Genomic DNA, 72,089 nt, shown 5'->3' with positions numbered 1-72,089 from the left:
ATTTATTGTTTCAATCTGAAAATCAATCTTCAATTTGAGATGCACGAAGTATTTACCTTCTTCAATCTAATTAGAATATTAATGGATACTCTCATAATGATTGCTATTTATCTCTAAGTATTTTTGTAGAGTCGAAAATGTCAAACTGATGTTTTAATTAGAGTATCTCCTAAAAAGAGTTCTACGGTTGTGGTGAAAAAGGAAAAGCAAATAGACATAATAATAGAAATACATTAGTACTGTGTTTTGCTGAAGTTGGTAAAAAATTAACATTTAGCTCAAATAGAAATTATATCTGTATATTTTCGTAATAAAATAGTACCATAAATCAATAATAATAATAATAATAATAATAATAATAATAATAGAGCCTAAACATGGACCATTATTGTTTTAATCAATGGTCTGTTAAAATTAAAAACTCTTATAGAGATGGTTTATAATTTCAAATTTTTGTTTTATTCTGATTTTTTATCAAAGATGCATCATAAGAAGATATTATTTCAAATAATTTAATATGAATAAAATAAAATTATTATATTGACTTATGATATTTTGTAGATAGGGGTCCTTACTCTATATTACTTTTCTTTACACTACCTATGTATTTTGTAACTATACTTATTTTAAACAAACAAATGAAAAAAGAAAATATGAACTGCAAATGAGTTCATAAATTGCTTCAGACGAACAATTTCACTTTTTGCCAAAAAGATCTGTTGGCATTCATAATAATGTAAATATAGTCTAAGTAGGATTATTATAGTTAGTTAATTTCAAGTCCAAAGTATTAGAATAAATGTTTGATATGTCGCGTAATTTTCCCTAAAAGATATTGTAGTTATGTTACATGATATTTGTATAAGATTGACACGAAAACACAGTAGTGTAGTTTGAAATTCATAGAGAAATATTTTCAGCATACAAATTTAATATCAATAATTAATGGAATACAACGTGCAACACACGTGTTGGAAAACTAGTACATACATACATACATACATACATACATACATATATACACAAAATGAGAATCAGAATCATATTTTAATCAAAAAAAAAAATAATAATAAGAAATAGGAAGAAAAAAGAATAATGTTCATGAAAATTACAGTATGAATGCAACTTCAAAGTGCAAAAGTATAAAGAAGATGGATCGATAACAAGCAACCTTCTGGTCAATTTCTGTAAAGAATCCTTCACAAAGAAAAAAATGGTTGAAGACATGAATAACACCTTCATATGCCTAATACCAAAACATCAGAATGCTGAAACCTTAAGGCAATATAGGCCCATTAGTCTCTGCAACACTGCCTATAAGGTTGTCACAAAAATTATTGTTAACAGAATAAAACTCTTTCTCAACAAAATCATCCACCCAACTCAAACAAGTTTTATAAAAGAGAGAAGAGCCTCAGATAATGCCATAATAGTGCATGAAGTACAAAATTTCTTTAGAAATTCCAAGGGGACAAAAGGGAAAATCATGGTAAAAATTGACTTAGAAAAGGCATTCGACAAACTAGAATGGTCTCTCATCAGATTCTCCCTGAAATTCCTAAATTTCCCAGATGACCTAATTGAGCTAATAATGTCCTGTGTATCCTCCACATCCACCTCCATACTCATAAATGGATCAAGAACAGACTTCTTTAACCCTACTAGAGGTATTAGGCAAGGGGACCCCCTATTCCCTTACCTATTCATAATCTGCATGGAAATGCTATCTAGACTTATCGACCATGAAGTAGACTGTTGTAGATGGGACCCCATAGTTCTGTCAAAAAAGGGACCCCAACTATCCCACTTGTTCTTTGCCGACGATCTCATCCTTATGATGGAAGCCAATCAAAAGAGCTCTGACTCTCTCAGATACTCTTAACAAATTCTGCAATTTCTCCGGTCAATCCATCAACTTCAGCAAATCTAGGATAATCTTTTCAAAAAAACACCCCTCCTGAAAAACAATCTCTCTTCAGCAGGTGCCTCAACATGAAAATCTCAGACTCAGTAGGAAAATACCTAGGCTTCCCCCTGACAAACTAGAGATTGTCTAAGAAAGACTTCCAATTCATTATTGACAATCTTAACAACAGATTAAAAAGATGGAAAACCCATTTCCTAAACCAAGCAGGAAGAATCACCCTCATTAAAGCAACTCTTGCAGCCATTCCTAACCATAACATGGAAATATTCAATCTCCCAAAAGCTTCCCTAAATAAGATAGACTTCATCCAACGAAAATTCCTATGGGGAAGTACGGTGGGAAAAAGGAAATGCCACCTGCTAAAATGGAGTAAAGTCACCACTCCAAAAAGATAGAGAGCCTTAGGGTTATTTAAAACCCAATGTAAAAACGATGCTTTCAGCACCAGCCTGGCTTGGAGATACTCTAACAACAAGGAAGCCCTATGGGTCCAAGTTCTGCGCAGCAAATACGATAGGAAAACCAACTCTAACAACAGGCCCACCCCCAGACCTTCGTCCTCCCACATCTGGGAAAACATTTGTAAAGGAAACAAGCTTTGCCAAAAAAGAACCAAATGGATTATAGGAAATGGGGAGAGCATAAACCTTTGGAACAGCCGATGGATAAACCACGGGGACACACTAAGAAACAGTCTCCATGGGCCCCTCCAAAGGGAAGAAGAAGATCTAAAGGTAAAATCCATCATACAAGATGGCTATTTCAACCTCTCAAGACTATCCTTCGAACTACCGGAAGACATAACTTAAAAAATCCACAGCACATATATCCAACAATCTCAATCAGGTAGGGATAAGATTACCTGAAACTCCCCAAGATATAGCTCCTTCTCCATTAGGGTAGCCTATGATGCTATAACTCACCAAGATACCATGATACAAGATAACAACCTAGATTTTAAGTGGATCTGGAAAAGCAATACCCTGAACAAACTAAAATACTTCATGTGGCTGCTCGCCTTTAATAGACTTCCAACAGCCACCCTTTTGGCAAAATGAAATATATGCACATCAAACATCTACACCATATGTGAAGTAGAAAAGGAAGACATCAAACACATGCTCTTCAATTGTACCCACTCAAAGGAAATCTGGAGGCAATGCCACATAAAGCTCAACTACCCCCAATCGGACAATAAACTCTCTACTTTCTACTGGCTTAAGCACCAACTAAACTCTAATAAGCGCTATAATCACTACATCACTTGGCCAGTCTTCATACCCTTCCTCCTTTGGTACTTGTGGACCACCAGAAACGAAAAGATTTTTCAAAAGAGTAGTTCATATCCCAACATTAGCAAAGTAATCAACAGTGCCCAGGAATCCTCTTCCTAAGCAATTGGAGCCCGATTCGGATACCAAAAAGAACTATCCTTATTAAATGGGAACCACCTGACATAGGAACCTTTAAATTAAACATAAACGGATCCTGCCTAGGCAATCCAGGAAGGGGAGGTATAGGAGGGATTTTCAGGGATAGCAACGGGAATTGGATACTAGGTTTCAATATTGGTTTTGCCTACGCTATAAATATCCAAATGGAAGCCATGTCCCTATTACAAGGTCTAAAACTAGCCATCCAAAAGAGACTAACCCCTTTAATTATTGAAATGGATTGTCAGGAACTAGTCAACTTGATAAACAACGATAATTGCCTATATCAAAATATTATTGATAATTGCAGGTTCCTATTATCTGAGGCGGGTACGCCACCTTTAAAGCATGCATTCAGAGAAGCTAATGGAGTAGCGGACACCTTAGCCAATAACGGATGCAGCTTGGACTCTTTTGCTAACTTAATGTTGTACTATTATCCGCCTATGTTTGTTATTCCAGCTTTTGATAGGGATGGGATAGGCACTGTGTGGCCTAGACAAATCTCATGTTGTAATGACTATTAAGTTCTATGTTTTTAAATAAAATGTCTTTATTTACCAAAAAAAAAAAAGAATTTATATTATAAGCAATTTAAAAATGTTTATGAAGGTGAGAGAGGAGAGATGAAAGAAGAGATTGGGGGAGAGGGGGGCGGTTAACGAGAGAGATGGGTGCAAAATCTTCAGAATATCTTAATCTTAGTATATCGTTATTGAGGGATTATAAAAGTAAAAATAGCACGATATAGCCAATTTTCGGACTGTTCATTCAAAAATAGCCAGCATTTACGAAGTCAATGAAAAATAGCCACTATTTTGCTGCAACAGAGACCGGTCCAGCATAGTATACTGGAGTTCGGTGCACCTGTGTATCAACTCCAGCATATTATGCTGGACCGGTATACTTTGCTGACTCCAGTATAATATACTGGAGACTAGAGCACTGGTGCTCCAAACTCCAGTGTATTATACTGGACAATTATACTTGTTGGAACTCCAGTATATTATGCTGGAGTTCTAGTGTACTTATGCTGGAACTCCATCATATTATGCTGGAGTTCCAGCATACTTATCCTGGAACTCCAGTATAATATGCTGGAGTTCAAGCATACTTATGCTGGAACTCCAGTATAATATACTGACATATTTTTCGGGTTTTGAACAGTATTTTTGCTCAGATTTATCTTTACATGAAAAGTGGCTAAATTTCGATTACTTTTGAAACTGGGCTATTTTTGAATGACCAGTTGTAAATCTGGCTATTTTTGAATTTCTCCCATTATAAAATGATGTGTTTTGTGGGATATGGCTATAGAATACCAAATTCTTTTGGCTCTTTTTGCCATACGAAATTAAAGACCAAAAATTTGTCAATTCCTATTACGTATTATCACTAGATGTCAATTTTCCTAGAGAAATTGACACAATATTTCTCATGGGGCGTTTGATGTTGAATCAAGGAGTTTAATTTTTGATTAGGAAGAAGAAATATCCTAAAGTGCTAATCACACGGTATGTGCTGTCCCATAATCCAAAATTCTTGTGGAGACTAATTAGTTTCGCCAAATTACCTTTCTGAATGCTCACTATGCGAACCTTCTTACCTACACTTGAAGTGAAGTGTCTTGTGACTTTTTTTGCTTGGCATGATTTAACAGGTTATTGCACAATATTTAGTTGAGGTTAAAAAAAAAGTATTTGAGTTGAACAAAGAAAGTCAGAAACTAATAGCGCGTTTGGACATAAGAATTGTAAAATTCCAAAAAAGGGTGAAAAACATTTTCAAGTGAAAATGGTATTTGAAATTTATGAGACTTGTGTTTGGACATGAATATAATTTTGGGTTGTTTTTGAAGTTTTGTGAGTGATTTGAGGGAAAATTTTGAAAAACTAGTTTTTGGAGTTTTTCAATTTTCGAAAATTTTCAAAATTCATCTTCAAGTGAAAATTAAAATTTTTATCAACAAATACTGATTTCGGGAAAAAAAAAAAATTAGAAAAAAAAAGGAAAAAATTTCTTATGTCCAAACGGGCCCTTAAATGTTGTTTGCCATGAACATTGAAAATAAAGCTTGTGAAAGTCAAAAATTGATTTGTGCGTAGAAATCATTATTTCATTTAAATAACCTCATCAAAATTGGGGAAATGGGAAGGGAGCTCATGACGATAACTGTTTCTCTTAGCGCACAATAGCAAAGTTTGCAAATGTCACCGGAATTAATGGCTCGTCGTCGGAAAACCTTGCATGGCACTACTACGTAGACGGAGAAGATGATTACTACAGAAAATGGCGTTCAAATGGAATTACCTCCCCTAACTTTTGGTAATTTTCTTCCGCAGAAGTATCAATCGAATGAGGAAGGTCATGAAACGAGTAGCTTTGAAGGTGAGATTCAACTTCAACCGGTAAAAATGGAAGAAGTGATGAAATCAACAGTGAGATGTTTACAGTACTCAGAAGCTAGTGGATCGGAGAAGCCAACACCTACGACAGCTGATATCGTTCGAGGAAATCGCAGCTCACAAATGGGAAAAACAATATCATTTGTACCTCCAATTGATAGAGATGGTAAGAAAATTGTTAAATAGTGTGAGGAAGATTTACAATCCCGGGAGAATTATTGGAAAACTGCTCTAATTGGCTATATAATTTGGAGAAAATCCGTATGAGAAAGCTATGGAGAATTTTGTGATGAATGTTTGAAATTTTGTTACAAAACCTCAGATCATGTTGCATGCTGAGGGATACTATATTTTTAGGTTTAGCACCATAGCTGATAGAGATCAAGTTCTTCAATCAGGACCTTACACGTACAGAAACAAACCTATGGTACTAAGACTATGGGAAATTGATTTTTCATTCAACAAAGATGTTCTCAGTATAGTTCCAGTATGGGTAAGGTTCCCCAGGCTGCCAGTGGGATTTTGGTCGACTGAAGCTCTTAGCAAAATGGCAAGTGCAATCAGTAAACCATTATGTACCGATAAATTTACTGCTCACTATGAGAAGATATCCTATGCTAGAGTCCTTGTGGAGGTGGATGCTGCTTATCCCTTACCAGATCAGATAGAGACAGAATCGCCTTATGGTCCAATGATACTAGTGATTGAATATGACTGGAAGCCTAGTTTTTTGTAATGATTGCTTAAAGTTTGGGCATGATTCTATGGACTGCTGGTATAACACAAAATGTGATGAGGAGTAGGAGATAAAGAAAGGTGGTAGGCAGGAAAGGCAGAGGAGAAGAGGAAAGAAGCAGAGGAAGAATGTGAAGCAAGCCTGGCTGGTCAAACAACCTCAAGTGAATGCAGATCCTCAGGAAGGAGTAATGACAGTACAAGAAGATACACAAGAGAGAGGCTGTTTAGAAAAGGTGAATGATAGTAAGGAAAATGCACAACATATTTCTCATGTGCTAAATTCAGGAAGAGAAGGAAATGATGTACATGGGATTGTCTGTAAAGGTGCAAAGATGGGAAAACAGATTGAAAAGGGCAAAAGTATTGATGTGAATGAGGATGAAGGCAGTAGTGGTCAACAAATTGATTCAGGACCACCAGACCCTCTAATATCCAAATGATCATTGTTACTTGGAATATTAGAAGGCTAAATCAAGCCCATAAGCAAAAAGAGATCAAAACTCGTATTGCTACTAATAAAGTAGATATTATGGGGTGCATAAAACTAGAGTAAAGGAGAATAAAGTAAAGAAAATCCAAAAAAAGATAGCTACAAGATGGAATGTGTGTTGTAATTCCTCATATGCTGTGAATGGGAGAATTTGGTTACTTTGGAGAAGTCATATTTATGTGCTAGTGAGTCACATGACAGATCAATTCATCCATTGTAGTGTTGAAGATCCTAGTACTCATTTTAAAGCCCAGTTTAGTGTCATTTATGCTCAAAATGATGGACACAAGAGGGAGAGTTTATGGAGGGATCTCATGCAGATTAAAATTTAAAGTCAGGAGACATGGTTGCTGAGCGGTGACTTTAATAATGTTCTATCCTATGAAGATAGAATAGGTTCTCCTGTAACTGTTGCTGAAGTACAGGGATTTAAAGGGATGATTGATGATTTGCAACTCACCCCACTGAGAGCTAAGGGGTGGTATGATAACCCAAAAGGTTATCACTTATTTTTAAAATGAATTCAGCATTCCGAAGCCTTAAAGACCTCTTACGACATCACCTCGATTTGCGTGTGCAGTCTGAGCGCGTAGCCGGAAAGCCATTTTGAGAAAATTTGTGAGAAATGATAAATTTTGACTTTAAAATAGATTTAAGTTGACTTCGGTCAATATTTTGGGTAAACGGACTCGGACCCATGATTTGACGGTCCTAGAGGATCCGTGAAAAAATACGGGACTTAGGTGTATGCCCAGAATCGAATTTCGAGGTCCCAAGCCCCAGAATTGAATTTTTAAAGAAAATTATTTTCTGGAAATTTCTATGAGTTTCAGAAATGAAATGCATTTAGAATTTGATGGTGTCGGGACCGTATTCTAGTTTCAGAGCCCGGTACAGATCTTATATGTGAAATAAGATAAGTCTATAGAATTTGGTAAGAAACAGAAGTCGTTTGAGGTGATTCGGACCCGTAGTTGTGAAAATTCATACTTTGAAAGTGTTGAGATTTTTCTTAGATTTCTATGCTAAATTCGTTGTTTAAGAGGTTATTTTGGCGATATGATCGCACGGATAAGTTCATATAATATTTTTGAGTTAGTATGCATGTTTGGTTTGGAGCCCCGAGGGCTCGGGTGAGTTTCGGATAGGTCTGGGGAGGTTTTGAACTTATGAAAGTTGCAGGTTTTTGCTTTTCAGTGCACAGGGGTTTTGTTCTTCGCGTTCGCGTGGTCCCACTCGCAAACGTATAAGGAAAATTTCCTAGGTGCCAGTTTTCTTCTTCGCAAATCTGAAGCCTGAGACACGAACGCGAGGCTGAGGGGGGAGTACCCTTCGCGAACGCATCCAGGCACTCGTGAATGCGTAAGGCAATTGGCCTGGGGAGGGGGTTCTCACTTGCTCTACGCGAACGCGGTCACTAGCCCGCGAACACAAAGGCTCGAGGGGTCAAAGCTCCGCGAATGCGAGGCCTATCGCGAACGCGATGAAGTCCTGTCCAGTGATTTTAAAACAGAAGCAAAAATGGGACTTAACAAAAATTTCATAACTTCTTCTTCCAAACTCCAATTTTGGCGATTTTTGGTAGGGAATTTCACCACCAATTCATATGTATGTAATCTTAGACTCATTTTCTTCAATTTTTATTAACACCCATTAGATTTCTAGGCTTAAATTATGTTCTTAAGAGTAGAGAATTAGGGATTTGGGTAGAGTTAGGGCTTTTTGTATATTTGGGATTTAGACCTCCTTTTGGGGTCGAATTTTGGAACTAATTATATATTCGGGCTTGTGGGTGAATGGGTGATCGGGTTTTGGTCTGAACCTCGTTTTTGACCAAGCGGGCCTAGGGTCAATTTTTGACTTTTTGGGAAGAATGATGGGAAGGCTATAATTAAGCATTGGAATTGGATTGTTTAGCGTTTATTGATGTTATTAAGTCTATTATGTCTAGATACAATTAATTTGGAGCCAAATTCAAAAGGAAAAGCGGTGTTTGAGGATTGAGTTGGCTGTGGAAGTTCGAGGTAAGTGTTTGGTCTAACCTTAGCTTGAGGGATTAGGATTTGTGTCCTATTTGCTACATGTTACTTGTTGAGTACGACGTATAGGCATGGTGACGAATATCTATACGTTAGTGTCAAGCATGACCGTGAGTCTTAAATTGAAATTGTTGTGTTCTTAATAATTACTACGAATGCCTAAGTTATTGATTCTCTGTGTTGAGCAAGGATTATGATTATTCTCGTGGAAATTTCTTAAGATTGAGTATTGGTGCTAGTTGAGGTAGTTAGATGTTGGAACGAGTTTGGTTATAGCTGTGTTTCCCTTGCCGGGACATATTTACTTATATTGTCGATTCCCTTGCCGGGATAGTGTAGTTATTTATTGATCCCTTACTGGGACTCTTGTTATAATTGTTGTTGATTGTATATGTGGATCGGGTTGCGCACCGCAACAATGATATATTTGGATCGGGTTGCATGCCGCAACAATATTATATGTGGATCGGGTTGCACGCCGCAATAATATTATATGTAGATCGGGTTGCACGCCGCAACAATGATATAATTGGATCGGGTTGCATGCCGCAACAGTGATAAATGATATGGATCGGGTTGCACGCCGCAACAGTGTTGTTATGTGTTGGGATCGGTTTGCGCGCCGCAGCAATTGATGATACAAAGTGTTTATAGATTGGTTACGAGTTCCTTATTGTTTTGCTGTAAATTCTAAGCTATCCTTATGCCTTTTCTCTTGATTTACTGTTGATATTGATATTCCCCCGCAGCATGTACCCCCTCCCATACTTGTTGTTCCTGTTTTATTTTTCGTTGCATATTATATAACTGCACAGGTTTATTTGGTAGTCTGGTCCTAGCCTCGTCACTACTTCGCCGAGGTTAGGCTAGGCACTTACCAGCATATGGGGTCGGTTGTGCTGATGCTACACTCTGCACTATGTGCAGATTCGGAGCAGCTTTTGGACCATATCTTTGGGTGGCTGCCTTCAGTCCAGCTAGAGATCCCGAGATAGTCCTGCGGGCGTCCGTAGGCCCTGGATTCTCTTTTATCTTTTATGCATTCTGTTTTCATTTACTTCCGAAACAGATTGTACTTTTCTTTTCAGACACTTGTATGCAATATTCGTAGACAGCCCGTGATATCGTGACACCGGATTCCGGGTAGAGACGTATGTTGGCATTGTCATACTGGCTTTGGTTATTTTATCAGATTAAGTCTTCCGCTTGTTTTTAATTATCGTTAATATTTCACTGTTGAGCACATGTTAGTTTAAATTGTTAAAAAGGCTAATAAATGAGTTAGTGATCCTATAATACGTGGCTTGCCTAGCTTTCACGAGTAGGCACCATCACGACTCCCGAGGGTGGGAAATCCGGGTCGTGACAAGTTGGTATCAGTGCTCTAGGTTACATAGGACTCACAATTCACGGACAAGCTTGGTAGAGTCTAAGGGATCGGTACGGAGACGTATGTATTTATCCCCCAGAGGCTACAGAGTTAGGAAAAACTTCACATTTATTCTTTCCTGTCGTGCGATTTTGTTCTCTCAGTGCTAAATTGAAACCTCTACTCTTATCCTTTCGTGAATGGAGAGGTCACGTACCGCTTCTTCAGCTGAACAGCAGCACAGACCGATGATAGATCAGCTACGTCTTCGTAGGCTTTGTGGAGGTTGGATAGGTTTCACCAAGCTCGTCATTACTACTTTCAGCGGTGCATCTTCTGAGGATCCCCAGGATTATCTAGACAGATGTCATAAGGTTCTCAGGAACATGGGGATAGTGGAGACCAATGAGGTCGATTTTGCTACTTTTTGCTTGTCTAGATCCGCTAAGACTTGGTGGAGAGATTATTGCTTGACTAGACCAGCCGGATCACCAGCTTTGACTTGGGAGCAGTTTACTTAGCTATTTCTGGAGAAGTTTCTCCCCATCACTCAGAGAGAGGCCTATCGGAAGCGAATTGAGCATCTCCAGCAGGGTTCTATGACAATTACTCAGTATGAGACCAGATTCATCGACTTGGCCGTCATGCTCTTATCATACTTCCCACCGAGAGAGAGAAGGTGAGGAGGTTTATTGAGGGACTTATTCAGCCGATCCGACTTCAGATGGCTAGGGAGATAGGGAGTAAGATTTCCTTCCAGGAGGCAGCCAATGTGGCTAGGAGAGTGGAGATGGTTCTGTCGCAGCGGGAGTATGGTGAGTATGGTCATATCTGGAGGGCTTGTCCGAGATTGGTGGGTACTCAGTCGCAGCAGTAGGGTTCTCGTGCTATGGTTCAAGCACCAGGTATTCCACCGCCCGCTCCGCCAGCTAGGGGTGGGGGTAGAGGTGCTAGAGGTGGATGTAGAGGTGTTAGAGGTGGAGCTCAGACCGCTAGAGGTGGAGGCCAGCCAGCTGCAGGCCGTCCCAGAGATGTAGTCCAGGGTGGTGGGGCCCAGCCCCGATGTTATGCTCTTCCAGCCAGGCTTGAGGCTGAGGCTTCCGATGCAGTTATCATAGGTACTGTTCTAGTTTGAGGCAGAGATGCTTCAGTTTTATTTGATCCAGGGTCTACTTACTCCTATGTGTCATCTTATTTTGCACCGTATCTGGTCATACCTAATGATTCCTTCAGTGCCCTTGTATATGTGTCTACACTAGTGGGTGATTCTATTGTGGTGTATCGAGTCCATCGCTCTTGTATAGTTGTGATTGAGGGTCTTGAGACTCGTGTAGATTTGTTGCTTCTAGACATGGTTGATTTCGATGTCATATTGGGGATGGACTGATTATCACCTTACCATGCTATCTTGGACTATCATACCAAGACTATGACCTTAGCCTTGTCGGGTTTACCTCTTTTAGAGTGGAGAGGGACTCCTGGTCATTCTACGCGTAGTGTTATCTCTTATGTGAAGGCTCTCGCATGGTCGAGAAGGGGTGTTTGGCCTATTTGGCATATGTTCATGATTCTAGTGCCGAGGTTCCTTCTATTGATTCTGTGCCTGTTGTTCGTGAGTTCCCTGAGGTATTTCTTTCAGGAGTCCGGAACCCAATTGTGGTTCTTTTGGACTCAAAATACATAAATAGGTGGGAAAAAAAGATGACATTTTTATATATAGTGCCAAAATACTTGGCGTTATACATTAACGTTAACTGTGTCGTTAATATATAGCGCCCAGTATTTTGGCACTATACTGAAAAAGCTGACACGCCCAGGTATAGCGCCAAAATACTCGGCTCTATACCCCTTTTTAAAAATTGAACCGTCTTCTTCATCGTCGTTCTGGTTCTTCTTCCTCAATATTTTACTCTTTCTTCTTCTTGGTCCCCCACTCCCATACCCGCTGCCCCACTATTTTTTAAAAAAAATTCTGGATCCCCCCGTCATATAAAAGGTGAAGAACGTAGGTCCCACATTCGAATAGAGCTTTGTATTATTATTGATTCACACTTCTGGAGTCAAAATTTCAATCTATTTGCTTTCCGAAAATTCTAAATCGAGGTATTTCGGTTTATTTTAAGTTGAAACTTTTATAATAATGCATATTATTTGATTTGTATGTGTTCTATTTCGGTTTGTATTTTTTTTCGAAACTAGCATGTTAAATTTATCCAGATTTAATATTAGTGTTTTATAAAAATATATAAATTTGTCAAATAAATTTGTCTGTTAATATCCTGATTTATATATATGTATTTTCATGTCGTTTTGTATTTTATTTGCAATTAAATTTATTTGTTGTTTATGTTTAGTTTAGATTATTTTTTAGCGTAGTAAAATCTAGACCTTTTTAGCGTAGTAAAACGTAGACCATTTTAGCGTAGTAAAATTTAGAGGCTTGTAGCGTAGTAATGTGTAGTATTTTAGCTTAGAATTCCTTTTGTTTAAGTATCTTATACTGGTAGTTGAAAATGCAAACTTTGTACAACTAAGTTAATAATTGTATCAACACACATAATTAGTAATTTGTACAATTAAGTTATTAAAAAATATGAATTTAAATTATAAAAAAAACACATAATTATTAATGATAGTTTGGTGCCACTGGGCCTCAAAATATCGAGCCTGGAATCCATAGGTATATATATATATATATATGATAGTTTGGTGCCACTGGGCCTCAAAATATCGAGCCCAGAACCCATATATATATATATATATATATATATATATATATATATATATATATATATATAATTTGTACAATTAAGTTATTAAAAAATATGAATTTACAGTTGACGACATGGACGCGACTATACATCCCAGCCCTTGGACGTTGGATCTATTAGCCCTACAGCCCCAGCATAGATCCGAGTATATATGGGACGGATAGTTGCTTATGCAGACTTTCCGGGCCGGGAGAGTGGATCTATTGTGGGAGTTTTTGAGTCCTCCCCGCGTTCTACATCCCCGCATGGTCCATTACCTGGAGGAGATGGGATTATATAGGATTATTAGGATTGGCCGGATACAGCTCGACTATGCTTTGATCACGGCCTTGATTGAGCGGTGGCGACCGGAGACGCACACTTTCCATCTGCCCATCGGCGAGGCCACCATCACACTCCAGGACGCTGAGCTTTTATATGGCCTGTGCGCTGATGGCTTGCCAGTTTTACTGCCTGCGACCATGAGATATTATATGCGGCAAGCATATTAGGATATATTGCACATGCTTACGGGTTTCATGCCGGAGGACGAGGAGGTAGCGTCTGGGTCCAGTCGTATGCAGTTGGTCCCCATTAGAGACCACCTGGTGCAAATCCACCATACTATCACCGGCGAGTCAGCGGAGGTGGATGTACAGCGATATATGAGGCTGTTGTTGCTCCTTCTATTTGGGGGGTCTTGTTCCCGAACACTTCGGGGAACCTAGTGAGCCTCCGTTTTCTGCATCATATTGCCCGGTTCGAGGATACAACCATCTACAGCTGGGGTGGTGCTGTCATCTCATATTTGTACAGGCAGATGTGCCGGGCTTGCATCGGCACACAGAGAGACGTTGGTGCCTTTCTGTCGCTTCTACATGTGACAACATATTCAAATAATATGTCCATTAGTTACAATTTTACCTAGTTATAGTTAATCTTATACTTTACGTCAACTTTGTATGTTAGGTTTGGGTTTGGGAGCGATTTCTGCAGTTTCGGCCACCTCTACCACAGCGACTAATATAGAAATTCCGCAACTCCCTCTAGCCTGTAGGTGGGTGATGCGTCGTACTCTTGCACGAGAGTATGATGCCCATAATAATCTCCCCTCGGCAGGGATGTGTTGGATCTGCTGGAGGACGCACAGGTGAATATCTAACTAAACTCACCTATTATAGATTAACTTAGTGTTGCGCATACTAACGGTTTGTATTCTTATTTGATAGTTCATCTGGACGCCGTACAACGATGGGGTGATAGGTACCCTACCAATGTATTGCACGTTCGGGCAACATAGTTGGAGGGCTTCTGTCCCGCTCGTATGCCTCGATATTGTCGAGCATCATGCCTCCGAGCAGGCATTTCGTCAGTTTGGCCTGAAGCAGCCTATACCGACTCCTCTTGCATGGCATGATTTGCATTATGAGAGGGATGATCGGTCCAGGGCGGACGACACATTTATGGCATGGCTTAACGAGCAGTTGGGTACTTGGGACAGGCGAGGGGACTTGACCCCACCTCCGCAACACTTTCCTATTCAACGTTATATGGCATGGTACCGCACTATTTCCCGACTTTTTATCGGGAAACTAGTTCATCAGGCACATGGTTGGTATGTCCCATACGCCGGGAGAGACAAGGCCCTGGTATGTTTTCTGTTATTATTAATTATATACCTTTAATTTAGTGCCAAATATGTAGTTTAGATTTTTTACTTTCTGCAGGCGATTGGATTGCATACCGTCTATTATATGGGGCAGCAGATGCAGAGTCATGTCCACGATCCTGTGGCCATGCAGGAGTATAGTCGTCGATTTATGGATGTGGCTGCCCAGACACTGCAGCGAGCCCGATCGGATCGACGTTTGGCACACAAGGTTGATTATATGGACCCAGCGCAATACCATCGAGGTCGATGACAGCACCACCGATACATGTCATCATGCGCCGCATCCGGCTATAAGGAGACGACTTGATGATGATGATCCCGATAGCGTACCCGGTCGGGAGGGGATGCGCCTCAGGCCAGCGGCTGCATTGAGACACACCGGATGCGGGACACATTGATTCGGCCTTCCTTTTTTTTATTTGGTGTAAATAGTATTTTTGTATACATTAACAATAATATTTAATCGAATATGCCCATTACTTTTTTTTAGTTCTCCATTTGTTTGATAGTTTCATAAAATAAAATTTAGAACAACACACGCACTTAAACTTAACTTCCACTTCAATTAAAATAAAATTTAGTACAACACAAGCACTTAAACTTAACTTCCACTTCAATTAAAACAAAATTTAGTACAATAAACAAGAAAAACATTACTACAGCACAAACACAAGCACAAACACAAACATAGCAGGCCAACATAATAAAAATACATGAAATATGAAAAATACACTAAACACATACATGCCAATGTTTAGCCCCGGTTGCCATTTATTCTCCGCTGCAACCACTTAAATCGTTCTTCTAGTTGTTCTTTTTCTTCTTCTACCTCTTTCAGTTTCGCCTTCACCTCCGCAAGTTCCCGTTTATATTTTTTTACATTCCTTTTGTGCTTCACAATTTCATTGTGTTTAACATTTTTCTTCTCCCACTTCTTTCAGTTTCACCCTCAAGTCTGCAATAATTCTATTGCTTTCTTTTTCATGTTACCGTTGTCTTAAACACATATTATGAAGAAACTGCAATTGTTCTCTGTAACATTCCTGATAACATGGTTCATCAACTCATTCCTTAAAATCACAAATAGGTTCGTCGGGAACCTTGTAAAACTGGTTCATACAATGCCAGTAGCGGCATCCAACTTCACCATCGTCCCAACAATTTTGCATCAAACATGCTTTTCCACAGTTGCACTTTGGTCGACGGAGAGGTTGAGCCATTTGTGAAATATTTGCTTTTAGTAAAAAAAAGAACCTTACTTTTAATGAAATATTTGCTTTTAGTAAATTTTGAGCACACAAAATAACTACAATGAGCCCGTTATTTATAGGCAAGACAACACACACATAACGTACTATCTAATGACACTATATTTTGCATGTTAAATATCATGATGTTGACAAGACAACTTTATGTCAGCTGGTCAGCTTTTTCAGTTCGACAAGACAACACACACATAACGTACTATCTAATGGCGCTATATTTTGCATGTTAAATATCATGATGTTGACAAGACAACTTTATGTCAGCTGGTCAGCTTTTTTAGTTCGACAAGACAACACACACATAATAAATATACAGATAATTTTATTAAATTATTATTTAAATAGGTAAAATGGGAAAGTACAAATCATAACTAACAAGCATAATTTTATTTGATAAATCTTGCAACATAGACATAACAACTAATTATTACACATCAACACATGGATAGTTAGGTACACTAGAAGAACACCCATTTATTACTGTTGCCACCCAAAGGACATTTTCTACGGCAGTGTCCTGTTTGCGAGCATATACCATATTTGCCCGCATAAACGGTATCACTAACATCCATTTGGTTCCGTATACGCGTTCTCTTCTGCACCTATCTTTTACGCAAATTGGACTTGTTACACACCATTTTAAATGCTTCCGGAGGCCAATAATGCTCAGCACCCACTGGCTGCAACTGACCACTATATGTGTTTAGGTACTTAGAAACACTATATTGTTGATCAACATAGCTGGTCTCCGCATAACCAACACGTTGAAAACACTTGATGGCATGTGAGCAAGGCATGTGGTAGATGGACCATTTCCCACAGGAGCATAACCTTGTAGATTCATTTATAGTGTGTACATTATTACCCCGATTATTATAGATAGAGGTGTGAACTTCAAAAATACCTCTTTCGTTATCATACTGCAAAAATGAATGCCAATGTGCTCGCCGTTTGTATATCTCAAATCTCTTCATAGGTACTGGCATAAATTCAACACCCCTTTCCATCAATTCCGTTGTAGCTGCAGACAGTTCAACAAACCTCTCCGCCATCTACTTGAACGACATCCGCACCATGGCTGTGACGGGCAATCCTCTTGCCGACTTCAATAACCCGTTGAAGGACTCTGACACGTTTGTAGTAAGAATTCCCCATCGTCTGCCACCATCCGCATGCAACGTCCACTTTTCAGGGTCATTTTGCATTAACCAACGATAGGTTGCCTCGTCTTCTTGCTTGATAGAATCCATATGCCTCCGGAATTTATACTGTTGGTGGTCTGTTGCTGCCATCCACATCAAATCATATATATCCTTGTTGAGATGTGCCTTCTGGAAATTGGCCTTCAAGTGCCTCATACAGTAACGGTGGTATGCATAAGGTTCTTGCCATGCAGGCAAGTTCTCCACAGAACATAATATACCACCGTGCCGATCAGATATTAGACAAATACCTGAACGTTGTTTGACAACGTGCTCTTTCAGGTGGTTCAAAAATAGCGTCCACGTCTCTGTGCTTTCATTGGCACAAACAGCAAAAACTAGAGGAAATATCTGTCCCTTAGCATCCACTGCCACAGCTATCAATAGCTTGATATCATACTTTCCATAGACATGAGTTCCGTCTATGGATACTACGGGCCGGCAATGTGAAAAACCATCAATTGATGGCTTAAACGCCTAGAACACGTAATTGAATATATATTCTGGTTTACCTGGAATCCGCTCAAACTTCCATTCAACAACCATCCCGGGGTTAAACTACTGCAATGCAGCCATGTACCTAGGCAGATTTACAAATGACTTATCCCAGTTACCATAGACTATTTCAAACGCTCTTTTGCGCCCGAGATATGCCTTTCTTTTAGTAATTGTATGGCCATGTTCATGGTGGACTGGTGTAATGCACTCTTTGATTTTATACCTTATGGACGCTTCGAGGTGCGGAATAAGTACAAGAGAAATCAAGTCAATATCCAAGTTGAAGTGATTGCCGTTGAATGTGTCCATTTTGCATGTATGGGTGGGAATGTATTTACCCACTTTCCACATACCTGTCTTCTTTTTGGTCGCACGCAACATCCAATTACATGGCCAAAACCACCTGCGTCAAACAACCTTGTATACCATCGGACTTGACTCCCATACCTGCATCTCACGACACTCTTTTATGTTGTGCATTTTACAAGCCCTGCTTAAGCGCACTTTATCAAGAAAAAGCATCCCATTTGCAAGCACCGTTGGTCTAGACTCATCCCACATTGTTGTTCGGATTTCATCAAAATCCCTTGTGAGAGCTTCCACATCCGGCACGGTTGGCAAGTTATCAATGTAAGGAATCTCCCTTGAATGAAACGGCACTTCGGACTCACACACTCTTCGTCTAGGGGGTCTCTCTTCAAATCAGGTCCTTCCTTCTCATCACCATCCTCACGAGAAAAGGGTGTCTCATCTCCGGATTCATCGGCATTGTTATCGTAATCACTGTTCTGTTCCTCACTCTGTGCATCTGCCAGATCCCGATGTAATACGTCGTTTTCAGTCAATTGAGTAAGTACAGGTGGTTTGACTTGCTCGTTTTCACTGCACAACCAACAAAAATATAAGCTACTGAATTAATAAATGCTTTCCATATCGCTATATCACTTCACTTACAAGTCTTAATGTGATGAAATTCCATGATGGACGTTTTCAATTAGGTGATAACTATCGGATGGGCCACTTGTAAAATTCATATCTGGTTGGTACCCCCTATTAAATATATGAATATTAATACAAATTCAATACGCCAAAAATATACATAATTAATACAAATGAAAATTGGAAGTTTACCACTCATCTTGTGAATTATGGAAAGCAGGGTATAAATTATTTTCTCACTGCTCATTCGCCAGCGGTGATAAGTTTAAATCAAGGAAAACTCTTTCATCTAGAACCTGTCCGGCAAAAACTGCTCCAAAATAACCACCCGATGACTGGGGGTTATCTCTACTACGCACAACCTCATTTTTTGGAACGTCTTCGACCTTCACATACCTCACCCCCCCCAATATAATAAAACTCTTATTCTACGCTCTTCAGACATAATGAAAAAATGCTGAAGAATTTAACAACAATAAACGTTTCAACAAGAGTTAAAAATTTTTTTGAATGAATTTCTATACAATCCTAACTTTTTTATATAGGAAATGGCTAGCCGGGAATTTTTTTATATATATAGCGCCCAAAAAGTGGGCACTATACGCTTTTGAATTATTGAAGTCAGGAATTATTGGTGGGGCCAGGAAAAAGGAGTATAGAGCCAAAATACCGGATGCTATACCTGGGCGTGTCAGCTTTTATATATAGCGCCGAGTATTTTGGCGCTATACCTGGGCGTGTCAGCTTTTTCAGTATAGTGCCAAAATACTGGGCGCTATACATTAACGGCACAGCTAACGTTAATGTATAGCGCCAGTATTTTGGCACTATATATAAAAATGTCATCTTTTTTTTCACCTATTTATGTATTTTGAGTCCAAAAGAACCACAATTGGGTTCCGGACCCTTTCCTTCAGACCTACCGGGTATGTCACCCAACAGGTATATTGACTTCTGCATTGATTTGGCTCCGGGCACTCAGCCCATTTCTATTCCACCGTATCGACCCGTTTCATTAGACCCAGTATTTTACCTTGGGGTGCGCCGGCGTTGTTTGTTAAGAAGAGGGACGGGTCGATAAGAATATGTATTGATTACCGACAGTTGAACAAGGTTACAATCAAGAATAGGTATCCATTGCTGAGGATTGATGATTTTTTTGATCAGCTTCAGGGTGCCAAGGTATTTTCGAAGATTGACTTGAGATCTGGCTACCATCAGTTGAGGATTAGGGCATCCGATGTCCCTAAGATAGCTTTCTGCACTCGGTACGGGCATTATGAGTTCTTGGTGATGTCATTCGGGTTGACAAATGCCCCAGCAGTGTTTATGGATTTGATGAACTGAGTGTTCTGGCCTTACTTGGATTCGTTCTTGATAGTCTTCATTGATGATATTTTGATCTATTCTCGCAGCCGGGAAGAGCACGAGCAGCATCTTAGAGTGGTTCTTCAAACTCTGTGGGATAGTCGATTGTATGCTAAGTTTTCGAAATGTGAGTTCTGGCTGAGTTCAGTTGCATTCCTGGGTCATGTTGTATTGGCAGAGGGTATTCAGGTTGATCTGAAGAAGATTGAGGCAGTCAAGAACTGGCCTAGACAAGCATCAACTACAGAGATCTAGAGTTTTTTAGGATTGGCAGGCTACTACTGTCGGTTTGTGAAGAGGTTTTCATCTATCACAACCCCGATGACTAGGTTGACCCAGAAGGGTGCCCAGTTCAGGTGGTTGGACGAGTGTGGGGCGAGCTTTCAGAAGCTCAAGACAGCTTTGACTACGACACCGGTGTTGGTTTTGCCCATAGGTTCAGGGCCATATACAGTTTATTGTGAAGCATCTCGTATTGGGCTTAGTGCGGTGTTGATGCAGGATGACAAGGTCATTGCTTATGCTTTGCAGCAGTTGAAGATTCATGCGAAGAATTATCTAGTTCATGATTTGGAGTTAGCATCCATTGTTCACACATTGAAGATTTGGAGGCATTATCTGTATGGCGTGGCATGTAAGGTGTTCACGAATCACAAGAGTCTGCAGTACTTGTTCAAGCAGAAGGAGTTGAATTTGAGACAGAGAAGGTGGTTGGAGCTGTTAAAGGACTATGATATCACCATCTTATATCATCCGGAAAAGGCCAATGTGGTGGCCGATGCTTTAAGTAGGAAGTCAGCCAGTATGGGCAGTCTTGCTTATATTTTGGGCAGTGAGAGACCTTTTGCTTTGGATGTTCAGGCTTTGGCCAATCAGTTCGTGAGGTTGGATGTTTCTAAGCCTAGTCGCATGTTAGCTTGCACTGTTGCTCGTTCTTCTTTGTTGAAGCGTATCCGTGATCGGTAGTACGATGATCCCCATTTGTGTGTCCTTAGAGACACTGTGCAATACGGAGGTGCCAAGCAGGTTACCTTAGGTGATGATAGAGTTTTGAGATTGCAGGGTCGAGTTTGTGTGCCTAATGTAGATGGACTCCGAGAGTTGATTTTAGAGGAGGCCCATAGTTCCCGGTACTCTATTCATCCGGGCGCCGCTAAGATGTATCGGGATTTGCGGCAGCATTATTGGTGGTAGAGAATGAAGAAGGACATTGTTGCCTATGTGGCTCGGTGTTTGAATTGTCAGCACGTTATGTACGAGCATCAGAGGCCTGGTGGTTTGTTTTAGAAGATTGAGATTCCTGAGTGGAAGTGGGAGTGTATCACTATGGACTTTGTTGTTAGACTCCCACGGACTTGGAGGAAGTTCGATACAGTGTGGGTTATTATTGATAGGCTGACCAAGTTAGCGCATTTCATTCTTGTGGCAGTCTCCTATTCTTCCGAGAGGTTAGCTGAGATCTATATTTGGGAGATTATCCGTATTCATGGTGTGCCCATGTATATCATTTCGGACCGAGGTACGCAGTTCACCTCACATTTCTGGAGAGCAGTTCAGCGAGAGTTGGGCACATGGGTTGAGTTGAGTACAGCATTTCATCATCAGACGGACGGGCAGTCCGAGCGGACTATTCAAATTTTGGAGGATATGCTCTGAGCTTGTGTCATTGACTTTGGAGGCTCGTGGGATCAGTTTTTGCTTTTAGCAGAGTTTGCCTACAACAACAACTACCAGTCGAGTATTTAGATGGCTCCTTATGAGGCTTTATATGGTAGGCGGTGTAGGTATCTAGTTGGATGGTTTGAGCCGGGAGAGGCTCAGTTGTTGGGTACGGGTTCAGGATGCCTTGGACAAGGTCAGGATTATTCAGGATAGGCTTCACACAGCTCAGTCCATGCAAAAAAGCTATGCCGATCGCAAGGTTCGAGATTTGGCTTTCAAGGTCGGTGAGCGGGTATTTCTTCGAGTGTCGCCTATGAAGGGCGTCATAAGATTTGGGAAGAAAGGCAAGCTTAGCCCTAGGTTCATTGGCCCGTTTGAGATTCTTGATCGAGTGGAGAGGTGGCTTACAGACTTGCATTGCCTTCGAGCTTATCAGTAGTGCATCTAGTGTTTCATGTGTCCATGCTTCAGAAATATCACGGTGATCCATCCCACGTGTTAGATTTCAGCACTGTCCAGTTGGACAAGGACTTGTCTTATGAGGAGGAGTCGGTAGCTATTCTAGACCGGCAGGTTCGTCAGTTGAGATCGAAGAGTTTTCCTTCTGTTCGTGTTTAGTGGAGAGTTCAGCATGCTGAGGCATCGATCTGGGAGTCCGAGTCCGATATGTGGAGCCGTTATCCCTATCTTTTCCCTGAATCAGGTACTTTCTTTTTATGTCCGTTCGAGGACGAACGGTTGTTTTAGAGGTGGAGAATGTGATGACCCTGTCATTACTTGTTTTTAAAATGAATTCTACGTTCCAAGGCCTTAAAGACCTCTTTCAGTATCACCTCAATTTGCGTGCGCAGTCCGGGCAGGTAGCCAGAAAGCCATTTTGTGAAAATATGTGAGAAATGAGAAGTTTTGATTTTAAAATGGATTTAAGTTGACTTTAGTCAACATTTTGGGTAAACGGACCCGAAACCGTGATTTGATGATCCCGAAGGGTCCGTGGAAAAATATGGGACTTAGGTGTATGCCCGGAATCGAATTCCGAGGTCCCAAGCCCGAGAAATGAATTTTTAAAGAAAATTATTTTCTGGAAATTTCTATGAGTTTGGAAATGAAATGTATTTAGGATTTGATGGTATCGGACCCGTATTCTGGTTTCGGAGCCCGGTACAGGTCTTATATGTGAAATAAGATGAGCCTGTGAAATTTGGTAAGAAACGGAAGTCGTTTGAGGTGATTCAAACCCGTAGTTGTGAAAATTCATACTTTGAAAGTGTTGAGATTTTCTTAGATTTCTATGCTAAATTCGTTGTTTAAGAGGTTATTTTGGCGATTTGATGCACGGATAAGTTCATATGATGTTTTTGATTTAGTATGCATGTTTGGTTTGGAGCCCCGAGGGCTCGGGTGAGTTTCGGATAGGTTTGGGGAGGTTTTGATCTTATGAAAGTTGCAGGTTTTTGTTGTTCAGTGCACAAGGGTTTTGTCCTTCGCGTTCACGTGGTCCCACTCGCGAATGCGTAAGGAAAATTTCCCAGGTGCCACTTTTCTTCTTTGTGAAAGCGAAGCTTGAGACGCAAACGCGAGGCTAAGGGGGGAGTACCCTTCGCGAACGCGTCCAGGAGCTCGCAAACGCGTAAGGAAATTGGCCTGGGGGAAGGGGTTCTCACTTGTTTTATGCGAACGCGGCCACTGGCCCGCGAACGCAAAGGCTCAAGGGGTCAAAGCTCCGCGAATGCGAGCCTAAGGTCGCGAACGCAAAGGTCACCTGGGCCTAACTCATCATGAACGCGACAGGCCTATCGTGAACGCGATGAAGGCCTGTCCAGTGATTTTAAAACAGAAGCAAAAACGGGACTTAACAAAAATTTCATAACTTCTTCTTTCAAACTCCAAATTGGGCGATTTTTGAAAGGGAATTTCACCACCAATTCATAGGTATGTAATCTTAGATTCATTTTCTTCAATTTCCATTAACGCCCATTAGATTTCAAGGCTTAAATCATGTTCTTAAGGGTAGAAAATTAGGGATTTGGGTATAATTCGGGCTTTTTGTATATTTGGGATTTAGACCTCGTTTTAGGGTCGAATTTTGGAACTAATTATATATTCTAGCTCTTGGGTGAATGGGTAATTGAGTTTTGGTCCGAACCTCGTATTTTGACCAAGCGGGCCCGGGGTCAATTTTTGACTTTTTGGGAAGAATGATGGTAAAGGTATAATTAAGCATTGGAATTGGATTGTTTAGTGTTTATTAATGTTATTAAGTCTATTATGTCTAGATACAATTGATTTGGAGCCAATTTCAAAAGAAAAAGCGGTGTTTGAGGCTTGAGTTGGTCGTGGAAGTTCGATGTAAGTGTTTGGTCTAACCTTAGCTTGAGGGATTAGGAGTTGTGTCCTATTTGCTACATGTTACTTGTTGAGTACGACGTATAGGCATGGTGATGAGTATCTATACATTGGTGTCGAGCATGACCGTGAGTCTTAAATTGAAATTGTTGTGTTCTTAATAATTACTACGAATGCCTAAGTTATTGATTCTCTGTGTTGAGCAAAGATTATGATTATTCTCGTGGAAATTTATTAAGATTGAGTATTGGTGCTAGTTGAGGTAGTTAGATGTTGGAACGAGTTTGGTTATAGTTGTGTTTCCCTTGCCGGGACATATTTACTTATACTGTCGATTCCCTTGCCGGGATAGTGTAATTCTTTATTGATCCCTTGTTGGGACTCTTGTTATGATTGTTGTTGATTGTATATGTGGATCAGGTTGCGCGCCGAAACAATGATATATTTGGATCGGGTTGGATGCCGCAACAATATTATATGTGGATCGGGTTACATGCCGCAACAATGATATAATTGGATCGGGTTGCATGCCGCAACAATAATATAATCGGATTGGGTTGCACACCGCAACAGTGATAAATGATATGGATCGGGTTGCACGCCGCAACAGTGTTGTTATGTGTTGGGATCGGGTTGCGCGCCACAGCAATTGATGATACAAAGTGTTTATAGATTGGTTACGAGTTCCTTATTATTTTGCTGTAAATTCTAAGCTATCCTTATGCCTTTTCTCTTGAATTACTGTTGATATTGATATTCCCCCGCAGCATGTACCCCCTCCCATATTTACTTGTTGTTCCTGTTTTATTTTTCGTTGCATATTATATAACTGCACAGGTTTATTTGGTAGTCTGGTCCTAGCCTCGTCACTACTTCGCCGAGGTTAGGCTAGGCACTTACCAGCACATAGGGTCGGTTGTGCTGATGCTACACTCTGCACTATGTGCAGATCCGGAGTAGCTTTTGGACCATATCTTTGGGTGGCTGCCTTCAGTCCAGCTAGAGATCCCGAGATAGTCATGCGGGCGTCCGTAGGCCTTGGATTCTCTTTTATCTTTTATGCATTCTGTTTTCATTTACTTCCAAAACAGATTGTACTTTTCTTTTCAGACACTTGTATGCAGCATTCGTAGACAGTCCGTGATATCGTGACACCGGATTCCGTGTAGAGACGTATGTTGGCATTGTCATACTAGCTTTGGTTATTTTATCAGATTAAGTCTTCCGCTTGTTTTTAATTATCGTTAATATTTTACTGTTGAACACATGTTAAACTGGATATTGTGCAAAGTCAAATGAGGCAAAATCCTTTGGCACAGTCCTTATAAATGAAGAGAAAGCAGCATTAGGTGAAATAGAAAAATGGTGCACTGTGGAGGAGCAAGTTTTGAGGCAGAAATCAAAGGCATGATGGATTGAGTATGGTGATGCAAATATAAAATATTTTCATGCACAATGGAAGATCTGATCCAGTCAAAACAGTATAACTACCATTTATACAGATGCAGGTGTGAAGCTAATAGAAGCCAGACTTGTTGAGCAGAAATTCATAACTGTATTTTAGTCCTTAATAGGAGATTGTGGTGGTGAACTACCTTGTGCAAGTACAGCTGTAATAAGGGAAGGACCATGCTTAACTGTGAATCAGCAAAGAACATTGATTCAAATGGTGACAATGGAGGAGATCACTAAAGCAGTTAAGGATATGCCTAAAGACAAAGCACCAGAGGTTGATGGATTTCTTGTGAAATTCTTTACAAGAAACTGGGAGATAGTGAAAGAGGATATCGTTAAAGCTGTTAAGGACTTTTTTAGCGCAAACAGATTACCTAGTATGATAAATATAACAGCTATTACATTAGTCCCTAAAGTGAAAGAACCAGCAACAGTAAAAGACTGTAGGCCAATTGCTTGTTGTACTACCTTGTACAAGATCATTTCTAAAGTTATTACAAGAAGGATAAAAGGTGTGCTTGATGGACTGATTGACCGGTCATAATCAGCTTTTATTGAAGGAAGGAGTATAATAGACAATATTATGCTAAGCCATGAGCTATTTAAAGGATATGCTAGGAAAGGAGTCTCTCCCAGATGTGTGTTGAAAGTGGATCTAAGGAAAACTTATGACACTCTGGAATGGATTTTTCTCAAGCAAATGTTGTTAGACCTTGGGTTCCCTTTCAAATTTGTACAATGGATAATGACTTGTGTCACTACTGTTTCATATTCGTTGGTGCTAAATGGAGGATTGACTAAACCTTTTAAGGGGAAGAGAGGGATTAGACTAGGAGATCATATGTCTCCTTACTTATTTGTTATTTCCATGAAGTATCTGAGTAGAGAACTAAAGCAGTTGCATAAAAATGGGGATTTTAACTTCCATCCAAAGTGTAGGAAGCTGAACAGCACACATGTGTGCTTTGCCGATGATTTGCTAATGTACTGTCGAGCTGATATGGAGTCCATAAGGATTCTAAATAATGCTTTCTATAGATTTTCAGGCTTCTGGATTATAGGCAAATGTAAGTAAGAGTACTATATACATGGCTGGACAGATCAGAAGGCTAGAGAAGAAATCTTGCAAACATTGGGTTTTATTGAAGGAAAGCTGTCTTTTAGATACTTGGGCATTCCTTTAGACTCAAAAAAACTAACTATTGCTCAGTACTTGCCTCTAGTTGAGAAGATAACAACAAAGGTTACATGTTGGTCAGCAAAGCTCTTATACTAAGCAGGAAGGTGTCAATTGATAAAGGCAGTCATATTTGGTATACAGACTTACTGGGCTCAGGTGTTCATTATCCAAAAAAAGGTGCTGAAAATGATTGAAACCATATGCAGGACATTTTTATGGACAGGCAGTATAGCTATCTCAAAGAAGGCACTAGTAGCTTGGGAGAATGTATGCAAACTAGTAGCATCTGGAGGCCTAAATATACTTGTCACGAGATGGCGCCTCTCGTGAAGACAATTCTAACCAGACCAAAACAGACCACCTCTTTCAAACAGTTAAATACCATAAATAGTTCTAAAACATGATATAATAACCATAATTTGTGAAAATAATGATAACAACAGTAGAAACCATCCCAACACAACCCAAACCAGGGTGTCACAAGTCACGAGCATCTATTAGAGTTAATATAGCTACAAGGTTTGAAATATACCAAACAGGACTGATGAGCAAAAGGGAGAAAAGCGATGCTGCGAACGCTGTCAACCATCTTGCTAAACTCCGATAACTCTGCCACCGACTAGCCAAACCCGCTACCGGGTGTATAAATAACTGCATATGCACACAAGGTGCAGGGAGTAAAGTGAGTACTCTAACTTAGTGAGTAATAAAGGTAAATAACAACTGAGCAGTAAGAAATCACGTAATGCAAATCAACATGTTATATAGAAGCAGTGTAAAACCTTCTGAGAAAAACAATGAAGCTATGAAATCTTTAGAAACATCTTAGCTCAATTTAAAACCTCTTTTGAAAGTGACTTTTTCAACAGTTACGCAAATGAATGCAAAACAGTTAGTGCTGATAAGCACAGAACATCTGCCCCTCGGGCACAAATACCACAGTATAACAGGTAAAATGACAAGTAATTGTGAAATATGAACACATAAAGGTTCACCCCTCAGGCAATCTCTCAGAACAGTACCAGGCCCTCGGGCTCACTCTCAGAACAGTATCCGCCCCTCGGGCTCACTCTCCGAACAATAACAGCCCCTCAGGCTCACTCTCAGATCACATTATTAGCCCCTCAGGCTCACTCTCATATCACAATGGGTACCCGTGCTCACTGTGGGTGTGCAGACTCTAGAGGGTCCCCTTATAGCCCAAGCGCTATATCAAGCCACCTCGTGGCATCATCTCCCGGCACTCGGCCTCACATCACTCGGCACTCGGCCTGACATCACTCAAGCCGCCTCATGGCGTATAAAAGTATCTTAGGCCCTCGGCCTCATATCACTCAGCATATCATCACATATGGCTCTCGGCCTCACTCAGTCCGAAAATCATCACAAGCCGCTCGGGCATTAGTTAAACAGTAGTTCTCAGCCCAAAACGTCATTTAGAAATATAATTTAAGTTTCAAATATGAGTAACAGTGGCTGAGTTTGTAAAACAGTAAATATCAACATGACTGAGTTCAAGTAATAAGTCAAAACAGTGAGGAAATAGTGATAAAAATCCCGGAAGGTTCAAATAGTTAGCACGAAGCCCAAATATGGCAATCGGCCCAAATCATGATGCTAACAAACAGGTTTCAGTCAAATATGCAGTAAAATCATCAATCAGGACGGACCAAGTCTCAATCCCCAATAGTAAACAACCCCACCCTCATTATCAGCGCGTGTCTCACCTCAATATAGCACTACAATGTGCAAATCCGGGGTTTCGAACCCTCAGAGTATCATTTACAATCATTACTCACCTCGAACCGGCAAAATCTCTAGCTCGCGATGCCTTTGCCCCTCAAATCAGCCTCCACGCGCGTCGAATCTATCCAAAATCAGAACGAATACATTACAATATGCTAAGGGAGCAAAGCCCAAGCTAAAACAATCAATAACGGGCACAAATCCCGAAATTGCCAAAACCCCAAGCCCCCGGCCCACTTCTCGAAACTCAGAATTTTTCACATCATTAGATGACTTATCTCCCCACAAGTTTGTACATACGAAAAGTTCTCAAATCCGACCCCAAATGGTCTTTCAAATCCCAAATCAAAAGTCCAATTTCTCAAGCCCTAGTTCTTCAATTTTTAGGCTTAGTTTCCATGAATTTCTAGGTGGATTTCACAATATAATCGAGTTTTAAGACCAAGATTCTTACCTCAAGTCGATTCCTCTTGAATCCCTCCTTAATTTCCTTCAAAAATCACCAAAAAGAAGCAGCCATGGGTGAAAATAGACCCAAAATCGCGGACAAGACGACTTAAAAACATTCTGCCCAGGCCTGACTTTCCTTCTTCGCGAACGCGGTCAACCTCTTGCGAACGCGTAGCACAAAATTGCATTGACCAATTTTTACCTTACGTGAACGCGACATGCCAGTCGCGAACGCAATGCTTCCACGGCCTTGACCTTCGCGAACGCGTTCGCTCCTTCGCGAACGCGATGAATAACTGACCATCAGACCAAATCCTCCTTCGCGATCGCGTATACACACTCGCGAATGCGATGAAGTCCCCTCACAAGCCTTCACGAACGCGGCATGGCCCTCGCGAACGCGAAGCTTATGAGACCTGGCCCTTCACGAACGCGAGATCCTCTTCGCGAACGCGAAGGCCAAGATACCTGCAACTGCTGGAACAAAATCTGCAATTTTCCAAACTCCAAAATGGTCTGATTGACCACCCGAAACTCACCCGAGGCCCCCAAGACCTCAACCAAAGGCACCAACACATCCAAAAACCTTATTCAAACTTGTTCCAATCATCAAAACACCTCAAACAACAACAAATCACTCAAAACACATCGGATTCAAGCCCAAGTTTTCTAAAAACTTCCGAAATACGCTTTCGATAACAAACCCAACCAAACCACATCTGAATGACCTGAGATTTTGCACACACATCCAAAATGACATAACGAAGCTACTACAACTCTCGGAATTCCATTTCGACTCTCGGATCAAAATCTCACCTACCAACCGGAAATCGCCAAAATCTCAACTTCGCCTATTCAAGCCTAATTCTACTCTGGGCTTCCAAAACCAATTCCGATCACGCTCCTAAGTCATAAATCACCCAACAAAGCTAACCAAATCATAAAAATTCCGATCCAAACTCATATACAAATAAGTCAACTCTTGGTCAAACCTTTCCAATTCGAAGTTTTCATCTGAGACTGTTCTTTCAAATTCCTTCCGATTTTCCTGAAAACCAAAACCAACGATCTACATCGGTCATAATATATTACACGGGGCAAGTCATGCCCGAGAACTGGCGATCAAGTGCAAAAGCTCAAAATGATCGGTCGGGTCGTTACATCCTCCCCCACTTAAACACACATTCGTCCTCGAACGTACCCAGAGTTGTTCTAGAAGACAACTAATAACTGAATAACTTTACCATGCATATACCCGGGGGTGATCCCACGTCACCCTATCTCATATAGGTCCGATAACATAATGAAACTAAAATTATACAATCCAGTCTGGCCCCTAAGCCATAGAACCACATTTCCACTTCTGAAACCATCAATACGATCAAAACCTCACACCTATACTCTGAATAGACCCGAGCAAGCTGTAATAACCCATGCCTGCAACCTCGGGAGCAATCCCATGATATACCACATAACTCAAACACTCGTAGCGATAACTTCTATTCATAGCAGCTGTCCACAATAACCGAATACTGGTATAAAACCTCTTATCAGCCAAAGTCTCATTCCAACCCTGTCATATACTGCCAACGATAAATGAAATACGCAATAAACCATAACCATTTTCTCAGATCACCCATTCATGAAGCCACTTCTCCTCTAACAAATACCATAGCAAATTTCCGAGCCGAACCTCGATATTAACCTTCCAACATGCTGAAATCGAATCTGTTCGTATTCATTGATGATCCCAACGATCTCCTATAATCCAACACACCACTCTGGTGACATGACACATCCATAGAGGCCTAAGACACAACTCAAGCTCACCAGTGCCACCACAACACAAGGCTGAGAACACGGCTCACATCATATAATAGAACGCACAAATCTAGCCCGCAAGGTCATATCCCACATAGCTTTGTTGCAATGTGTGATCCTATCCAAACACTGCTCCATATGAGACACCTCAAGTCACTATGCTCGAAATTGAAAACTACACACAATTTGATGTCTGGAACCAAAACAGATCATTACACCCACGGTGAAACAAGTAACATATACCACGCAAACCCGATAGGACATAACCAATACGTCATTCACCGAGAAACACCCAATTACTCTTCCCGCTCGACTTCCACTATGAACCCCAATGGAATCGCACCATGTGTGCCCATAACCAACAAATCATAACGTCTCGCAACACAGAAAGGAAACTCATAGATCTCCCCAGATCACTAATAAACTCAATAACGGTCGAATCAACCTATCCCTCAACAATACAATTCGGGGCCAACCAAGCCGACTCAAGCTAGAACACGCATCCACATTGTCCTACCAACGAACTCCTTACCAAGGAAGACTGAAGCTGCTCCTTCCACTACTATAACTCCCGTCGAAGCCATACGATATGGTGCCCGGCACCGAAACTCCGCAACCTCGCCCGGCGACATGCCCGGCCACAAGAAACACATCTGAAAAGTTCCTCAACATCGGAACTGAATCAATGGTAGAAACCTCTGCTCTGACATTCATCACGAAGGCCCAATTAAGAAAGGTAATCCTTCCCAGCCATCAGTTGGGTCCTTAAAATATAAACCACTCTACTAGAACATAATCTGACGCACCTCACCACTCAACCCGTGGCATTTCTGGTATGCCCAAAGCGCAATAGTCCGGAATAACCCAACACGGAGAAAACCAGTCTAAACCCCAACATCACATCCAAAATCTAATATACCAAGCAAAGAAATATCCACTCGGGCCTCCAGATCCTGGTAGTTGCTAAACAGTGCTGATACACACAATCTACAACCACAACATAGCCTGAATATGAGAACTTCCGTCTCCACATCCATATGGAACATGAATCACCATATCCGATCCCAATTTCGCCGTCCGAACACATGCCACACATTTAATACCCAATCATTCCACGATAGATACTCTAAAATTCTTCTATGCTTCCAAGCAAACTCGAATATCAGCAGTCGATCTGACAAGAAGTGCTACAATACTACCAGAGTACCATCAACTTAATCACATTACCTCTCTCTGAATCATATACCCTCGTCCAATCACCTCAATTAGCATTACCATTTCCTTAATCATCTAAAGATCATTTCTCAAATCATCTAAAGCTCATTTCTTCAATTTATCTGAACGGCCCGTGCTGCCTAAGAATTTATGACCTTCCTTTCAAATCTGAACCACGACCTTACACATGCCAATCTCACTCCTACACAACATACCGCATAAACCGTACCATTCTAGGATAACCACAAGAACCTTGTATCTCTTCCGAGCCACAAACAACTATGTACTCAACCAACCAAGAACTTCCGTTGTTCCCATCTAAAAGAAAATCACTATACATACCATGCTCCTTATGCCCATAGAAAATATACATTTCCATCTGAGGTCGAAACCATCAAGAACTCTCTGAGTTCCCCTTGCACAAACCAGACCTACCAGGACAGAATCCTTCTAACTCAACCGAGCTACGCAGATCACTAAAACCCAAGAGAATTGCCAAGAAACACCTGTAGAAATTCATTATCTCGCAAGCATCCAAAGAACTAATCGTATCCTTACCATACCAACTCGGCCTACTACCAAGCTATCCCATCTATTTGAATTTCCTTCTGATTTTCCTTCAACTCGATACTCATTCTTGTTATAACATCACACTTCCTCAACCCAGACTTACCACACGGGACCCAAGCATAAAGCCACACCGTCTAAGGCTCATAAGCCGCTGAATACTTTCTCAGATATTCCCACGAGCACCACGATCAAAGTACTTTGCTCTGAAGAGACTTCCTGCGAATCTAAATCTGTTACCTTTACCTCTCTGGTACTGATACATAGAATTTCATAATTTATAAAGATAATACCACAAGTCTCGACATCTTTCAATGAAAACTCAGTTTCTAACCACAGATACAACTTTAAAATACCCAATTGTTATATGTAAAATCTTGAACACATTAAACCATTCTCGAGAGATTCACTATATTCAAACTACAATTAGCCTAATCAAATGAACAGAACCACCCGTGCCTCCATAGCACTCTGACACCGCAGGGTGTAACCTCGTCATAGAACAACCAAACCACTTCCTGCTCTATGCATCGAGCATCCACTACCACAACAGCTCAAGGCACTCTGAGATTCCCATGCACCTTTGAAGCATGACATAACCTCTATCAAAATTTTTTTTTACTCGAGACATCCTCGGTCTCCATCTTTGTAAGCCATAACTGATTCACCAGTGTGCCTCATACTGGAACCAACATAGCACATAATCGTGCAATCAACAAATCAACAGCAGACCCCCCACTTGGCTCGAAGCCATAGTCAAAACACACTCAATATCTCGTAACACATATACTCTATTGATGCCATAATACCATAGTGAGATTAAACTCAAATCCTTTGCAAGCTTGCAAAAACACAGATCATCTAATACTTTAACTCTTCTGCAAATCTCGCATTTACTCTCGTAACAATTAAACCCACTCTCTTAAGCGACCTAAATTAAAATAACACATATGTTTCACTTGTAAATGAGATCTTCTAACAAAGATCGCACAACTTCCGAACACTTCGCAGGTGATAACCCACCTGATTTGCCTCAAAATAACATTCTCATATACCTTCCATCGTTGTAAACTTTACGAAGTCACTTAGTCTTCCTGAGTCTGAACTCATACCGCAACATGAAATTTACTTCACTCCCAACTAGGAAACATGAAAAGATTCTTCACACGCCTACAACTCGGGGCTATACCTCGAACCAAGATGGAATTCAAACACCCAATAGTTCTTCTATCCTCCATCGGACCTTTCTCATCGCTTCTAAATCATATGGATACGTCTCGCAATAATAACATACTCATCACATAGCCATCCAGTCGTTGTTCCCACTAATAGGGACAGTACCAAACATATAAGTTCAAAACACTTGCTCATACAATCAGCACCTCGGTGCTCAAGCCATAGGCAAAGATCTGGCCTCAAGTCCTTTAGACTGGCATAACATCAACTCACAGAGATCACATCTTGCCCGCCGATCAGGGACTCATAAGTCATCGTTGCAAATCTGATACTGAGCGCTCATGTGCGCATATGAACGCGTGGAAGGAATTCAAAGAGTTACATTTCAAGCTGAATCGAGGACGCATGATAAGGATTCAAGAACGTGAAATTTTCCTAAAGGTTCTGCAGCCTCCCGATGATAAATACAGACGTCTCCGTACCGATCCGCGAGACTCTACTAAACCTGCTCATGACTCGTGAGACCTATGTAACCTAGGCTCTAATACCAACTTGTCACGACCCTAACCCCGAACCCGATCTTGATGGCGCCTCTCGTGAAGACAAGTCCAGCTAGACCAAAACATACCACCTCTTTTAAACAGTTAAATACCATAAATAGTTCTAAAACATGATATAATAACCATAATTTGCGGAAATAACGATAACAACAATAGAAACCATCCCGACACATCCCAAACCGCGGTGTCACAAATCACGAGCATCTATTAGAGTATAAATACAGCTACAAGGTCTGAAATATATGAAACAGGACTGGTGAGCAAAAGGGAGAAAAGCGATGTTGCGAACTATGTCAGCCACCTTGCTAAACTCCGATAACTCAGCCACCGATTAGCCAAAACCCGCAACTGGGTGTACAATACCTGCATCTGCACACAAGGTGCAGGGAGTAAAGTGAGTACTCCAACTCAGTGAGTAATAAAGGTAAATAACAACTGAGTAGTAAGAAATCACGTAATGCAAATCAACATGATGTATAGAAGCAGTGTAAAACCTTTTGAGACAAACAATGAAGCTGTGAAATCTTTAGAAACATCTTAGCTCGGTTTAAAACCTCTTTTGAAAATGACTTTTTCAATAGTTACGCAAATGAATGCAAAACAATTAGTGTCGATAAGCACGGAACATCCACCCCTCGGGCAAAAATACCACAGTATAACAGGTAAAATGACAAGTAATTGTGAAAGATGAACACACAAAGGTTCGCCCCTCAGGCAATCTCTCAGAATAGTACCAGCCCCTCGGGCTCACTCTCAGAACAGTATCAGCCCCTCGGGCTAACTCTACGAACAATATCAGCCCCTCGGGCTCACTCTCAAATCACATTATCAGCCCCTCGGGCTCACTCTCAGATCACAATGGGTACTGCGCTCACTGTGTGTGCAAACTCTAGATGGGCCCCTTACGGCCCAAGCGCTATATCAAGCCACCTCATGGCATCATCTCTCGGTACTCGGCCTCACATCACTCAAGCCACCTCGTGGCATATAAAATTATCTCAGGCCCCCGGCCTCATATCACTCAGTATATCCTCACATATGGCCCTCGGCCTCACTCAGTCCGAAAATCATCACAAGCCCCTCGGACATTAGTAAAACAGTAGTTCTCAGCCCAAATGTCATTTAGAAATATCATTTAAGTTTCAAATATGAGTAACAGTGGCTGAGTTTGTAAAACATTAAATATCAACAGGACTGAGTTCAAGTAATAAGTCAAAACAGTGAGAAAATAGTGATAAAAATCCCTGGAAGGTTCAAATAGTTAGCACGAAGCCCAAATATGGCAATCAGCCCAAATCATGATGCTAACAAACAGGTTTCAGTAAAATACACAGTAAAATCATCAATCAGGACGGACCAAGTCTCAATCCCCAATAGTAAACAACCCCACGCTCATTATCAGCGCGTGTCTCATCTCAATATAGCACTACGATGTGCAAATCCAGGGTTTCGAACTCTCACAGTATCATTTACAATCATTACTCCCCTCGAACCGGCGAAATCTCTAGCTCGCGACGCATTTGCCCCTCAAATCGGCCTCCACGCGCGTCGAATCTATCCCAAATTAGAACGAATACATCACAATATGCTAAGGGAACAAAGCCCAAGCAAAAATAATCAATAACGGGCACAAATCCCGAAATTGACAAAACCCGAGCCCCGGGACCACTTCTCGAAACTCAAAATCTTCACATCATTAGATGCCTTATCTCCCCACGAGTTCATACATACCAAAAGTTCTCAAATCCAACTCCAAATAGTCTTTCAAATCCCAAATCAAAAGTCCAATTTCTCAAGCCCTAGTTCTTCAATTTTTAGGCTTAGTTTCCATGAATTTCTAGGTGGATTTCACAACATAATCGAGTTTTAAGACCAAGATTCTTACCTCAAGTCGATTCCTCTTGAATCCCTCTTTAATTTCCTTCAAAATTTCCAAAAACGAGCAGCCATGGGTGAAAATAAACCCAAAATCGCGGACAAGACGACTTAAAAACATTCTGCCTAGGCCTGACTTTCCTTCTTCGCGAACGCGGTCAACCTCTTGCGAACGCGTAGCACAAAATTGCGTTGACCAACTTTTACCTTACGCGAACAAGACATGCCAGTCGCAAACGCAATGCTTCCATGGCCTTGACCTTCGCGAACGCGTTCGCTCCTTCGCGAACGCGATGAATAACTGACCATCAGACCAAATCCTCCTTCGCGATCGCGTATACACACTCGCGAACGCGATGAAGTCCCCTCACAAGCCTTCGCGAACGCGGCATGGACCCTCGCGAATGCGAAGCTTACGAAACTCGTCCCTTCGCGAACGCGAGATCCTCTTCGCGAACGCGAAGGCCAAGATACCTGCAATTGCTGGAACAAAATCTGCAATTTTCCAAACTCCAAAATGGTCTGATTGATCACCCGAAACTCACCCGAGGCCCCCGGGACCTCAACCAAAGGCACCAACACATCCTAAAACCTCATTCAAACTTGTTCCAATCATCAAAACACCTCAAACAACAACAAATCACTCAAAACACATCGGATTCAAGCCTAAGTTTTCTAAAAACTTCCGCAATACGCTTTCGATCAAAAACCCAACCAAACCACATCCGAATGACCTGAGATTTTGCACACATATCCCAAATGCATAACAAAGCTACTGCAACTTTCGGAATTTCATTCTGACTCCCGAATCAAAATCTCACCTACCAACCGGAAATCGCCAAAATCTTAACTTCGCCAATTCAAGCCTAATTCTACTCCGGGCCTCCAAAATCAATTCCGATCACGCTCCTAAGTCATAAATCACCCAACGAAGCTAACCAAATCATAAAAATTCCGATCCGAACTCATATATAAATAAGTCAACTCTTGGTCAAACCTTTCAAATTCAAAGCTTTCATATGAGACTGTTCTTTCAAATTCCTTCCGATTTTCCTGAAAACTAAAACCAACGATCTACTTTAGTCATAATACATTACACGGGGCAAGTCATGCCCGAGAACTGGCGATCAAGCGCAAAAGCTCAAAACGACCGGTCAGGTCGTTACGATACTGGATATCAAAGTAAAAAACAATGCAGCAGTTACTAAGCACTTATGGGATCTAACTAGAAAGAAGGACTGCCTATGGATTCGATGGGTTCATAGTTTTTATATAAAGAAGAAGGATCTGGACACAATGCCTACTCCTAAGACAGCAGCTTGGGTTATAAGGAAGATACTGGATTGCAGGGAAGTGATTATGAGGCATCAGCAACTCCAAGGGAACATGCATGAAATGCTAAAGAGTCTGTGTAAGAATGGAAAGTTCCAAATCAAACAGATGTACTTGAAGCTGATCCCAGAGTATTGCAAAGTGGAATGGAAGGGCTTAATGTTGCATATAAGTGTGAATCCGAGGTACATATTCATCCTGTGGCTTGCAGTGCAGAAGAGGCTAGCCACAGTGGATAGATTGCTGAAGCTTGGTATTACTGTGACAACAAACTGTATATTCTGTAGTCATAGTATAGAGACATTCAATCACCTATTTTTTGAGTGTTCAATAGCAAAGAATCTGTGGACTAAACTGTGCCTATGGCTGGGACATAAAAGAAATATAGAAGATTGGGAATTTGAATTGAAATGGATCAGCAAGAAGGCAAAAAGTAGGATAGGTATCAATGGCATCACATGCTGTATTTTTGCCATGACAGTTGCACTGATATGGAGAGAAATAAACAGAGGCAGATTTAAGATAGCAAATATGATGAACACCAAATTTGCAAGGAAATAGTGCTGCATATACATGTTTGAGGAAAGCATAACAGGAAATGGAGAAAGTTGCTGCAGAAACTGGACTGGATTCCATGAAGAACAAATGTATAGATAGAAATAAAAAGGTATAGATGAGATACTAGTGTCTGTATTGGTAGTTATAGTTAGTTAGACACTTTGTTTTACTTTGTCATAGTACAAGTGATGCAAAGGGTTAGTAGCGAGTCAAAGCTACTACTAGGAACCAACTTGTAATATTTTTTGAGTATCAATAGAATATAATTTTAACTCAAAAAGAAATTGGAGAAAAAAACACATCAAACCAACATTTCGAGATTTCACTAGTATTTCAAAGACTAAGGTTTAGTATTTAAAACTAGTGATGACCAAACTGGTATTACAAATGGTGGAATTCAGTATCTAAGATGCTGAAATAATGTTTGTTTTCACTAGTGCATGCCAAAAGAAAAAATCCTAATTGCTTGGCTAACGGTTATCCCGCCAGTCTTGATTAACTTTCCTAATTACTTGGCTAAGGCACATCTTCTAGTAAAAAAGAATATTTCGTTTAGTTACGGCAATTGCGAACACACATACTCTTCTACGCCTAAAAGAAGAAGTCATTCATCACAAAAATCATTCATTCAAAACAACTCGAGGGCCTTTAGTTTGCCTACCTAAGCCCCTCCATATGAGGATCACGGCCTATTATCTAACACATTTTGATCAAATTTGAACCCTAAGCCCAAAGAGCAAAATGATAGTTACTAGAGACTGTCCTCTTCCACCATCAACATTTAAGCAAAATCCAATGGACCTCAACTCATGCATACTATATATACGATGTGTTGGGATATATACTATTAATCATGGGTTTGGTTTAGATATAGTATTTATTATGAAACAATTATTTATTCAGTTTTAATAAAGTTTTAAATAGATCATATATTAGTCTGTGTCCTTCGCTTATATACTAGATGATTTAGTGTATAGAGTTTAGCTTATACACGGAAGATTAAATCATCTGTTCTTATAAGTATAAAGTTTGAGTTCACAATCTAATGATGGAATTGGACAAACCATCATGGATGATTGTAGCACAAGATAAATATAATTTATCTTGATTATGGGAATGGTTTAATTCCAACTTCTTGTGCTAGTACATTTTGTATGTATTGAACGGATCAAGTAGAGATAAATATTTTATATTGACTTAATAAAATAAACTCTCTAGCCATTAAATGTACTTATACTCTTAATCTTGATATAATTATTATTAGTTGTGTATATTATTATTGTTTTGATTTATTTAAAGGTGAGATTCTTTTGTGGGTCAATATGCCTCGTAAATTGGATAATAATAATGTACATTGGTGAAGTAATAGTTAGTTGATGGACTCCATGTCTCGGTTTAGAGATTGATGATACACCTATATGAAAGCTTGTAGGTTTTCATGTGTAAAACCGGCCGGTAGATTTTGTATCCGACACATGAAATAATTTAAGCGAAAGTCTAAAGGAAATAATCAATAAATAAAATCGTCAGTAATTTAATTTAATTGATTAGTATCTGAATCTTAACACGAGGAGTTAAATAAGATTTAATGGATGAATTTCGAAATTGAATAAGGAGTGCAATTACGAATTTTTAGCGGAATAATTCGTAATTAATTATGGTGGATATTAATTTCGAAAATTATAAATTAATTCCATAATTAGAAGCCTTGTTAATTAAATTATGTGATCCCTATTGTGCCTAAATAATAGGAAATAAAGGAATACTTTTTCTGGTGGAAAAGAAAACCCAACAGGTTATGAAAAAGGGTTTTAACCCTTAAAACTTGTGCTATAAATACATAAGGTTTTCCACCTATATGGAGGTGCACATGGTGGCCAAATTTCAGCCCATTTCCTTAGAAAATTTTGCCCACACAAAATTATTATTTTCGGGTATTATTTGGGTAACACAGTAGAAGACCGTGGAATGTTCGGAGACCGTGACCGTGCGGATGGTGGAGAATCATTGAGTTGCTGTAAAATTTAAAGCTCACGTGATAAAGGAGCTTTGTTCACGCTTCAAGAGCTAATCCGTGAAATCCTGTTTATGCTAGTTGTCTAGATTACATGTGATTTTGATACTGGATTGCTTCTGCTGCTTATTATAATCCATCAATTGGTATAAGAGCTCACTCACATCTAATTAGATAACTAAGTTTTTCATGAAACAAGAATATCGTGTTTATGTGCATTTTTGAATTATATGTATATGTGATTTTCTAGAAAACTGCACTGTTGTTTTGTGAATTAACTATGCAAAAATTTTGGATTATTCTTGTAATCTGAGATATCTGTTTTTTATTGATATTTGAATAGGATCATCTGGATACGTTTTTTGGTAAACTCCAAGAGAAAAACGCAAAACTTGATTTTGACTGAATTGCCGGTATTTTCGGAGGTCAGCGAACTTGACGGACTTCGATTAAGTTGAAATTTGGTGGGTCCATGGAAAATGACGTGGTGAGAAAAACTCACTGCTTTAGCAATGAATCATGGTGTTTTTCGGTGTTTTGAGGCCATTTGGATTGTGTTTTCGACGTTTTTCTATGTTTTAGAAATTATTTTTTAATAATTTTAATTCGTTTTTAATTCAATAGTGGTGGGGTGACTCCCCATGGTCTCCATGATTAAATACTGGTGATATAATAGGTTTACACATTGGCTATTAGTAAATAGATATGTTGTTGAATTAAATTCAATAATAGAGGTGTAGGATTTTATTTACTAGGTCTTACAAGGTATAATTGATATTGTGTGATGATATAATTATTTTGTAAGAAAGTGAAATCCTCTGTTTGATATCCTATATGACTAATGATTGGAGCGTTTGGCATATTTATGCATAAAAAGTTTCTCAAATTTTAGTTTATGTTTTCATGCCCTGCGCGATTACTACTCTTGGATTTTCGATGAAAAATTTTGTTCTCTGGTTAGAGGTTGTAATTAAATAAAATATGATGGTATTTTGTATGAGTTTTATATTTTGGCATGGATTTTAAGATGTGGTCCACAATCTGCCATAAAATAATTTTATGAGCTACATGTATCTTCACTCGTAAATTGAGAATTTTGTGTGTAATAAATAGTTACCACTAAAGTGGTTTGTTTATTTGAACTCATGAATAATTCTTAATAAAATTTTACATGTGAAATTGTGCATATTCATGGATTGAGCATTATGATTAATAAGTAGGATCCACAAAATGATCTATTTATTTGAGTCATTAAAATCTGATTAATGTACCATGTGAAAATTATCCTTGATAAATCTACATTAGTGGTGGAGGTTCTTAACTAGAAAAAGAGTTTTATCTTTGGGTACTAGTGATACTAACTCCACCCATGAGAAGAGATATTAAGTTTTTCGCCGAACTGGAGAAAATATAATATCTTAGGTTCTTGTGTATTTAATAAAAGGATAATTTATTGCAAAAGGAGATATTATGTATCCTAGGAATAGGAAGAACATAATATATGCCTTGAGCTCATAGTATAATTATAAGGAGAATGGAAATCAATATCATATTTATTTTAATTCATGAAACTACTTAAAACGGCTATTCTTCGAGTTTGGTTACAGGATGGTGGTCATGAATTTGACGGACTCCGATTGACCTGAAACTTAGTAGATTCATTGAAAACAATCTAGTGAGAAAAACTCACTGCTATGCAGTGCACCATGTTGTTTTTCGGCATTTTGAGGCCGTTTAGATGGGTTTTCAAGCAGTTTATTAAATTGAATTTGTTATAAATATGAAAATTTATTCTTTATATATCGGATATATTTGTGTTAAATCTTAAACATGATTATTTAACTTGATATGATATATAGCAAGAATGCAAATCACATGGATTTAATCCTAAATACGCCAAATATAATTTATTCGAATTTGGTCAAGTTTTTGGCGATTGTGAATTTCACGATCTCCGAATGACCTGAAATTCGATAGGATCATCGAAAACGATCAGTTAAGAAGAACTCACTGCTGCGCAATGAATCACATCGTATTTTGACGATTCGGGATCATTTAGATGAGTTTTTTGGAGGTTTGGCGAATTAAAATGTGATTTACATACGAAAAATCATTCTTTCTACCATTTTATTCATGTCAAATCTAGAACATGATAACACATATTGATTTGACATGAATTGGTATATGATAAGAATGTAGGTCATATTTTAAATTCTTAAAAAATGCTTAAAATGGTAATTTTCCAAATTTGGTCGCAACTTTTGTAGATTGTGATTTTAACGACCTCCAATTGATCTGAAATTTGGTAGGTTTATCAGAAATAGCCTAGTGAACAATACTCACTGCTATGTAGTGAAAAACGTTAATTTTAGCATTTTAAGACTGTTTAAATGGGGTATTGAGAATTTTTTTAATTATGAAACTTAATCCTTAAAAAAAAGTTCGTGGTTGTGATAAAGTGGTGATAAGAATTAACTCCTATGGTCTCCATTTTTTATTTAAAGTGACATAATAAATTTACGCATTGACATTAGGTCTTCCTCCATATCGGATAAATTTAATATGAACTCACTGGATATAGTTACTAGTTATTAATAACCTGTATTAACTCTCTATCTGAGTTTAAAGGGTTGAATTAATTTTGTAACTCAAATACAATCATGATTAAGTGGTGATAGAAATATATTTCTATTGTCTTCCACTATTAATTTCAAGTGAATAATAAATTTACGCGTTGACTTTAGGTCTTCCTCCATATCGGATAAATTTATTATAAGCTCACTAGATGAAATACTAGTAATTGATATCGTGTACTTACTCTCCATCTGAGTATACATGTTGGATCAATGGAACTAGAACTATTAATTATGATGTTCACTTGACATAAATTAACAGTATACTATCCATCTGAGTTGGGTCTGTTTTAATTATTGGAGTGAATAATCTAACATTACATACGTATGTTGCATAAGTAGTTCTTTTCCCATCGAAATTGCTATTCAAGATGCATGACATATATGTGTAGTGTGTTTAAAATTTTTGTACTAAAAGGTTATATACAATTGACTGAAAATAATAGTATACTCTCCATCTGAGTTGGTTCTATTTATTTTTGGATTATATAATTCTTGCATTATATAATATACTTTGCATAAATGATTTCTTTTCCACCGAAATTTATTATTCGAGATGCATGTATGTATATAAATATTGAATGCAGTCTGAATTTTACTATTCAGTATTTTGACTTATTATGATCTATTTAATATTTTTATCTCAACTCCACAACGACTTTATACAATTTGTCGTATTACTTGTTAAAATTTTTTTTTAGTGATAAGACATTAATTTAAAGGATGTAATATATGCACTTTTTATTAGGAGGAATTTAATTCCGATTTCTAGGCAAAATAAGAGATGGATATTTGTTTTATTTTTCAAATAACTGTTGAGTTATTGAGCTTGATAAATATTTTATCTCTTGTGGTACATGAATGCATGACCTTGTTATTGTATATTAATATCTCTCCTGAACAGAACAATATTAGTCTACCTCATAAGAGAATGTGTTCTTCAAAATTGAGTAAAATTTATCTGTGCACTTTTGTCTAAGTCATATTAATCTGGATAGGATTTCAAGTTGGTCAAGGATGGATCTTAAGGTTCATTGAAAGTAGAGGCACTACCAACTTGTAGATCTTGTTTGGAAGGAAATTTGACTAAAGGTTGTTTCCTTTCAAAAGGAAATAAAGCTAGTGATAAGCTAGAATGAATCCCTTCTAATGTATGGTTAAATGAACATACTCATAAGAGATAGTTTTGAGTATTTTGTGATGTTCATAAATGATTACTTAAAATATTAATATATTTATTTGATGCATTGTAAATCTTAATTTAAGCAATTCAAGATTTTTAAGACTTGAAACGGAGAAGCACCAAGAAAATATATTAAGTTACTGCAATTTGATTGTAGTGGCGAGCACCTCTCTAAAAAGTTCTTTTGTTACTTATCAGAATAAGGGATTACATCTCAATTGACTATAGAAGAAGAAATAAGTCTCTTTTGGATATAGATAGATTAATGATGTGTTATTCAGATTTGCCTTATTTATTTTTGGAATATTTCCTGGAAACTGCAAATTACATACTGAATTTAGTACGTTCCTTCTAAGTTAGTACCTGGGACATCTATAGAACTGTGGACTGAATGTAAGCTCGGTCTGTGGCATGTTCAGATATAGGATTGTCTCGTATATGTGCTGAAAGGGAAAGCGGATATGTAAGTTGGAACTAAGAATGGATAGGTGCATGTTTATCGAATATCCAAGAAAACGAATGAAGTTTTATTTTATTGTCCTAAAGAAAATAAGGCAATTGTTAAAACAAATGCATTTTTCTAGATAAGGACTGTTTAATAAAATATGTTCCTAGAAGTAAACTATTTTTACAGGAGCTGGGCAAAGAAATAACTAGATGCTCAAGAACATCAAAACTCACACGTCGGAATTGGCGTTCCATTACATTTAAGTAGTGGGAGAACATTAATAGACATGATATGCCTTTATCGAGTGGGAGTGATGTCTGAACAGTAAACACTATAGTAGAAGTCACTAATATTTCAATGTCGTAAGGTAATGAAGGTAATATTAGTAGTTCTTCATCGTAGTGGGAGAATGCAAAAGAAAATCATAGTTCGGTGCACACTCTTGGGATAGTTTCGGTAACAGGAACGCTAAAGAGTTTAATACCAAACTAGATAGTTACGACAAAGCACTACTGGACAAATATTGCATCAGATATAACTTGGCAAGATTCTTTAACAAAACCTTAGTTGGTGAAGATTTTTAATTGTCATGTAAAAGAATGCATGAGAAAGTTGTATATGCATGGTTATGAGTCTAAGTGGGAGATTATTGGGGCATATACTATTAATCATGCATTTAGATATAGTATATTCTAATAATTATCATGGTTAAAAGTCTAAGTGGGAAATTGTTGGGATATATACTATTAACCATGAGTTTGGTTTAGATATAGTATTTATTATGAAATAATTGTTTATTCAGTTTTAATAATATTTTAAATAGATCATATATTAGTCTGTGTCATTTGCTTATACAGTAGATGATTTAGTGCATAGAGTTTAGCTTATACACGGAATATTAAATCATCGGTTCTTATAAGTATAAAGTTTGAGTTCACAATATAATGATGGAATTGGACAAACCATCATGGATGATTGTAGCACAAGATTAAATACAATTTATTTTGATTATGGGAATGGTTTAATTCCAACTTCTTGTGCTAGTACATTTTGTATGTATTAACGGATCAAGTAGAGATAAGTATTTTATACTAACTTAATAAAATAAACTCTCTAACCATTAAATGTACTTATACTCTTAATCTTGATATAATTATTATTAGTTGTGTACATTATTATTGTTTTGATTTATTAAAAGACGATATTCTTTCGTGGGTTAATATGCCTGGTAAATTGGATAATAATAATGTACATTGGCAAAGTAATAGTTAGTTGATGGAATTCATGTCTCGGTTTAGAGATTGATGATATATCTTTATGAAAGCTTATAGGTTTTTATGTGTAAACCTGGCCGGTGGATTTTGTATCCGATACATGAAATAAGTTAAGCGAAAGTCTAAGAAAATAACCAATAAATTAAATCGTCAGTAATTTAATTTAATTGATTAGTATCTGAATCTTAACATGGGGAGCTAAATAAGATTTAATGGATGAATTTCGAAATTGAATAAGGAGTGCAATTACGAATTTTTAGTGGAATAATTCGTAATTAATTATGGTGGATATTAATTTCGAAAATTACAAACTAATTCCATAATTAGAAGCCTTGCTAATTAAATTCAGTGGTCCCTACTGTGCCTAAATAATAGGAAATAAAGGAATCTCTTTTCTGGTTGAAAAGAAAACTCAACAAGTATTGGAAAAGGTTTTTAACCCTTAAAACTTGTGCTATAAATACATAAGGTTTCCACCTAGAGGGAGGAGCAAATGGTGGCCGAATTTCAGCCCCTTTCCTTAGAAAATTTTGCCCTCACGAAATTGCTATTTTCGGGTATTATTTGGATAACACGGTAGAAGACCGTGGAACATTCGAAAACCGTGATCGTGCGGGTGGTAGAGAATTCATTGAGTTGCTGTGGATTTGAAAGCTCACGTGATAAATGAGCTTTGTTTACGCTTCAAGAGGTAAACCGTGAAATTCCGTTTATGCCAGTTGTCTAGATTACATGTGATTTTGATACTGGGATTGCTTCCGCTGCTTATTATAATCCATCACGATGATTAAGATTGTCAGACCGATCCCAATTTAATTAACATGCACGCTTCAAATGAAATATAAGTCGAACCACACATCTCAGTTATGAGTTCTAAATTTTACGATAGAGATATTAAGTTTTAGTAACTGAGTTCTGAATTTAAATTTTGTACATATTTATTGAAAATTTTAATGCAAATACAAAATTTCAACTAAATCTATTGGACTCAGCTAAACCCTTAGCTTAGCTTCTAGTTCCGCCTCTGAAGTGGAGTGATGGCGAGTGGATTTGTTTGGAAAAAATTAAGGGGAAATACTATTTAAAAGAAAGTCATGGGTCATAGCCTTACGGTCGCGGTCGGGTGCAGTTACTTAAACATTAGTTAATGATTAGTGTCTTGTAATTTCTTGATTTATTCGTGTTAAGTTTTTCTTATTTCTGAACTTGTACTATGACTAATTTTAGAAAGTAAAATGTTCTTAAAATAAATTACTTAATACATATGGTGTATTCTTGAAAACATGTACTAGGTACAATTTCGCTAGACATCTCTTTGAAGCAGAATCTAGTAGCTATAGCTTTTATGGAATGTATTTACAACCTTACTCTAAAAATCCCATATTTAAATTCGATAATCAAAGGATGCCGTACCTTATTACACAATTAATCACTCATAATACTACAAAAACTAATATTTGATGGAACTATTCAACCAAGAAAATATCCAGCTACTCCAAGACAAAAGATTCTCAAAGCCATGAGAGTGACCCTTGAATCTTGTCACTGCCAACTTGAAGATTCATCTAATACTTCCATTAAATTGTATTGAAAACTCCATTTTTAGTTTGACTTGCACAAATTTCCATAGACTTATTAGTAAGTAGTACACATATAACGTCACAAGAAAATTTCAAGTTGCTTACTTTGTTGGCTCTAAATTGTTTTTTTCTTAAGTAGGACTAAATCACTTGACTATCATAGCTTTAACAATACAAAGATTCTTACACCTTCGTTCTTATATGAAATCAAGAGATCTATTAATAATCAGTTCAGTCACATGGCTTCAAACTGTCCAACTTTTCTATTTTCATCAAAATATTATAGTGTTTCTGGAGCTGGGGATAGTTGTGTGAGGCAAAGCAGCTTTTTTGTAGGAAAACCTGTTCTTATTCAGGGTGTTGGCTACTCTCTTCTTTTTTTTTTTGGCAATCCGCTAGGCAAGCGCCTAGGGCTTGTTTTTTATTAATAAAAGAAAAGAAAAATACAATAATTAGAAAAAGTACAAATAAGGGGGACAATAGCACCAGTTTTGTTACCCATATGTCTTGGCTATATAATCACTCCTCTGCGCCTCACATTGCCTTATGATGGCAGCCTCATGTAGAGGATTCATGGTGTAGCTGCCGACAAAGTCTCACGAGGGCATATAATCTCATAGCCGTGTGGATATTTTCTAAAGGCATAGGACCAAGGCAACACAAACCGGGCTAAACCTTACCTTACTTATCCTATTGAGGCTTATAATAGCCTCGTCTACTAGCAAGCATGTAAAAAATATGAAGTTGAAAGGACCAAATATTCTATGATCATCACAGAGTTTATAACATACTCTGTGATGATATTATAGGTGAGGATACTAAGAAAATGGTAAAACAAAATGTAGTGTCAATGTGATTCCTGTCCCTTCTTTTCCAAACTTGAAAAATCTTCAATTTGTAATTCTTTGTCGTTTTCCTCAACCTTGTGCAAAATGTATTCAAAAAACATCATTTCCTTTTTGAACGGTTGGACCTCGTAGAAGTAGTTAGGGCAGCCTGCTTTTGTTTGGCAACTCTCATTGGAAGTCGCCTAACAATTCCTTCCTCACTCACCTTGTCGTTCCAGCTTTTATCTCTTGTACGAATGTTGTGATTTGGTCCGATGCGCGAGGGTGATAAATCCTGTTGCTTACATAGTGCAAACATTGGATCGTCCTATCTTGCTAAATTCAAGTCAATCCCCAAATTCACATATTGTGGAGCATTGGCACTCAGAATTGATTCCAAATACATTCTCTCATCGTCTGACATAAATTGACTGGTTGTAGCAATTAGCATCTGTCCAGATGTTGGTGTTGTGACTTGTCTATCACCTATAGGACTAGCAACTGGAATAAGTTGTTGTTGTCCAACATATGTTGAAGTCGATGCCAATTTGGACATTGTTGTTGCTTTTCGACCATAAGTATGTATAATAGGTGAATTATTTGGATCAAGCTGTTGCTGCCCAGATTGATTTGCGTCTAGAACTACAATCGAGTTGGCTTCAGGTACATTTGTGCCATTTCGTTGTTGCATCGCGTCGAGCCAAATTCTTTCCTTGTGTTGCTGTCCATTTTTTGGCACCTGACTTACTGACTGTGGACTGTTTTCAATTAGCTGTTGTTGTCCCGGATTTGGTGTTGCTTCATATCGATCACAAATAGCAGTAGGAGTGTTCACAATTTGCTGCTTCTGCCTTCCAGATTTCTTGTTTGCTGCCTTTGCCTTCGAGCTAGTAACCATTGTGCTCGTTTCAATCTGTAGATTGCTCGTAGTCTGCTTATGTTGTCCAGCCATGAAGCTAGTAGGAAAATGTTGCTGATGTCCTGCATTTGGATGCAGCAGTGCATCACATTGAGTGTGTGCACGTTGTTGTTGCAGCCCAGGATAATGACCTTGAGCATAAGAAGCTTCTTGAATGTGTCGCTGCTGCTGCCCAGATTGTTGTTCAATGGAATCATCAAGCTCATCATCCACACCATTTTCCCAATGCTCCTCTTCTTCATACTCAGCTCGATCTGCCCAGGTTTTACTCCTTGGCATCATTTGATCAAAAGATTTCTCCTCTTGTCTAACTGTTATTTCATTGATATTCTCCCTCAAGTCTTCACTTCTATCCTTGATGACTTCCTTATCATTACCTGTAAATAGTAGAGGTTGCGCAGAACCACTATGTTCACCAATCGACTCCACGCTTTGAGAAGGAATTTCTTGAGTCGATGTATTCAAAGTGACCAAAGGTTGCTTGATCATGAGATTGGCATTCAACATCATTGAAACCTAAGCGTCTTTGATGATTTTCACCACTTGAGGACTAGAGAATTGCAGCTTGGAGGGGCTGAAAATAGGTTCACGAACATCCTTCACCACGTCGTCTAAATTGCCTGTTCAAACATTTCGTCGAAAACTCATATTTTTCATCAGATTGTTACTGGGCTTATGTCCTTTGCTACTGCTGGAGACTGGAACTATTTGCTGGGTTGAATGAAAATCTTTTACCGTTGTTGAATTAATTTCAACATCCTCCTCTGCTGTAAATGCTCCTGTCACTTCCACAGTCTTTGGATCGTCGACAAGAACCATGTCTTTTGAGCCACTTACTGGAGCAGCTGAAACTTCTGGTTTCTACTTTTGTTGTACACTTTGTAGTGTTTTTGAATGGCTGGTTCTTGGTGTTGCCTCACTTTCAAAGCCTGTAACATCTAAACCAACACCAGCAGTAGCATTTGCCTGCACAACTGTTAGAGTTAAATTTTGCTCATGATCAATAGCTGCTACTGATGGTGTAGCATTTGGAGTTGTATCATTTGACAAAATAGTTGTAGAACTATTAACGTCCAGCTTGGTACAGATATCCTTCAACTTCTTATTATCTCCAACTTCCTTTTTCTTCTCCACACCTACACCCTCAATCTTTTTCCCATTTTCAACTTGCCCTGAAGCATCAGTCAAGTCACTATCAACAGCAGTAGCTTCAGGTAATTCAGTAAGCTCAGTTTTAAAATCTGAACCTTTAGGAAGTCCAGCTAAAATTCTACCACCCACAGCTTTGTAAATCGTATCCAGAGCTCTACTAGCAGGAATATCACATGGAAAATTAGCTTGAGGCTTCTTAAAAGTTGGGGCATCTCCTACATCTGCCACACGATGACTAGACAACATAGCGTTGTCTGCATTCATGGCTTTGGAAACACTGCTAGATGTATTTCGTCCAGCATTTGTTTTCTACTGTTTCTGTGAGTCCACCTGTTTTGTAGGTGATTTTCTAGATGTTACCATATTCCAGATTTCTGGCACCCTAGGATCAGAACCTGCAACTGGCACCCTAGGATCAGAACCTATTCGATCAACAGAAGGAGTCGAATGAACAATAGTTTTCCAAACACCAGCATGTGAATGCAAAACTCCAGCTGATTGCAATGTAACTCCACCAGTATTTCCAACCCTCAAATGAGCCGCTTGAACAGGATCAATAGTCTGCTCGTCCACCAAATTTTGAGGCTGCCTAAAATCCTCGATCACTGCCTTAATACCTGCAGCCAGTGTATCATCACCAATTGCATTCACAGCGCTAGTAGATGCTGCTTGTGTAAACTATATGGCGTTACTAGAAGAACCTCGAACAGCCTGCTCAAACCTAGTTATTCCTCGATCTCCCTCTGCCATACCATCCTCTAAATTACCTTCAAAACCTTGCCCCTCAACATGCACATCAGAAGCATTCTTCACAGCTGCAAGTTTAGAACCTGTTGTTTTGTCTTCAGTAATCATACCATTTGTTCCATCCATATGCCCCTTGTCTGTTTGTTTTCCTTCATCACCTTGCACAACCTGCTGCTCAACTACATTAACATTTGTTGTCTCCCCTGCTATTTGTACTACTCTTTTTGCATTAAGAAAATCCCTGGCATCACCTTTCAATTTGTCCAGATTGCCCAGCCCTTCAACGTCTTTCACTGGAGCAGCAGTTTCCTTATTTTTCTCGATCCTCCAACGGCAAGATCTTTCATCGTGGCCTTGATGTTTACAACAAGTACAAAATTTTGGAAAGTTATCATACACGATCTCCTGAAAATGTTCAACAGTTTTCCCTGAATTTCTATCAACAATGTGAATCCTAACACGCTTAGGATGTTTGTCCAGTAGGTTTAGAAACACCTTCACCCTCGCCGTACTTGGTCGTGTTCTATCTTGTATCGCTTTGTCCACTGCTAAAGGCTTCCCCACAGCTGAAGATATGGATATTAAGGATTTCTTTGCAAAGAAATTTACAGGCAGATCTGGCATAGAAATCCAAACGACTGCTCTAGAGGTTTCTTCACGTGGATTAAATCCCATCGTCCATGGGAATGACCTAAAGAAGAATTCATCTCCCTTTGCCTTAACAAAACCAGTAGTTTTTGATAAAACCTGAACAAAATCATCAAAGAGATCAAACCTTACCAGTAGGTGTCGATATTCAAGCTGTCCAACGTTACAATACCCTTTGACGTTAAATTGTTTTGGTATAAGTTGTCGCAACTCATGGATATCTGGCTTCCCATATGAGAACTTAAGAATAACTACTTGATGCAGTCCCTCCTCAATTGTAAAAGCATTAACATCTTCAGTTGTGAATTCAACAGTAGGTTCACCATGCTGAAACATGAGTGGACATAACTTCACCTTTGACGATTTGAGGCAGATTGTTGTCCTTGTGATTACGATGCATATGACTGTTTTGTATTGTGAATTGGATGAGTTTCTCTACTGATTTGGGTGGTCTCTCCCACAGCTTGGAGCTGGGGAGAGACAGCTTCATCCATGGCTGCTTAAAACATCACATAACTGCCGCAAAGAACATCCAAAAAAGCCAAAATCTGAAAAATATTTGTCGGTGCTACAGTAGTCACGAAATTGAATTTAAGATCTGGAAAAATTGGCTATGAATTTGAGGATGAAACCAATTGGGATTGTGCGCAAAGAGTAGATGTATGTTTCGACACCAACTTTGTGAAGTTCCACTGTCGGACGCCGGAGTTATGGCCCGGTGAATAGTGACGGAGTTACTATTCAAAGCCTTCCTAGAGAGAAGGAGGATGAAACCAATTTGGCTACTCTCTCATTCTTGGTTTTGGAGCTTTTTTCGCAGTCTTCACTTCTTTCCTGGTATTGATCTAGTTTTACTTTTACTTTTCTCTTTCTTATTTTTCTTACTGATTATAATGTCAGTGTATATGAGTTAAATTCTAGCGCGAGCGGGTAGAAGAGGCATTGTCTGTGGAGCAACCTTTTCCAATTGTCTTTCTTTTATAACTGGTTTTATAAAATTAGATACGTTAGTATCTGGCATATCCGAAATATGTAGAATGCATATTTTAATTCCTAAAGAATATTCATTGTCTGTCGAGGCACTTTGCTTATTATCTTCTTCAACTTATCCCACATTCATGTTGTTAGATAAAGCTCTCTTACCTTTCGGCAATTTCACTAACTCATATGTGTCATTCTCATGGAGTGACCTCATCTCATCTTCCATCGTTTTGATCCGCTGATTTTTGTGAGTATCTTGCATGGCTTCATCATAATTCTCAGGTTCTCCCATGTCAGTCAAAAGTACATACTCATCAGGAGGATAGCGCATGGATTTTTGCTTATCCCTTGTAGATCTTCTAAGAGAGGTTTCAGGAGCATTCAAAGTAGTTACTGTGCAGGAATTGGTTGTTGATCAACCACAACTGGAGCATCCATAACATCTACACCATGATGATCATTTTGATCTTGATCACTATCTCCATCATTGTCTTGGGTTCCTTCATGTGCAATAAGTGCCTTAGCAATTGAAACTGGATCAATATCAACTAAGCTCTCATTATTCTGAGAATCTATCTTCTCAACTTTGTCAATATCATCAATAGTTTGGTCTTCAAAGAATATTGCATCACGACTTCTAATAAGTTTATTGTCAACTGAATCATAAAAACGATACCCAAACTCATCTTGACCATAACCGATAAAGATGCACTGCTTAGTTTTAACATCTAGTTTCGATCTCTCATCTTTAGGAACATGCACACAAGTTTTACACCCAAAAACTCTCAGGTGATCATAAGAAACATCTTTGGCAAACCAAACTCTGTTTGGGACATCACCATCCAAATCAACTGCAGGAGACGAATTGATAACATAGGCAATAGTGTTAAGTGCTTCCACCCAAAATGTATTTGGAAGTTTATCCTCTGAAAGTAAGCATCTAACTCTCTCAACTAGAGTTCTATTCATCCTCTCTACCAAACCATTCAATTGAGGTGTCTTGGGCGGACTTTTCTGATGACTAATTCCTTTTTCCTTGCAATAGTTATCAAAGGGACCACAATATTCACCACCATTGTCAGTGTGAATACATTTTAATTTCTTCCCCGTTTGTCTCTCAGCTAAGGCCTGAAATTCCTTAAACACGCGAAGTGCTTAATCTTTAGATTTCAAAGGATACACCCAGAGCTTACGAGAATGATCATCAATGAAGGTCACAAAGTAAAGTGCACCACCTTTTGACTTTACTTTAAAAGGACCACACAAATCAGAGTGTACTAGCTCCAATAAATCGGGCTTTCTTGAGGGAGGATGTCTATGAAAGGAAACCCTTTTTTGTTTGCCAGCTAAACAATGTATGCACATTTTCAGCTTTGCTTGTTCCACTCCAGAAAGCAAACTTTTCTTGGCCAAACACGTAATCCCCCTCTCACTCATATGACTCAATCTTCGATGCCACAATTCTGAAAAAGTATCACTTTCCACCAGATTTATTGAGTCATTAAGAATAAATCCCTGTGTCACATATAAATAACCAGACTTGACTCCTCGAGCCACTACTAACGAGCCCTTGGTTAGCTTCCATTGGCCATTAAAGAGGGAAATATGGTAACCTTCATCATCTAATCTTCCTGTGGAGATCAAATTGAAAGGAAAGTCTGGAGCATGCTTGACATCTTGAAGAACTAACGTTGAACCATTATTTGTTTTCAAACAAACTGTGCCAACACCAAACACCTTAACTTCACTGGCATTGCCCATTTTTAACACTCCAGAGTCAACAGGAGTATAAGATGAGTCTTTTCTTGGTGTGACATGTGAGGTAGCTCTAGAACCTACTATCCAGCTCGTCTCATGGGATACCAAATTGATGACATTTTCATCATAAGCAAAAAGAAGGTCATGTTGAACAATAGCAGCAACATTGTTCTCGTTATTTTTAGCTTTCTTTCCTTCTCTAGTGTCTTGATTCAACTTGCGGCAAAACCTTTTGATGTGTCCTTTCTTGCCACAATGGTTGCATGTAATATTATAGTATTTGGACCTTGACTTACTTCTACTTTTACCTCTATTCCTTGAGCCTCTCGTTCTATCTCTCTCCCGATTTTCAGTAACTAAGATATCTGTTTGTGAGGACGAACCCTGAGATTTTCTCCTTACTTCCTCGTTCAACACACCACTCTTGGCATATTCCATGGTCACCTTACCTCCAGGAGCTGAATTTGTCAAAGAAACATGAAGAGTTTCCCAATAGTCTGGCAGAGTATTAAGAAGCCAAAGTCCTTGTATCTCATCATCAAAATTAACTCACATTCCAGATAGTTGATCAAGGACGCCCTGAAAATCATTTATGTGATCAAGGATAGGGCCGTCTTCCTTGTATTTAAAGGTCATCAATTGCTTTAGCAGAAATAATTTGTTGTTCTCGGTTTTTGAAGCATAAAGAGTCTCTAGCTTTTCCCACAATGATCTCGCATGTATCTCATTCACAATATGGTTGCGAACATTATCTTCAACCCATTGTCGTAAATATCCACATACTTGTTGGTGCTCGAAATCCCAATTTTCATCGAATATACTCTCAGGTATATGAGCTGAAAAAACGGGTAGATGCATCTTCTTCACGAACAACAAGTCTTTCATCTTACTTCTCCAAACATTATAATTTCTCCCATTTAAACATACCATCTTGATCATATTCGCCTCCATTCCGTAACAACCTAGATAAATAACCAAGACTTTGATACCACTGTTATGACGAGGAAGAGGCAAACTCGAAAATAAAGAAGATAAAGAACACCAAATTTTAACGTGGAAAACCCTTCAAATCGAAGGTAAAAATCACGGGATCACAAAGATCCAAAAAGATCCACTATATCAATAAGAGGGTTACAAAAGTTCTCCAAATTAGATACACAATAAGTGCCAAACACGGAGCAACAATAGCAACAAGATCAACAACTAATCAATTGAAGAAAGAGTATAATCCACAAAATAAAGTTGTTGTTCGAGGCTCAAAATCATCTGCTAAGAGCCACCAAATCCAATCTTCACCATTCAAATCCAAGATCAAGATGTTACAAACACTTAGTCAAAATTGTAGTCCGATCCAACGGTTAACGAATCAGAAAACGTGATTTGAATATTGGCTGGTCGGAATAAAAATCTGCAGCAAAACAAATATTTTTCTTCTCTCTTCTCTCTTGACAAAAGTTCTCTCAAAAACCACTCTTATGTGCTTAAGTCTTTCAAAAATTTGTATCAATGAGCATAGAATAATTCTCCAAGGTTGTCCTATTTATAGATGATGAGTGGTGCTTTCTCTTAAAGCCAAAACCCACTCAAAATAGGAATAAACTGAATCCAATTCCTAATAGGAATGGAAACCAAAAGAGAATAGGATTAGGCCATTGGGCCTTTGGTTGGACAACATGGGCATGATCCCAACAAACTCCCCCTCCATCCAAGGGGCCAAATGTATCTTTAAGTAGAGGAACTATTGACAGGCTTCATGCCTGCCAATTTTCTACAAAATTCATGTTTATCTGCAACTACCGCCTTTGTCAGCATATCCGAAGGATTTTCATCAGTGTGTATCTTCTCAACCTCAAATAATTTCTCTTCCACGACCATTCTTATCCAATGATACTTTCTATTTATATGTTTGGTCTTAGAATGAAAAGTGGAGTGCTTGGTAAGACAGATAGCACTCTGATTATCACAAAATAAGATGTACCTTGGCTGTCACAGAAGGTTCTTTGGAACCTTCTGTGACAGTAATATATTCGGCTTCTGTGGTGGATAGAGCTATGCACTTCTGTAGTCTAGATTGCCAAGAACATATCCCCCTGCAAAAGTGATCAAATAACCGGAAGTGGATCTTGAATTATCAAGATTGCCTCCTAAATCAGAGTCTGTGTAACAAACAAGTTCAGGCTTGCCATTGCCAAAGCACAACTTCAAATCTGCAGTACCTTTCAAATACCTTAATATCCATTTTACTGCATCCCAATATTCTTTTCCAAGATTAGAAAGGAATCTACTAACAGTACCAACGGCATGTGCAATATCTGGTCTAGTGCAAACCATAACATATATCAAGCTACTAATGAAAGAAGAGTAAGGAATACGAGATATTTACTTTTTCTCTTCATCGGTAGATGGACTTTGACTAATACTCAATTTGAAGTGTTTAGCAAGAGGAGTACTAACCACTTTTGTATCTGTCATATTGAACCTCTCGAGTACCTTCTCAATGTATTTCTTTTGGGACAGAAATAACTCCTTTCTATCTCTGTGTTGGTGGATTTGAATGCCCAAAATTTTCTTTGCTGGCCCCAAGTCCTTCATCGCAAACGATTTGCTCAACTGCTTCTTAAGAACTGCAATTCTGGATTTATTCTTGCCAACAATAAGCATGTCATCCACATAAAGCAATAAAATAATAAAATCATCATCAGAGAACTTCTGGAAGAATACACAGTGGTCTGAAGAAGTTTTCTTGTACCCGCTTGTTCTTCTATGACAGATTCAAACTTCAAATACCGTTGCCTTGGATCTTGTTTCAATCCATATAGGTTCTTTTTCAATTTGCAGATATACTTTTCTTTTCCCTTAGTTACAAAACCCTCAGGTTTCTCCATATAAATCTCCTCATCTAAATCACCATGAAGAAAAGCAGTCTTGACATCCATCTGCTCAACCTCTAAATCTAGACTTGCAGCTAAGCCTAGAACCACACGAATAGAAGACATCTTCACAACAGGGGAGAAATTTCATCAAAGTCAACTCCCTTCTTCTTGCCAAAACCTTTAACAACTAACCTCGCCTCTATCGACAAGTAGCAATTTAACTGATAATTGTGCCTTCAATTGGCAAGGCACAAAATCATTATGTAAAGGAGTCGCATGCGTAATATACTTATTTGATTCTCTTTGGCATATGGGCTTATAGCTTTATCATCTTAATTTCCTATTTGTAATTTTCTATAAGGTTTGGCTTATGTTGGCTCCCGTCATACATCAGAATGGTTCAACACAGCCGGTAGAAATGTGAAAACAGGACTTATTGCAAGTGTAATTGTGTCTCAGGTACCATTTTTGTTGTCAATGTAACCGGTCTTATATATGTTTCTCAAATTTACAGTTGATAATAGGCTAAATTGTTTAATATAGCCTATGTTTTAGCTCAACCTAAGGATGGTTTACTATTGTAAATGTTCAAATAAAGCAAAAAATTGGCTCTAATCATGACTTTAATATCTCACAGGAGTTCAATAAACAAATGAGGATTTATGATGGTAATCAAGTGAAAAATGGAGTCAAATGACGAAAAGTTGAGCAGCAACATCTTAACAAGAGAAAACCCCACTAGCGCTGGTCATGCGCTCCCGCGCTAGTTCAGTGATTTGGACAGAAAGAAACCTCACTAGCGCGGGACATGCACTGGTCATGCGCTCCCGCGCTAGTCCTGTCCGGGAAATCAATTATTTTGGGGCAAAATGGGAAATCTGAGAGGATCCACTCAACTTACATAAAGTAAAGCTCCATTATTGGGAGAAGAAAATCAGATTTTGAGGGAGAAAAAGTCATAGAAGAAGGAGGAGCTTCATCTTGGAGCTAAGAAAGGAGAAGAAGAACAACATCTTGGAGCAAGGATTCAAAGAGTTCTTCTAAACTTTCTTCTATTTGCTTGTTAATATTATGTTTAAAACTTTTATTGTTGATTTTTGTATGATTATGAGTAGCTAAAAACTCTAGTATTCTTGGGTCATGGATGTTAGATAATTATGTTATTTGAAGCTTAGATTGAAGATATTGAATTTATTGTTATGGGTTGTTTATTTGATTCTGCTTCTAATTATTTTACTGCGTAGCTAACAGTGAAATATTATTTACGAATCTTGAGTTAAACTTGAAAAAGGAAATTCTTGGTTGCATATAGAATCAAATAGAACAAGTTTTGAATCTCGGGCATCGGGTGAAGAATTCGCAATTAAGATAGACATATACTTAATTGCCTTGTTTGGTTGAAAAATAGGAGTTGTAAATGCATTCTTGCTAATATTAATACCATAGACATATAGGTATTAGTTTAACTTGAATAGATGCATAAGAACTCGAAAGATTCTTATGAATATTATTAACCCTATAATCAATAACCCGGATAATTCAATAAATCCATTTTAAGCTAAAATAGTAGCATAATTTCTAGCAAGTCCATGACCCGGGAATATATTTATCCAAATTGTTATAAACATATTGTGAAATTGGTGTAGTAATTTTGTGTTGAATTATTGTGCAATTATTAAGTAAGTTGTAAATTGGTTCTTTATATATTTTGTGATAATTTAGCTTGAATTGATAATTGTTTGAGTCTACATCAGTCGATAAGTTGATCACAATTCCTCGTGGGAACGATACTTTACTTACTACTATATTACTTTGTCGATCGCGTACACTTGCGTGAGTGTTTTGGTCGCAACAAGTTTTTGGCGCCGTTGCCGGGGAATTAGACATTAACTATTCTTCTGGGTTAGACTTTTATTATTATCTTTACAAGTTTATTTTCTTTTCTTTTTGTAAATATGTTATTTTTATAACTATTTGATTTTTCTCTTAGTATGTTTCTAGTTCTCTCAGGATGACATCTGAGGATGAAATATACAGAGGTAAGGTTAATGATGAAGACGCTTGGTTAATCAAAGATTTTTATGGCCCGTATTTTTTTGCTAGTCATGACCTCACCTCTTGGACATCTGAATTTGAATATGGGAGTAAGGGTTGGTATTGGGACGGATATTCTCGATTAGTGGATTCTGCGAAACGACGTTGTTTACTAACAACGGTGATGAAAGATTGGTCTAAGGAGAGAGATGAGCTTGCACAAAAAAGTGATAATTTTGGCTTGGTTGTGCATAACTTGGATTCAGATTTGAGTGCAAAGGTTGATGCGTGTAACGCCCAACAATTTAATGATGAGTTGTATGAAGCTGAAAAAAATCTTCTAGACCAAATAGAGGAGCTAAAACAAGAATACCAATCATTAGATCATATTTTTCTTGAGGATGTCCATGTTAAGAAGAGTGCTCTAGAGTCATGTGAGGGAGTAGATAACATTACTTTAGAAGAATTGAGTGTTTGTATAAATGAGGATGTAAATAGTAGTAAAATTCATGAGTTATGGCGCATTAGACCTCATTCCAATCATTTTTCCACATTGTGTTTAGATAGTAAGATAGTAATCGAGCCACCTGACCCTATGGGGAAGTCAAAGAGTGAGGATGAAAGTGTCTATATTCTTGAATTTATTGTGCCAAAAAGCAAAAATTACATTCCTCATCCAAAGACCGAGAAGTGTCGAGTGAAAAATTTATTACTTGGTCTGGTTATCTTTGTAGCCCCACCAAAGAAGCATAGCGACAGACTTGATGCCTTGTTAGGAGTACAATTCATAAGTTCAAGGTGGAAGCAAAAAGTAGTTCACATTGTATATTGTCTATGTAGGATTTGTATATACGCCTGTGTAGTATATTTTGTATAATAATTTTGAATTTTGTAAAATAGACTAATTTCTTTTTATGTTTATTGTTTATATTTTCAGCTTAGTTTGTAATTTTTATTTTTATGTACAATTGTAGTAAGTATCTCTAATATTAGGTAGACCGTAAACATTATATCATTCTAATTGAAGAACGGGGTAGTCTGAATCCCTGTTATACATACTAAGTGTCAACATGATATTAACAAAAGTGTGGGGTATTTACTCCACCTGCTCTTAAAATGATTTTTTTTAGTTAATATATCATGTTGTGCAGATAAAATGTCTAGGCGCCCAAACAAAAGATCAAACATTGGACTACCTGAGGTTGCATCTAGTAGCCGACAAGAATGGGGATGGGCACAATGTTCCCTCAGAAGACGAGGAATATCTGCGCACATTTGAAGAAGAAGATGCTTAGGCCAATGGCCTTAGGGAGTATTTTTTCTGATCTATTTTATTTTTATTTTATATTAGGGACAATGCAAGTTTTTAAGTGTGGGGTGGTTTGCCCCTATTATAATGTATTTACTTTGTCAAATTGCTCTTTGTTTGATTGAGTTTAATTATTATTTTTTTGATTTTATTTAGTGTGTTAAAGTTGCTTTTAGTTTGTTTTGTTAAATTACAGTATTGATAGATAGTAGTCCTAATTTCGAAATATTGCTACTAGATTTTCTTGATTTAGTCGGGAAAAAAAAAGAAAAAAAAATTCAGAATTAATTCGAAAAAAAAAATAATAACATATTTTTGTTTATTTTATTTTTCAGTTTAATGTACGCTAGTTTTGGTTTAATTTAAATAATTCCCCTTGGTTTTTCTTTATGTCATGGTTCTTTTTCAAGGGTGTATTTGAACCGGGTATAGTAATTTTTTTTCTCCTTTATGTCAATTGAATAAAAAGTTCCTAAATTAAAGAGTTAATTCTTCTCACATGCACATGCTTGAAAAGTGATATATGCCTTATTTGTGATGTTCAAATCTCAATTCTTGATTCTAAAGTAAGTGCCTTAAATTGTATAATTATGACTATGCTTAACTGCTTTGACTAGAGAGTCGAGAAAGATCCGAGCTTGAGTGAATTGTGTGCCCATGTGTGAGTAAGGATTGCTGGAATATTCTGTGTATAATAGTTGATGTCTAGAACTTGCCCCCAAGTGTTTTGCAAAGCGAAATAGTAGCATTATTCAGTTTAGGAGATGATATAGGCATTTCTTTGTTGAGCCAGTTTGATAATTATTTCCACCTAATTGTATATATCTTAGTCAAACCTTTTGAGCCGTTAATCCTATTTCTTTGGCACCCACGTTATAAACCTTACCAATTTATGTAATATATTAGTTGTTTGCACCTCTATCTCTCATGAGCACTTAATGTTGTTTTAATGTTGAAGAAGTTGAGAAGAGATTGGTTGGTTTATTTGAAAAAAAAATCAAAAAAAGAGTGAAGAATAATTCATATATGTATATATGTATATATATAGGGGATGAATCTTCAGTAGTAACATTCCCTAACCTAAGGTGCTTGAAGAGAATGGAATTTGTTGTTAGTATGTAAAATCTCAAAAAGGTTGGAGATGGTTTAACATAGGAATGATGCTGAAATTTTGAAATATGTTGTATGTATGGAAGTGTTCAAAGAGGTGTAGTTACTACATTCTATATTTTTCACACTTTTTTTTCTAGCCTACATTACAACCAATAAAAGTCCTACTAGATCCTTGACTGAATAAGTTCAATTAGTAGAGTATTACACTAGGGGCAAACATATGGTATGTCATCTGTTGCACATGAATTTCAATTTTGAGAGTGAGTTAATTCTTCCTATTTTGAGTTCCTGAATATTCTTGATTATTATTTTGAGAGGAACTAGTCTATATTATTTGTGGGAAGGCACATGATTTTTAAACGCAAGGAGAATTTTTGACCTTTGTGTTAGAGCAAGTAAGCAAGTTATGAAAATGCGTGGCACTTGTGAGTCATGTCTTGAGGTTGAATTATTATGAATTAGTACCTAAGTGTCAACATATGTTATTACAAGAAATTGTTTGATAAAAAGATCGTCCTTATGTGAAGTGTATGTTAATTGCTCGAGGACGAGCAATGGTTTAAGTGTGGGGTGTTGATAATAGGCTAAATTGTTTAATATAGCCTATGTTTTAGCTCAACTTAAGGATGGTTTACTATTGTAAATGTTCAAATAATGCAAAAATTGGCTCTAATCATGACTTTAATGTCTCACAGGAGTTCAATAAATAAATGAGGATTTATGATGGTAATCAAGTGAAAAATGGAGTCAAATGACGAAAAGTTGAGCAGCAACATCTTAACAAGAGAAAACCCCACTAGCGCTGGTCATGCGCTGGTCATGCGCTGGTCATGCGCTCCCGCGCTAGTTCAGTGATTTGGACAGAAAGAAACCCCACTAGCGCGGGTCATGCGCTGGTCATGCGCTCCCGTGCTAGTCCTGTCCGGGAAATCAATTATTTGGGGGCAAAATGGAAAATCTGAGAGGATCCACTCAACTTACATAAAGTAAAGCTCTATTATTGGGAGAAGAAAATCAGATTTTGAGAGAGAAAAAGCCATAGAAGAAGGAGGAGCTTCATCTTGGAGCTAAGAAAGGAGAAGAAGAACAACATCTTGGAGCAAGGATTCAAAGAGTTCTTCTAAACTTTCTTCTATTTGCTTGTTAATATTATGTTTAAAACTTTTATTGTTGATTTTTGTATGATTATGAGTAGCTAAAAACTCTAGTATTCTTGGGTCATGGATGTTAGATAATTATGTTATTTGAAGCTTAGATTGAAGATATTGAATTTATTGTTATGGGTTGTTTATTTGATTCTGCTTCTAATTATTTTACTGCGTAGCTAACAGTGAAATATTATTTACGAATCTTGAGTTAAACTTGAAAAAGGAAATTCTTGGTTGCATATAGAATCAAATAGAACAAGTTTTGAATCTCGGGCATCGGGTGAAGAATTCGCAATTAAGATAGACATATATTTAATTGCCTTGTTTGGTTGAAAAATAGGAGTTGTAAATGCATTCTTGCTAATATTAATACCATAGACATATAGGTATTAGTTTAACTTGAATAGATGCATAAGAACTCGAAAGATTCTTATGAATATTATTAACCCTATAATCAATAACCCGGATAATTCAATAAATCCATTTTAAGCTAAAATAGTAGCATAATTTCTAGCAAGTCCATGACCCGGGAATATATTTATCCAAATTGTTATAAACATATTGTGAAATTGGTGTAGTAATTTTGTGTTGAATTATTGTGCAATTATTAAGTAAGTTGTAAATTGGTTCTTTATATATTTTGTGATAATTTAGCTTGAATTGATAATTGTTTGAGTCTACATCAGTCGATAAGTTGATCACAATTCCTCGTGGGAACGATACTTTACTTACTACTATATTACTTGTCGATCGCGTACACTTACGTGAGTGTTTTGGTCGCAACAACAGTCAACTTAATGGTCTTTTGCAGTGGACTTGGGCATCTACAATGGGAGCATGGAATTAGTGGACCCTTTTGGTATGCAAGTGGAGCTACTATTCAGGTACATACTATTCTTCACCTTCTCAACAAGGAAGGAAGGAAGTTAGGAAGGAAGAAAATTTTCTATTTAATTTGTTACACAACAGGTGCTCCTTTTTGGTGTGATGGCAATAGAGATCAAACGAAAAGCTCCTTATGCTCATACACTCTGTGAAATCGTCAAAGCAAGGTTTGTATTAAGATGAAGATAATTCTGCTGTATCCTTAAAAACTTCACTTTGACTATTATTTTCTCATATTTTCAGATGAGGAACTGCTGCTCATCTTGTTTTTCTGGGGTTTTGCTTCTTGACAAACATTATAGTAACAGCTATGTTGCTTCTTGGTGGATCAGCTGTCGTTAATGCACTCACCGGCGTCAATATATATATGCTGCAAGTTTTCTTATTCCTCTTGGTGTTATAGTTTACACCTTAGCAGGAGGGCTAAAAGCTACTTTCTTGGCTAGCTATATACATTCTGTCATAGGTATCTAAATTTTATCTCTTTATATTAGCTTCTCTTTTTCACGCGCTCATCTAAGAAATTTTCTGGTTGTTGATTTCAGTACACGTGGTTTTAGTCATCTTTGTGTACCTGGTTTATGTTGCTAGCAATGAACTTGGCAGCCCAAGCCTCGTTTACAGACGTTTATTAGAGGTAGCAAGCAAGTCAAGAAATTGTCAAGAGCCCATCTCCCATGTTGGACAATCTTGTGGTCCTGTTACTGGGAATTTCAAAGGGTCTTATGTTACTATGTTGAGTTCAGGTGGTCTTGTCTTTGGTATCATCAACATCGTGGGAAATTTTGGCACAGTTTTCGTTGACAATGTAACTTCTTTCGTATAATTTAGCAAGAAACTGGCTTATGAAATGTCACTGTAACCATCATTTCCTAATAGCCAAAATATTGAAATGTAGGGGTACTGGGTAAGTGCCATTGCCGCAAGACCATCATCGACGCATAAGGGCTATTTGTTGGGTGGTCTAGTTTGGTTTGCTGTGCCATTCTCTTTGGCAACATCACTATGTCTTGGAGCACTAGCTCTTGATCTACCAATAACAGCAAGTGAGGCTAGGCATGGACTAGTTCCTCCAGCTACAGCTATTGCTTTGATGGGAAAAGGGGGTTCGATTCTTCTCCTCACAATGCTCTTTATGTAAGTGCCTAATCAAGAATTACGCGTGGAAAATGTTCTGTTAACTTTCAATTACGTATATGACTTCTTCTGTGTTGATTAGGGCTGTCACATCAGCTGGTTCATCTGAGCTAATTGCAGTCTCTTCATTATGTACATATGACATCTATCGTGCATGCATCAATCCGGATGCAAGTGGAAAACAAATTCTAAAAGTTTCAAGAGGAATTGTATTAGGATTTGACTGTTTCAAGAGGAATTGCTTTCATGCTTTTATGGCGAAAAGCAAACAGTTTTGGTGCAATCCTGGCGGGGGCGGCACGACGAATTTTGTGGCCTAAAGCCAAACTTTATGAGGGGCCTTAACTTTAAAAAAAAAATTAATTATTTATTTGAAGTCTATATTTTTTAGCTTTTCTTAGATACAAAGTTATTAATAATTTTCTTATAATCAATAACTTTTAATAAGTATTTCTCAACTGACAATATAGCTAATTCATTTAACCTTTCTTGTGACATTGTTGTCCTTAGGTAAGATTTTATCAATTTTAATTTTGAAAACTTCTTTCCGCCGAATCAATGGTAACATGAGTTATTAACATTATTCCGTAAGAAATTTAGGCATTTGAAAAAGAATTAAATCTTTTTATTTGATTAAATGTATCAATTAAATTGTATCTTCTAATTGTACTATTTTCCTTAATACTTTTAATTCAGAAATAAATTAAAACCATCAATATCGAATTAATTATTATGCTTTAAGGAACATTCAAGATTAAGGCAATATTTTTTCAAATTTCCAATATCTAGTGATCTTAGTTTTTACTGCCAAATAGAAAACCAAAAATATTTTCATATGCTTTGAATTGTTCAAATCTATTTTGAAGTGAAAAAATAGTCTTATCTATTATGTATAAAAGTAATCAACACTAAAGGACTCTTCGAAAGATTTTGAGATTTCATTATCAACATTTACATCAACTTGTTATTTCCTATATATCACACATTTCTTACGAAATTCGGGTTCGATATTCATTTCAAGTGCATTTTTTTTGGTAGAAACCATAGCAGTTGCAAATCCTTCTTCTCTATATTTGTTAAAGAAAGAAATCAAACTTTTTTCACTTTGCAGAACTTTTTTTAAGCTTATACATAGTCCATTAGATGTAATAAAAAATGGGGTCTCCACAAATATGGGGCCTAAAGCGGTTGCTTTACTTGTTTTATAGAAGGGTCGCCCCCGATCCCGGGGACAGTTGTTGGCTGTTTGTTAGGGATTATCACTTGGTTATCGGTCACTAAGATCGAGTATGGAAGGATAAATCTTGATACAACTGGTAGAAATGCGCCAATGCTTGCAGGAAACCTTGTTTCTATACTTACTGGTGGAGCTATTCATGCTGTTTGTAGCTTTCTAAGGCCCAAGAACTATGATTGGCAGACTACTAAGCAGATCACTGTGGTTGAAAAGGAAAAAAGTGAATTGCCACCTGAAGAGTTCAAAGAGGAAAAGCTCAACAGAGCCAAAGCATGGATAATCAAATGGGGCATTGGTTTCACAGTCGCGATACTAGTTCTCTGGCCTATTCTTACACTTCCTGTGGGTAAGTCTGAAAAATTTAATCCTTCTGCTACTTCAGTGTTAGTGTGAATGCTCGATGATAAATTGGTTGCAAACTTGATAATGCAGGGCAATTTAGCAAGGGATACTTCACATTCTGGGCTGTAATAGCTATTGTATGGGGTACAGTGGGATCAGCAGTTATTATTGCTTTACCATTGATGGAAAGCTGGGGAACGATCTAAAGTGTGCTTAATGGCATGTTTACAAATGACAGAGTTATGGAAAAGTTGGAAGACTTCAACTCCAAGCTGAATATTTATTATAGCAATGCCTGAAGTAGAAAGGGTGTATTTACTTGAGAAAGAAAGGAGCAAGAGAAAGGAAGCATCAGAATCCGATCAGATTGTTGCTTCACCAAGTCATTGAATTCCCAGAGAAAACAAGTCGATCAGTGTGTATTTTAAGTCTAAAAAAAGACAGAGGTGCTTTATACATACTGTCACTTTCTGCAAACTAATGTGACTACAATGATTGTATAAAGTACTATGATTTTGCTTGACGCCCTGAAAATAGTGTGGTTTTGCTTTTGAAAGTACATCATTGTCTGGTTTGAATTTTGTTTTGGAATGTCATGATTATAAGAATAATCCATAAATTATGCACAGTTAATTCACAAAACAGCAGTGCAGTTTTTCAGAAAACCACATATATATGTAATTCAAAAAATGCACATAAACACCATATTCTTGTTTCATGAAAAACTTAGTTATCTAATTAGATGTGAGTGAGCTCTGATACCAATTGATGGATTATTATATGCAGCGGAAGCAATCCCAGTATCAAAATCACATGTAATTTAGACAACTAGCATAAACGGGATTTCACGGGTTACCTCTTGAAGCGTGAACATATCTCTTCTACCACGTGAGCCTTCAGTTCCATAACTTCTCAATGGAATCTCCATCACCCGCACAATCGTGATCCTCGAACGTTCCACGGTCTTCTACTGTGTTACCCAAATAATACCCGAAAATAGCAATTTCGTGTGGGCGAAATTTCTAGGAAAACTTGGCTGAAAATTTCAGCCACCATGTACTCATCCCTCTAGGTGGAAAACCTTATGTATTTATAGCACAAGTTTTAAGGGTTAAGACCCTTTTCCAAAACCTGTTAGGTTTTCTTTTCCACCAGAAAAAGGATTCCTTTATTTCCTATTATTTAGGCACAGTAGGGACCACAGAATTTAATTAACAAGGCTTCCAATTATGGAATTAATTTGTAATTTTCGAAATTAATATCCACCATAATTAATTACGAATTATTCCACTAAAAATTCGTAATTACACTCCTTATTCAATTTCGAAATTCATCCATTAAATCTTATTTAACTCCCCATGTTAAGATTCAGATACGAATCAATTAAATTAAATTACTGACGATTTAATTTATTGATTATTTCCTTTAGACTTTCGCTTAACTTATTTCATGTGTCGGATACAAAATCCACCGGCCGGGTTTACACATGAAAACTTATAAGCTTTCATAAAGGTATATCATCAATCTCTAAACCGAGACATGGATTCCATCAACTAACTATTACTTCGCCAATGTATATTATTATTATCCAATTTACCAGGCATATTGACCCACGAAAGAATCTCGCCTTTTAATAAATCAAAACAATAATAATATACACAGCTAATAATAATTATATCAAGATTAAGAGTATAAGTACATTTAATGGCTAGAGAGTTTATTTTATTAAGTCAGTATAAAATACTTATCTCTACCTGGTCCGTTCAATACATACAAAATGTACTAGCACAAGAAGTTGGAATTAAACCATTCCCATAATCAAGATTAATTATATTTAATCTTGTGCTACAATCATTCCTGATGGTTTGTCCAATTCCATCATTAGATTGTGAACTCAAATTTTATACTTATAAGAACCGATGATTTAATCTTCCGTGTATAAGCTAAACTCTATACACTAAATCATCTACTATATAAGCAAAGGACACGGACTATTATATGATCTATTTAAAACTTTATTAAAACTGAATAAACAATTATTTCATAATAAATACTATATCTAAATCAAACTCATGGTTAATAGTATATATCCCAACAATCTCCCACTTAGACTTTTAACCATGATAATTATTAGAATATACTATATCCAAATGCATGGTTAATAGTATATGCCCCAACAATCTCCCACTTAGACTCATAACCATGCATCTACAACTTTTTCAGGCATTCTTTTACATGACTATTAAAAGTCTTCACCAAATAAGGTTTTGTTAAAGAATCTTGCCAAGTTATATCTGATGCAATATTTGTTCAGTAGTACTTTATCGTAATTATCTTGTTTGGTATTAAACTCTTCAGAGATCCTGTTACCGAAACTATCCCAAGAATGAACACCGAACTATAATTTTCTTTAGCTTTCTCCCACTAAGACGAAGTACCACTAATATTACCTTCGTTACCTCACGACATTGAAATATTAGTGACTTCTTACTATAGTGTTCAATGTTCAAACATCACTCCCACTCGATAAAGGCATATTATGTCTATTAACGTTCTCCCACTACTTAAATGCAATGGAACGTCAATTCTGACGTGTGGGTTTTGATGTTCTTGAACATCTAGTTATTTCTTTGCCCAGTTCCTGTAAAAATAGTTTACTTCTAGGAACATGTTTTATTAAACAGTCCTTATCTAGAAAAATGCATTTGTTTTAACAATTGCCTTATTTTCTTTAGGACAATAAAATAAAGCTTCATTCGCTTTCTTGGATATTCGATAAACATGCACCTATTCATCCTTAGTTCCAACTTACATATATGCTTTCCCTTTCAGCACATATGCGGGATAATCCTATATCTGAACATGCCACAGACCAAGCTTACATTCAGTCCACAGTTCTATAGATGTCCCAGGTACTAGCTTAGAAGGAACTAAATTCAGAATGTAATTTGAAGTTTCCAGGAAATATTCCAAAAATAAATAAGGCAAATCTGAATAACACGTCATTAGTCTATCCATATCCAAAAGAGACTTATTTCTTCTTTCTACTACACGACTCTATTATGGAGTTTACGGTGTAGTCAATTGAGATGTAATCCCTATTCTGATATGTAACTAAAAAACTCTTTAGAGAGATGCTCGCCACTACAATCAAATTGAAGTAACTTAATATATTTCTTTGGTGCTTCTCTATTTCAAGTCTTAAAATCCTTGAATTACTTAATTCATTAAGACTTACAGTGCATCAAATAAATATATTAATATTTTGAGTAATCATTTATGAACGTCATAAAATACTCAAAATCTATCTCTTACGAGTATGTTCATTTAACCATACAAATCAGAAAGGATTCATTCTAGCTTATCACTAGTTTTATTTCCTTTTAAAGGGAAACATCTTTTAGTCAAATTTCCTTCCAAACAGGATCCACAAGTTGGTAGTGCCTCTACTTTCAATGAACCTTAAGGTCCATACTTGACCAACTTGAAATCCTATCCAGATTAATATGACTTAGATAAAAGTGCACAGATAAGTTTTACTCAATTTTGAAGAACATATTCTCTTATGAGGTAGACTAATATTGTTCTGTTCAGGAGAGACATCAATATATAATAACAAGGTCATGCATTCATGTACCACAAGAGATAAAGTGTTTATTAAGCTCAATAACTCAAGAGTTATTCGAAAAATAAAACAAATATCCATCTCTTATTTTGCCCAGAAACCGGAATTAAATTCCTTCTAACAAAAGTACATATATTGCATCCTTAAAATTAATGTCTTATCACTAAAAGAAAATTTTAACAAGTAATACGACAAATTGCATAAAATCATTGTGGAGTTGAGATAAAAATATTAAATAGATCATAATAAGTCAAAACACTGAATAGTAAAATTCAGACTGCATTCAATATTTATATACATACATGCATCTGGAATAATAAATTTCGATGGGAAAAGAATTATTCATGCAAAGTATATTATATAATGCAAGAATTATACAATCCAAAAATAAATAGAACCAACTCAGATGGAGAGCATACTATTATTTTCAGTCAATTGTATATAACTTTTTAATACAAAAAATTTAAAACACACTACACATATATGTCATGCATCTTGAATAGCAATTTCGATGGGAAAGAACTACTCATGCAACATACATATGCAATGCCAGATTATTCACTCCAATAATTAAAACAGACCCAACTCAGATGGAGAGTATACTGTTAATTTAAGTCAAGTGAACATCATTTTTAATAGCTCTAGTTTCATTGATCCAACATGTATACTCAGATGGAGAGTAAGTACACGATATCAATTACTAGTATTTCACCTAGTGAGCTTACAATAAATTTAGCCGATATGGAGGAAGACCTAAAGTCAACGCATAAATTTATTACTCACTTGAAATTAATAGTGGAAGACCATAGAAATATATTTCTATCACCACTTAATAATGATTGTATTGTAGTTACAAAATTGATTCAACCCTTTAAGCTCAGATGGAGAGTTAATACTGGTTATCAATAACTAGTAACTATAGCTAGTGAGTTCATAATAAATTTATCCGATATGGAGGAAGACCTAATGTCAACGCATAAATTTATTATCTCACTATAAATAAATAAAATGAAGACCATAGGGGTTTATTCCCATCACCACTTTATCACAACCACGAATTTTTCTCTGAGGATTAAGTTCCATATTAAAAAAAATGCTCAATACCCATTTAAACAGTCTTAAAATACTAAAATTAATATTTCACACTGTATAGTGGTGATTATTGTTGACTGGACTATTTCTGATAAATCTACCAAATTTCATATCAATCAAAAATTGCGACCAAATTTGGAAAATTATCATTTTAAGCATTTTTTTAAGAATTTAAAATATGACCTACATTTTTTTTATCATATACCAATTCATGTCAAATCAACATGTGTTATCATGTTCCAGATTAGACATATAAAATGATAGAAAGAATGACTTTTCGTATGTAAATCACATTTTAATCCGTCAAACCTCCAAAAAACTCACCTAAACGATCCCAAATCGTCAAAATACGATGTGATTCACTGCATAGCAGTGAGTTCTTCTTAAATGATCGTTTCCAATGATCCTACCGAATTTCAGGTCATTCGGAGATCATGAAATTCATGATCGCCAAAAACTAGACCAAATTCGAATAAATATTTTTTTTGGCGTAGTCAGGATTAAATCCATGTGATTTGCATTCTTGCTATATATCATATCAAGTTAAATCATCATGTTTCAGATTTAACACAAATATAGCCGATATATAAAGAATAATTTTTCATATTTATAACAAATTCAATTTAATAAACTGCTTGAAAACCCATCTAAACGACCTCAAAATGCCAAAAAAACAACATGATTCACTGCATAGCAAGGAGTTTTTTTTCACTAGATCGTTTTCGATGAACCCACCAAGTTTCAGGTTAATCGGAGTCCGTCAAATTCATGACCACTAGCCTGTAACCAAACTCGGAGAATAACCGTTTTAAGTAGTTTCATGAATTAAAATAAATATGATATTGATTTCCATTCTCCTTATAATTACACTATGAGCTGAAGGCATATATTATTTTCTTCCTATTTCTAGGATATATAATATCTTGTTTTGCAATAAATTATCCTTTTATTAAATACATAAGAACCTGAGATATTATATTTTCTCCCGTTCAGTGAAAACCCCAATATCTCTTCTCATGGGTGGAGTTAGTTTCACTAGTACCCAAAGATAAATACTCTTTTTCTAGTTATGAACCTCCACCATTAATGTAG

The 72,089-nt window shown here is 37.7% G+C and overlaps 1 protein-coding gene across 1 annotated transcript; it reads left to right on the top strand.

The window, feature by feature from the left end:
• Nucleotides 1–47,409: 47,409 nt before the first annotated feature.
• LOC104223267 (urea-proton symporter DUR3) lies at nucleotides 47,410–66,753 on the top strand. The gene is given in 16 exon segments (XM_070155685.1): nucleotides 47,410–47,527; nucleotides 52,230–52,311; nucleotides 56,641–56,648; nucleotides 57,437–57,534; nucleotides 63,491–63,507; nucleotides 63,509–63,563; nucleotides 63,649–63,731; nucleotides 63,808–63,925; nucleotides 63,928–64,030; nucleotides 64,110–64,372; nucleotides 64,463–64,701; nucleotides 64,784–64,933; nucleotides 64,935–64,988; nucleotides 65,929–66,284; nucleotides 66,371–66,557; nucleotides 66,559–66,753. Coding segments are annotated over 16 exon segments (2,043 nt in total). The 3' UTR covers nucleotides 66,671–66,753.
• The last annotated feature ends 5,336 nt before the right edge of the window (nucleotides 66,754–72,089 follow it).

This window comes from Nicotiana sylvestris, chromosome 8 (assembly GCF_000393655.2).
Source record: "Nicotiana sylvestris chromosome 8, ASM39365v2, whole genome shotgun sequence".
Taxonomy (NCBI): Eukaryota; Viridiplantae; Streptophyta; class Magnoliopsida; order Solanales; family Solanaceae; genus Nicotiana; species Nicotiana sylvestris.
This window is presented reverse-complemented; position numbering and strand designations above follow the sequence as displayed.